Source organism: Pleurodeles waltl, chromosome 7 (assembly GCF_031143425.1).
Source record: "Pleurodeles waltl isolate 20211129_DDA chromosome 7, aPleWal1.hap1.20221129, whole genome shotgun sequence".
NCBI lineage: Eukaryota > Metazoa > Chordata > Amphibia > Caudata > Salamandridae > Pleurodeles > Pleurodeles waltl.
Window position 1 is genome coordinate 1,538,536,116 of NC_090446.1, and position 72,089 is coordinate 1,538,608,204.

Below are 72,089 nucleotides of genomic sequence, written 5' to 3' on the forward strand. Positions count from 1 at the left end.
ATCCACCAATGGCATACCCACAATCAGCACTATGATGAATATCACACATACGACACCTAAAGCAACACCCAAACATTTACAATGCCTACTTCCCCTATTATCATCTCTAGTGTTAGCCATGATCTGTAAAGAATCAGAAAGTGAAGTAATATTAGTTCAAACAACACCTAACAGAGGATGGTCGAAACTTATTATGATGTGCCTTTTCAGCAAGCTAAGCAAAGTCTTTATTTTGCGAGTATTTACAGCTTTCTCATTCACTCCCAGGATCCTTGTCAATTCAGGTTAGAAGCTTGTCAAGACCAGTTCGCAAAAGTCTATTTAGGTTAACAGTTTCACATCCGGTAATTTTTCAGCCTCTTTTCTCGGTTTCTTTAACTCAATTTTTCACATCAGCACAGTCTCTTCCTCTGGACAAACTCAGGTGCCAAAGTACTGGCCTGGGACTTCTCGATCAAAACAGAATGCCAAGAACTCTTGTTGCCACTCAGCTGACGTTGCATATGCTCATTCAGGACCTGCGTACCTTCTATTCGCTATTCTCTTTCTTTTCAACTTGCGGTCACCTTGCAATTCTCCTTGACTCAGGTCTTCTTTCCTAGTTGTATCAACCTCTTCCTCTATTGTATCGTCAACAACCACCTTCCCTTTTCTCACTTGCGATTCGGGCCACTTATTTCCTCTCAGTGTTCCTCTGGTCTTTGATCTTCCTTGTGGCAACTTGTTGCCTTCTTCTGTCTCTATGGTGTTCACTCTTGATGGACCTACAATTGGCTCAGGAGGAATCTGGGCACTCTGACTCTCTTCCGCCTCAACTCCTTCGCCTTCTGGGTCTGTCAGGTGCTCAACTTCAATACCGCATCTGTCTGCTTCTGGGAGGACCTCTCTCTGGGTCGGACCTCCTGGCGCCTCAGTTTAGATAGGCTCTCCGTCACCCCTCTGGGTCTCGTTTGTTATTGGAGTGACCAAGCTGTCCTCCACAGGCTCTCCTTCTGTCTCAGTTCCCCTTTGATTACTCTCCGGCCCTGAGACTTCCTTTTCTGCTGTTGTTACTTTCGACAATTCAATTTCCTCATCAGTTGGACACGTCACCTTTTTTGTGTGACTGGCATGGATCCAGTTTGGAATTCCCGCACACTTCACAGCAGTAGTAGTCGTTAGTATTACTTGAAATGGCTCCTTCCAACGTGGCTCAAAACACGACTTCCTCACGCGTTTCTTGACAACAACCCAGTCACCAGCTTTCAGGTTGTGTCCTGGATCATTTATTGGTGGCAGTGTGGTGGCTTCCACCTGGTGATAGAAAGAGCGGACCACGTCAGCCAGACCCTTGCAGTAGTCCAACACCATAACATCCATGATATTCACAAGAGCATTTACAGGTGCTGCGGGCAATCTCATAGCTCGGCCCATGAGAATTTCATGAGGAGACAGTCCCATTTTCTTGTTGGGTGTATTTCTCATTGACATTAGCACTAAGGGCAATGCATTAGGCCATTTCAAATTTGTAGCTGCACACATTTTTGCCATTCTCAACTTCAGGGTACCATTCATCTGCTCCACTAGTCCTGAGGCTTCAGGGCGGTATCTACAATGCAGCTTCTGTTCAATGTTCAATGCTGTGCACAATAGATTAACCACCTCGTTGTTGAAGTGACTTCCTCCATCTGATTCTAAAGAGATTGGAAACCCGAAATGTGGTATCAACTCCCTAAGCAGCAGCTTTGCTACTGTGAGGCTGTCATTTCTACGTGTAGGGTATGCTTCAATCCATTGACTAAAGATACACACAATCACCAACACGTATCTCAAACCTCCACTCACAGGCATCTCAATAAAATCCAATTGCATTCTGCTAACTTGACCTCCTGCTCTTCCAATGTGGCTCAAATTTACCACACTCCGCCGGCTCCATTCTGAGCCGGCTTCATGTTTGCAGGGGCTTTCCCGCTGGGCCGGCGGGCGCTCTTTTGGAGGGCGCCCGCCGGACCAGCGGGAATGTTGGAATGGCCGCCGCGGTCTTTTGACCGCGGTGCGGTCATTCGGCAGTGACTGCATGGCGGGCGGCGACCGCCGCCCGCCGCGGTCAGAATGACCGCCTAGGTGATTCATATCTTTCGGCTCTATAACCTCCGTACCACTGTAGTGTTTGAACGCCTTTTAACAACCTCTCATATTAGGCATGCATCGACTCTTTGGCCTCCTGTGCCATTCGATCAATCTTTTGCCAATCAATAAATTGCAGCGAAACTTTCTGCTTCAAACACTCAATCACCTTATAGTAATAACTAATTACATCAGGAGACGGTGCTCCTGTTGCCCTATCTCTTGCCTGTTCTGCTGTCGGCCAATCCACACTCCTCTTACACTCAAGCCACAAGTCAGCTGGAGCAATGATCTCAAAAAGAGTATTCAGGTCTTCCCAAAGACACGTTGCAAGCTTCACAAACCTGTCTGTCTGCTGATACCACTCTATCGGCTTCTCCCTCAGCCTGGGGAAGTAATTTGTGAAAGACAAAATGTCACCTCTAGACCATGGTACATGGACCAGAACACCTCCTACCGTCTCTCTCATTGGTAACATCTTTATTGTACCGGTATCCGGTGCTGGTTTCGCCTGCTGCTGCTTGTAGGAGGCTGGCCTGGCTTGTAGTGAGTACCAAGGGGTACTTACACTCTGTACCAGGTCCAGTTATCCCTTATTAGTGTAGAAGAGGTGTTTCTAGCAGCTTAGGCTGATAGAAAGTAGCTATAGCAGAGCAGCTTAGGCTGAACTAGGAGACATGCAAAGTTCCTACTATACCACTGGTGTCATATGCACAATATCATAAGAAAACACAATACACAGATATACTAAAAATAAAGGTACTTTATTTTTATGACAATGTTCCAAAAGTATCTCAGTGAGTACCCTCAGTATGAGGATGCCAAGTATACACAAGATATATGTACAAAATACCAAAATTATGCAATAATAGCAAAAGGAAGTGATGCAAGCAGTGTAAAGTTACAATAGATTGCAATAGGAGCACATAGGTATAGGGGCAACCCAAACCATATACTCCAAAAGTGGAATGCGAACCACGAATGGACCCCAAACCTATGTGAGCTTGTAGAGGGTTGCTGGGACTGTAAGAAAACAGTGAGGGTTTGAAAAATAGCCCACCCCAAGACCCTGTAAGGTAGGTGTAAAGTGCACCTACAACCCCAAGAGAGCACAGAGGTCGTGATAGGGGGATTCTGCAAGGAAAACCAACACCAGCAAAGCAACAACAGTGGATTTCCAGACCTGAGTACCTGTAAGAGAAGGGGACCAAGTCCAAGAGTCGCGACAGTGTCGAGAGTGGGCAGATGCCCAGGAAATGCCAGCTGAGGGTGCACGGAAGCTGCCACTGGATGGAAGAAGCTTGGTGTTTTGCAAGAACGAAGAGGACTAGGAACTTCCCCTTTGGAGGATGGCTGTCACACGTTGTGAAGAAGCTTGCAGAGGTGTTCCCATGCAGAAATACTGCAAACAAGCATTGCTAACTGCAAGGGTCGCGGTTAGGGTTTTTGGATGCTGCTGTGGCCCAGGTGGGACCAGGATGTCAGGGAGCCCTCACAGAAGCAGGCAGCACCTGCAAAAGTACTGGAACAGGCACTTAGAAGAGGAGTGAACCGGAGTCCACCCGAAGTCACAAAAGGGAGTCCCATGAGGCCGGAGGAGAACTCAGAAAGTTGTGCACTGCAGGTTAGAGTGTTGGGGACCCAGGCTTGGTTGTGCACGAAGGAAATCCTGGAAGAGTGCACAGGAGCCGGAGCAGCTGCAAATCACGAGGTACCCAGCAATGCAGTCTAGCATGGGGAGGCAAGGACTTACCTCCAACAAACTTGGACTGAAGAGTCACTGGACTGTGGGAGTCACTTGGACAGAGTTGCTGAGTTCCAGGAACCACTCGTTGTGCTGAGAGGGGACCCAGAGGACCGGTGATGCAGTCTTTTGTTGCCTGCGGTTGCAGGGGGAATATTCCGTCGACCCACTGGAGATTTCTTCAGAGCTCCTGCTGCAAGAAGGAGGCAGGCTACCCCCAGAACATGCACCACTAGGAAACAGGCGAGAAAGCGGCAGGATGAAGCGATACAAGGTTGCAGTAGTCGTCTTTGCTACTTTGTTGCAGTTTTGCAGGCGTCCTGAGCAGTCAGCAGTCGATCCTTTGGCAGAAGGTGAAGAGGGAGATGCAGAGGAACTCTGGTGAGCTCTTGCATTCGGTATCTGAAGAATTCCCCAAAGCAGAGACCCTAAATAGCCAGAAAAGGAGGTTTGGCTACCTAGGAAGGAGGATAGGCTAGTAAGAAAGGTAAGAGCCTATCAGAAGGAGTCTCTGACATCACCTCCTGGCCCTGGCCACTCAGAGCAGTCCAGTGTGCCAGCACACCTCTGAATCCAAGACGGCAGAGGTCTGGGGCACGCTGGAGGAGTTCTGGGCACCTCCCCTGGGAGGTGCAGGTCAGGGGAGTGGTCACTCCCCTTTCCTTTGTCAGTTTCACGCCAGAGCAGGGCTGGGGTATCCCTGAACCGGTGTAGACTGGCTTATGCAGAGATGGGCACCATCTGTGCCCATCAAAGCATTTCCAGAGGCTGGGGGAGGCTACTCCTCACCAGCCCTGACACCTATTTCCAAAGGGAGAGGGTGTAACACCCTGTCTCTGAGGAAGTCCTTTGTTCTGCCTTCCTGGGCCAGGCCTGGCTGGACCCCAGGAGGGCAAAAACCTGTCTGAGGGGTTGGCAGCAGCAGCAGCTGCAGTGAAACCCCGGGAAAGGCAGTTTGGCAGTACCCGGGTTCTGAGCTAGAGACCCGGGGGATCATGGAATGGCATTGGGGTGACAATTCCATGATCTTAGACATGTTACATGGCCATGTTCGGAGTTACCATTGTGACGCTATACATAGGCGTGTAATGGTGTCCCCGCACTCACAAAGTCCGGGGAATTAGCCCTGAACAATGTGGGAGCACCTTGGCTAGTGCCAGGGTGCCCACACACTAAGTAACTTAGCACCCAACCTTTACCAGGTAAAGGTTAGACATATAGGTGACGTATAAGTTACTTAAGTGCATTGGTAAATGGCTGTGAAATAACGTGGACATTATTTCACTCAGGCTGCACTGGCAGGCCTGTGTAAGAATTGTCAGATCTCCCTATGGGTGGCAAAAGAAGTGCTGCAGCCCACAGGGATCTCCTGGCACCCCAATACTCTGTGTACCTCAGTACCATATACTAGGGAATTATAAGGGTGTTCCAGTATGCCAATGTGAATTGGTGAAATTGGTCACTAGCCTGTTAGTGACAATTTGGAAAGCAGAGAGAGCATAACCACTGAGGTTCTGGTTAGCAAAGCCTCAGTGAGACAGTTAGTCATCACACAGGGAACACATACAGGGCACACTTATGAGCACTGGGGCCCTGGCTGGCAGGGTCCCAGTGACACATACACTAAAACAACATATATACAGTGAAATATGGGGGTAACATGCCAGGCAAGATGGTACTTTCCTTCACTGCTCTGAGCAGTCACTTTTCCTTTTATCTCTTTTCTTTGCCCATCTGTCTTCCGACTTTTCTAAGGCTCCCCAAACTTGTGCACTCTGCAGTATTTCTTTAAGGTGTGCCTTCATCCCAGTAGACCTCATGTGATCAAAATCCTTAGGCTCGAAGTCTAACCTGTAACTCCTCTTCAGATGTTTTGTTTTGTCTGGTCTATGTTGTATTTGTCTGCCAGGTTCGCCAACCTCTGGTGCACCTTGCTCACTTCCTTGGTTATCTTTGGGCACAGATACCACAATTCTGCTTCAGTATATAATTCTAGCCTGTTCACTCCCATACTCTGTTCAACTAGCTCAGCTACTTCCACGCCCAACCTCACAAAATTCATGTACGCTTCTCTTTCTGACCGCTCTGCTGTCGCAGGAGTAGCCTGTGGTGAAGTTAACTTATCTAACCACTTGTTTCGTTGTTGCGTAGTTAAACCTTGTAACAAGATATTTCCAGCCTGCATCATCGATGTTTGCAGTACATTCGCACTTGGGATCTGCGGAGTCAGCAGTCCCAAACCTGATTGTCTCATGGTATCTGGAGGAATCCCAATCGGACTGAAGTCTAATAGGGATCTAGATCTCTCTACTGTCTGTTCCACTGGAGTCATCCTTTGAGAGCTCTCTACGAACCCTCCTCTTGTCATCTCTTGGGTCATTATTCCCTGATCACATACACTAGGCTTTGCCTGTGCACACAATGGTACTGGTTGACCAACTGTAATGGGTAAGGACATGGCGGCTGGTATCTGTCTGCTTCCCAAACCCTGTGGAGCATTAGCTCTCATATTCTGATTCATTACGAGTGCTGTGGCTGTCTGCGGTCCTGTGACCGAAGTGCAATTCGGTATCAATTGTTGCTTTGCCTGGGGCAGTAAAAGTGGAGTTGGCTCAGTTTGTATCAGCTTTGGTCTCGTGTATGCCGGATCTGACGGCACCATCAAACTCGTAGTAGTCTCTAGTACTGTGACATCAGGGTAGAGCCTCTGAACCGGCGGTGGCTGTAACTATGTCTGCATCCCTGGAGCAGCAGACACACTGACACTATTCTGTATTGGGGCTGGTGTCGCAACAGTGTTTACCTGTACCAGGTTTGTTGTCCCCTGATTCTGCGTCGAATTTACAGGACCTTAGCTAGTACTTGGTCTATTGTCATCTATAGCATATGGGGGTGGTCGATCATGTAACAACTGATTAAGGAACTTATCGTTTTCTGAGTCATCTGAGTCATCTGCATCTGCCCAGGACTTCTTAGTCTCTTTCCTTTTGCTAGAACCCTTATCCATCTTACAAGTGGCTTTACCCCCTTGCGCTTGACTTTCTTGAGTTATTGCTGGAAACATCCTAACTCCGTCTATTATTTCTCTTCTCCACATCCTGTGCTCGCTTTCCCACCTAGCCTCCGCTAGTGTCTTTTCTGCTTTCCTCATTCTCCTCTCAAACCTTTGTTGCCAATGTTGTATGGCCATCAGTTCCCAAATTGCTAATGCCTCAAACTGTGCTGGCCTTGGAGGTGGCTTCTGCTCATTTAACGCCTTCTGCAAATTCTCTAAAATAATTATATTAAACGATCCGTGCTCCAGAAACGCTAAACATCTTTCTCTGTCATTTTGCACCACTGCTTTAGCCAAAGACATGGCGCGACTCCCCTCTCCTCCATTACGGCAGAAGCCTGTGTATCCTCTGGCGGTGTAGGCTCCCCCACACATCTCCCCTCAAAGCGCTCTTTAAAGCCTTGAAAAACTTTGTTTTGCGTCTTTTATTTTGTTGACAATCAAATCAGGAAGTGACTTTAATAACCAGAACTCTCTTTGCCCACCTTCTCAACTAATCGCCTCTCATGGGCGGCTGCCAATCTGTGCATGACCCTTCTCACTAACCGACCTATCCCAGCGCAGCTCCAATGGTTTCACACTCACACACTGTGGCTGACAAAGTCCTGTGGCTTGTCCTCCTCACTCTCTATCCACACAAAACTAATGCAATATATTGCGAGCCCTAACAAAACTCAAATTTGCCGGTTTACTACAGGGAAAGGGTAACACAATCGCTTCAGAACTTTACAGAGATTTAACTTTAAGCCTCGGCCACTACTCTCTCCTTCTCAGATCCCGCACTCGCAAGCAAAATTTGACCCGCAAATTCTACTCTTGCCTTGTCAATGGTTTGTCCTAGTGCACTTTAGAACTCACCAAATCTCCATTGAAGTTTTCATTCACTCACACTTACTCAAACTCAACTCGTCATCCACGCCCGATTGACCTATTAAACCCCGCAAATTACAACATAAACCAAGTTTCTCATACACTTATCAACATACTCCGTGCATCACCAACAACCACGTGGACAATTTGTCAGCAAAAAGTGCCACACTCACATGAAGTTCGCCGACTTCCCTACTCATACCGCGGAGTACGCCCACTCCTACTAAAACATCACCTGGCCTAAAATTCTCACAAACTTCACAATTCACCTGCGGTATGCATAAGCTGTGCAAGCGCAAACCCTACGTTACTCACATTATCACTAGAACGCCGAGAACATACCTAACTCACTGCGGCAAGCTCCGAGATTCCAGGAAAGTCATTTGGGACTTAGGGGCACATCATCTCTCCAATTTGCATTATTTCAAAAACAACTTTCAAACAATGGTCCCTCGTCCTAGGGCCCTAAAGGGCCATAACCGTCCTCTGCTACCAGAACTGATAATGCTTCCCAACTTTGATAATTTAACTTACACGGGGACTCGTTTTAGGCCAATGAACTTTTTGACCCTGATTGGAGACTCCTCAGGACGAGATATCTATTTAACATCTCAGTTAATAGATCAAATACCTCATCTATATTCACAATAACTAATACATCAAACTAATCAATAACATTTAATAAGAATCAAACACACCATGACCTTTCAGTCATGAATAACCACACAACTCTAGTAAAAGTTAGGACATTTATTCCCTATTAGTTACACTCTAATAGCATATTTATTGGTCTCAACACCAGTACGCACATCAAAACCACTACAATATGGGAAGTTGAATAAGATTTTGTCAAAGCATAGATCATGAACATTAAAACAAAGCACGACGTTAACGTGAATCAACTTTAGCAGAGTATCATTAACACGTTATTCAACAAAGCAAGGATCCAGTCATTTTTCTATTTGCATCCAGTATTAGTGAACTCCTTAACTAACCTCTAATAAGCATCAGCAGGTTGGGCTTCATGCAAAACAATTTAGCAACATGAATTTAGAAAACATCTAGCTATGGCCTCTATCAAAAGAGCAGTTGGTACCTAAAAAGAAAAGGCAAACAGACAATTTCAATATATCATCATATAGTTACCCCTCCAAATTGGTCAGCATACAGCGTCAGTCTTCGTCCTCAGGACATCAGTCGATTCGCCATCGGCCAGGATAGAATAGGTAAGTCTCAGCAGGGCACAGCAAAAGGAACTCTTCCCTCATAAGGAGGAGAAGTAAGTATCAGGCAGGGTGTAAGGCGAGGATAGTTTAAAGTATCAGACAGCTAAAGGCGAAGTTTCTCAGAATGGCAAAGGGTGATGAAGAATGGCGAAGAATGGCTCGATAAAGGCTGATTTCTCCTTGTGTCACGCCGTTGTATTAAAGTTGTCGAACAAGTCTCTAATTTCCCATTGGGCAATATTTGGTTTATCGTTATCTCTGTCAAATAATCCATCACACACCTTACTAGAATCTTCACCTAACATAGTTCTCACGTGGTTTATTGGCTCCTGTGATTGACGTCTTCAGCGGGTAGAATGTCAGGTAAGAAAAGTTACACTTGTAGCTCCAGTCAGTAGTTCCATTGTCTTCTCCTAGTCTGAGCGACATTGCACCGGTTGCAAATTACACTGTTGCAAGAATGCCTCCTTGAGCTAGTCGAGTCCCATGAGAAAGAATCTACTACAGCTACACACACATATCTCTAGGTTCTGGAAAAGTACAGCTTCATGTCCTTCAAGAGACATGCATGTTAGAAAAACTCATTTAATATGAGACCTGGCAGCTAGGCCCAGACCCTTGCTAACTAAGGCCTAGTGAGTAATTTAGCATAACCCTAATACATAACTCTTAATGCTAATATAAAGTCACACATTAGTACATTGTTAACTCATTATTAGTCAGTTTCATCAATTATCGTATACATTTAGTGGCCACTCCCCGTGGGCACATTCGAGATGCGTGCATTAGTACTATTTTAACACATTTTTCTATACGGCTTCAATATACATTATCTCGCAAGCTTTTCATGTTAATAATGACTATAAAGGTTACACTCCAACAGGTGTACCCTGTTAACTGGATTAGAGACCTTAGTACTTGTCCTGTGATTCTCTTTAGGATGGTGGCATCTTGTCCATGCAGTGCTTCAATGCTGTATCCTAGAGTTGAGTTTAGTTTAGCTGCAACGACTTGCAGCAAGGGACGGTAGCTAGGGCAGTTGAGCACCTTCCTCAAGATGTGAAAGGCAAGCAGTAGAACATTTCCTTTTCTATGTAGTTCCTGCTTCTGAGGGAGAAAGGACCCCCGTTCATCAAATAGTATGCCTAGGTATCTATATTGATTTACTTGTTCCAATTCTCCCCTTTGTGTGTGCCATGTTTTAGCTCTGGAGATTTCATTACTAATTTCCATCACTTTGTTTTTTTTTCTGAATAATTTCCATTCCATTCTGCTCAGCATATTCCGATAACTTGACAATGAGCCGACATTGTCCTACTTTGGTTTGACTCAGAAGTGCTACATCGTCAGAGTATAGCAAATTGGAAATAAGCATGTCACCAACCTTAGGGGAGTGCGCACTCACCTTATTTAACTTCATGGTCAGATCTGATAAAAAAAGATTAAAAAGAAACGGTGCCAGCATACAGCCCTGTTTCAGACCTTGTTTTGTCTCAATTTCCCTTGAAAGGAAGGATCCGTCGCCTATCTTAACTCTAATCCATTAATCTGTGTATAGCTGCTGAATGGCTTTTAGCAGATTCTCTGGTATTCCCCAGGAGGCTAATTTTTCCCACAGAAGGCATTGGTGTACCAAATCAAAAGTTGATTTGAAATCTACAAAGCACAGAAACAGAGGTTGGTTCTTTTGTTTGCATTTGTCAATGATAATGGAGAGAGTAAGTATATTTGTGGCCGTTCCTGGGCCCTTTGCAAAGCCTGTCTGGTTGGGGGGAATAATGCTGTTCTCGGTTGCCCACCTACGAAGATGCTCCAGTAGTAGCCCAGCATAGTATTTGGCCTTGACATCCATTAAGGTAATCAATCGATAATTCTCGGGATGAGATTTACAACCTCCTTTAAATATTAGGTGGATTATCGCCCCCCTCCAAGGTTTTGGAATTGTACATAATTCTATGCAGTGTTTGTAAGTTGAGATCAGCTGTTCTCCCCAAAAGTCTGGATTCATTTTGATCAATGCATTTGGGATCCCATTTGGACCTGAAGTTGTGAATGTTAATGTATGGGGCTTTAATGTAACTCCTTTTAGATTTGAGGCATTTGTTGTCTTGTCTAGGTTTTTGATAGTTCCCTTATTTCCACCAAAGTGGTCAATTAAATAAGCAGACCATACGGATTCTGAAATATTGGAGCTAGTGAGGGTCATTGGAACTTTATTGAAGTCATTTACCATTTCCAAAATCCCTGCACATTTGATTTTTTGCTTAGTAATAAAGCCTTTGCCCAAAAGTAATGATTTTCTTGTCTTTTATGATCCCATATTTGTTTCTGATAGATATTGTTTGAAAGTCTTAGGTCAGCCTTAACACGGCAATCAGTTGGATTTATCTTATATAATCTTAGGAGTCTATTTCCTTGTCTTCTTAATTTAATCATATGTGCTGAAATTTTTATAATCTTGTTTGTTTTCGCTTTTCCCTGATTTAGGTATTTCTTTTGCGATCTATCTGTAAGCAGACTAGCTGCAAATCTGTCCAGGAACTTCGACCAGATATTTATTGAGTCACTAGTTGTATTGTTATAGCATTGGTCAATTATCGCCATTGACCATTCTCCCATGGATTCCAGTGGTCTTTCAGCCCATCAAAGTTTTTTGTACTTCGTTATAGTGACATCCCTTGCTGCAGTTGGTGCAGAATTAAATATGAGGAAGCCACATCCAATCCCCAAGCATTGTTGACCATGATCACTTTTATCTGATTTTACGATGTGGTACTTAGTAATTAAAGTAAGTAGAAATAAAGAGGCCACAGTGTAGTCAATTGTTGATTGAGTTCCAGTGACATAGCAGGTGGTTGTCAGCGGAGTATCCTGTGGAAACCTCCCATTTAGGAGTCTGAGCCCAAGGGCCTCAAGATCTTTTACTAAGGAAAGTGCTGTTGTGCTGGGTTTACCTCGCTCTACTATCCCCAAAGACTGCTGTGGTACTGCCCACAATTGATCGTGCATGATTGTTTAGGCATCCCTTTCAAAGGGATTTAGTAGTTTCAAATTGAAGTCCACAGCTAATAGAAGCTGTAGGGATCCTAAGTCCTGATGGGCAGTTGATATTGTATCTATCAGTTTGGTGAATATATGTTTCTTAGATCGTGTATCTGGATGAATATAAACATTTATTAGCAAGAGTGGGCTTGAGTGATCTTTATTCCATCCATCTAGCTTTAATAGCAGGAACTCTTCGTTTTCCTCATATAGTCGTGTACATTATATATTTAACCCTGCTGAAATAAAGATTGCTAATCCCCTCTTTGGATGGCCGAACCTTTTTTCCCTGGTTGCTAGGGGAAAAACCCATAAATCCGCCAATTGTGAAAGGATTGGTAGCCCAAGTCTCCTGCAGAAAAAGAATTACATTTTTTTAATAGGTTTGTCAAATCTTTTTGTTCTGTATTTGATCTAACCCAATTTATATTCCAGGAGCAAACTTGGAGGGGTTTATCATGTGGAGTTACCCACCCATAGTGATCCCGACTACTCGGACATCACTGATGATTTTCTAAATGGTTTACTTCCGACATCCAACCCAAATCTAGCTGCATTAAGGGGTGCTTGTTTAGTACTTTGAACCCTGTGGAGTGTTCATCATTTTTTCCAATTGCGGTTCTAAGAACTGAAAAAGGTTTATTTAACTCTTTTGAACATGTTAGGTTCAACATATTAGTTTGATCCTCTAGAGGGTTCCGGATAGCCTGTTTGTTTGGGTATACCCAATTTGAATCCCCATTTTAAGAAGGAGATTTTTTCTTTGACAACTCTCCTAACCATTTGTGGTGTCTTCCAAGTTACCAGGGTTGATTCATTTGATCTTCGTTCATTACTTTTGACCACCAGTAGAAATTCTATAGAAACAATATCAGTAGACTTTATGTCTTTTAGAGCCGGGATAGCTTGTAATAATTTTAATATATTGCCTCTATTTAAGATATCATGTGAGCCCCTGGATTGATATCGAGGTTCCAGAATTAGTTGTTTACAGTCTGTAGACAGGACATATTTGGGACATCTTATAGGGTCCTTCGTTTCTTCCATTTTGGCTGTCCCCTTGTGGAGTCCTTGGTTCCCTTAACAATTACATTTACCTCCAGGGGAGGTTGAATACCTGTTTGCTGAAAGTCAATCTGATTTTCAAAAGATGGAGAGTTGGAACTATCAGGGGACGGCGATGATGATCGGAGGGTCAGTAATTTTAGGTCACTGATTGAACCCCAGACATTTTCTTTATAATTGTCATTGGTTGATATTTTTGGTGTTGCCGAGAGCAGTTTTTTCAGACAGTTCCTCCTCCTTGAGCTCGCTTTTATCACCTTGCTCATATATCAAGCTGCTTTCACTTTTTATAGGGGAAATTGGGTGGGGTAAAGTCCCGGAGCCATTTGGTAAGGAAAAAATCACATCCACGGGGTCCTTCAGAAAGTCAATTTTGCAGGGGATGTTCACTGATTTTAGAAATCTTTAAAAGAAGCGGGTGATAGGGGAAACCAAGGGTTGATGTTTTGTCTTCATTTTTGCTTCCCATTTTGACGTTGAGGACGAAGAGGATGGTTTGTTGGGCTTCTTCCGTCTTTTTGCTTGCGGCTGAAAAGCCCTTTCTTTTCCTGATCACATCTTTGCCGTCTGTAAGGTTTTCCCTTAAGATTTTTCTTTTTGTTTTTTTTCTTGCCTAATATAGGCGCCGCCACACCTCAGGGTTGAGGGGCATGAGCACGCGTAGTTCTCCTCGAGTGCTGCCCAATATTTACTGCTGGCTCTTGTTAAGTCATTGGAGGTCTGAGCTTTCTGAGGCAGCTGAAGGGTCCCCCTGAGACCAGCCGGGGCTTCCTCTGGACTTCTGGAAACCCTTAGATTTGTGGGTGCGCCGCCTCACCTCAGGTTTTGAGGGGCACGAGCGCACGCAAAGTTCATTGATCGGCTCCCGGATCCTGCTGGGGCCAACATAGAGACTGAACTTTTTCTGAGTAACCCTTAACCACTCTGTAGATTATGAGGATTGTGTTGGTTTACAGTTTGAGGTCCAGATTTTCTGACGGCTTTTCACTAGTTTGTAGTATCATGAGTATGGTGGAACCGTTGTGTCGGTATGCCACCACATAATACCTGTGGTGGCCTGGACTCACTTGACCTTGCCTATACTGCCCTGCCACATACCCAATGTGATAGTGTGGCATTGTGGCTGAATTTCAAGATTTTAGCAGAGATCAGAACAGGGAGGACTGTTGTTGTTGGGTCCGGGACTTGGAATGCCCATATCAATTCCTAACAATTCCTAGATGGCGGCGTAGAATATGTAGAATGTCATTTATTGGCAATGGATTGGTTGCTCATACTGCTCAAATCAAGAGTGTCCGTGAAGTACAAAAAGCTGGGAGCAGGATTGGAGGCTGCAGTAGAGGTGCTTTTATCAATTTATGTTGCCCTGCTAGGTCGCCTCGTGACTCACTGGGCAATTTTTTGGTGAAGTTTTAACCCTTGAGGGAGACCTCTAGGCAGTCTTAATGGCAGTCTTAATGGAATGGAATAAAATTTGAATGGGTATTGTCCACTCTAGGCAGTCTTAATGGAATGGAATGGAATGAAATTTTAATGGGTATTGTCCACTCAGGAGCCACTATGCCCAGCTTGCCGGTGTTGTACCTTATTTCTGCCTCCTGATCGCTTTCAGCCACCTCCAAGTCACTCCTCCGGATCATTCCACGGGACCCCCCAGCCCCTGGCCCCGTCTGCCCCTTCTTTTCCTCCCTTCTTGCTGTTAACGCGTGGACAGGTACAGTTCAGGTGCAGGTGCGTTTTTCAAGAGTCTGGGGGTAGATTCCAGGCACCCGGCCGGCTCCCAACGACGGCTGCTGCCCGCCGCCGATGCAGCTGATGCAGCGCCTGTACGGCCCCCGTACTGCCTGTGTCTAGCTGGGGTAAACTTTCCGGGTCTTTCAAACGCCGAAACACGCCACAGAAACACTCAGCCCCACGGCGCCCTGCTGCCCTGCTGCTGTTTGGAGACGTCCACGCGTTGACAACGGCAATGTCCAGTCAGATCCTCTGATAGCCTCAAATTAAACTTGCAGTCTTAAGCGGTCTATCTAATATATGAGAGTTTGGCCCATTAGCAAATTCCTTCAATTGGTTAGTTGTACCAACAATCCTTTTAAAGATGGGACAGCTAGCGTCTGTATCCATTCACAGCCGCTCAACACATGCGAGTCAGAATCAAGGTGGTGTTGAGTCTCAATGAGCTTATCTTCTTGGTCTACGATAAGAGTAACTTCTTCACTGGTTGCAAGCACTCTCTGGACTTCTGATAGCTGCTGTTTTAACTGATCTCTAACTAGAGGTTCAAAATGTTGTCTTCACTCTTCGGCTGATCCATTTGTCCTTCTTGGGTGCCCCAGACATAAAATCCAACTAGTCCGCAACCTGTCGGCTATTTACTAAAACGGCCCGTTGATCCAGACTAACGTTAATTGCTCATTTTTGATCTCTATAAGAATGTTTAAGTCCCCACAAATATAGTGTGTGATTATAGTGATCTTCTAGCCCCCCCTCAAGAGATAGTGTGTGGATATTGGAATGTTCAAAGTCTCACAAAGATGGTGTGAGAAGGTAAGCCTATTCAAATCCCCCAAAAAGATAGTGTGTGAAGCTAATGTTCAAGTCTCCACAGAGAAAGTGAGTGAAGATAATGATGCTAGAGTCAGTTTGTGACTATAGGCATGCTCAGGCCTCCACATAATATGTGATTAAAGCAGTGTTCAAGTCCCGCCAATGCAGCCGCACTCCAGCCGGCCCCATTTTGACATCCCCGCCGGCCCAGTGGGGATGTCGGCCGCAAATGTGCTGTAAAATGGTTAATGAATAAGGTTCTGGCCTGGTAGAAAACAAAAAAGAAGAAACCTACAGCGGGTTTAAATAAACACGCTGGAGACCAAAGGAGTGACAATGTATGTTCTATTGATTTTAGTATTTGTGTAACACATTTGCTTCCGCTCCTGCTTCAATTTCTAACCTTAGTAATGTTTTAATCTTTTGTGTTTTTTTTCTTCTGGCAAACAAGCACTTATAAAAGCACGCCCCTCTGGCAGATAGTTTGCGATGGTACTCCATCTTTATGTAGATAAATGACACTTTTTTATACTGTACAAAGCCAGCCAATATTTTCAGACCCACTGCTTGTGAAGCTTACACTAAGCGCTTTATTTCCTTCATGAATCGGGCTGGTTCTATAGCGCTGGCACTCCCATGCGCCTAATACGAGCCAAATGGCTCTGTTTTATATGTTTGCCTGAGGCGTGAAGCTTGTCTCAAAAGACAGACACAGACCAGAACACATTTTGTATTACGACAGGAATAAATCAGTGTTTGCCTCTGTGGGCCATCAACATTAAAAATTAACTTTCCTCGAACGTAGAAAACACCAATTAAATGGGACCATTGCAAGTATTTTTCAACGTTTTACAAAGTTTTTCATATTTTCAAGTTAAATTGTTTGACCTACAATGATCACTGTCCACACATATTCCTCGGTGGCATGCTCATTTTTAGAGATGCACGTTCATTGTCATCTTCATCACTGTCAACAATGACGTAAAACGAAATGATGCCCTTGCAAAATATGGCAAATGCCCCCTGAGAGCGGCCTAGGCCTCCGATACGAAAAGACCTTGGCACAACAGGTGTCCTGGGGCCCTCAAGAATTGCACTAAATAGCCAATTAGCCCCTGTTTGCACAGTGAAGGATTGTCACGATTGACGTACAGTGAGCCCATGGGCCTCGGTGACAATGCACCTGCTGCACTAATGCAGAAGGGGTCTAATTCACACTCTTGAACAGCGCTGAGTGAGTGATTATTTGGAATTACATTCAGGAGCGGCTCGGGGGAAGGTGAAGGGGAGGGGGCGGGGGAATTAAAATAAAATTAAAAATATATTTTTTTTAAAAGACTGACCTACGCCGCACGCCGCTCTGCTTCTCCTGAGACAGCCGGCCAAACACACATGCGCTTTAAGGGGCACTCCCCCTCAGTGTAGGTCACCACAATGGCCCGCCCCTTTTAACTTTTGGTAAAAGTTTTGCAGCTGTTGCTGCTTGCGGGGGGCGGACGCTCCTTCGCCCCCATGGAGGAGCCGCCACTGTTTACATTATGGAATTGTGATTACATATGAAACCTTTGTACATATTTCATAACAAATCGCATTCACCCTCTTGCTAGAGCGCGCACTCTGGAGCTCAAGTTGATAGCAGGCAGCATCAATGGATGTTGATTTATGTGTCTGTCTTCCTCTTCCATGGTCAGATCTCCTCACATGTGGTGTTGGTCAAGGGTCACTCTTGGAACTCGCTCTCAGTGATGTCCTAGGTGAGGCATGCATCACAAAAGGGTCCTGAAAACAACTGGAGCCTCTGAGTGACTCCATCATCTGTTGCGAGAGACGTTTTCCATATCATGCATGGGTTTTGCATTTGCAGTCTGCCTCACAAAAATGAACAACTAGACCAAAAGTTTTTAATGGTCGAAAGCACATTTTCCGAGTAAGTTTGAGTCATTTCACCTGCTTCAAGTCTTATTCAAGCAATACTGCACCAGTGTTTTCTCTTTAACTCTAAACTATGTATACGCTCTTAGTTTACAGAACACATGTTGATGTTCAACAACAATGCATTTATGTTTTTATTATTGTTTGAAACCCCTATTTTCATACACTCTAAACCACACAAAAGGTTTTCATCTATTTTGCACTAATTCTTACTAATGCTTGTTGTTTCTTGTGCCAGTTCCTACTTATTACTGTGCATGTATATATATATATATATATATATATATATATATATATCAGTTGGGGGACTGCCTATAAGTAATCTAGTGTGGTGTTACTATAATAAATTCCCTTTAGTTTGTAACATTGTGTGCTTCCTTTCATCTGCGTAAGACTATTGTGGTATTGCTTAAGCTTTGCATGTCTCCTAGATTAGTCTTGGCTGCTCATCCACGTCTATTCTAGAGCCCTGGCTACCTAGACACTGCCTACATTCACTAATAGGGGTTGCCTGGACCTGGTATAAGGTGCCAACACCATAGGTGTCCACCACACACCTAGGCCCGCTTCCTACAGAAACCACTATTTTCATTCACTCTAAATGTCTGGAAAAGGTAACTGAAAAATGTGTGTCCCTTCTGTGTGATGATGCATGTTTCTCTCCGATTAATCATTCTTCCCCTACAGGTGTAGTGCTTTTGCTCTTATCTAGTTTTTAGCACTTACATAACATATCAAGAATGCACTTCTGAGTTCAAAGAAGACTTTTATTGTTGTTAATTCTTCCCCAACCGCAATTTTTATGAATGACGAATCAGTACATTTCAAGCACACGTTAATGAAAACAAAATATATCAGTTTGCAATATACACAGCAGGTTATATTTATAAGATATTGAATGCAAAGCAAAACAAATACTTCACTGTGTGAGAAACTATTTACAGCTTCATCTTTCTAGGGTCTGCAAGCTGATGACTCCCTGTCAGCTGCGAGAAAGAGATTTATCTACCCACACGGGATGCTGGCAACTGGCGCCTAGTTCCAGCACGAAGTCAGGCAGATTCAAATCTAATTCTCTGAAGCCTGATACTGATACTAGAATCAGCTGCCAGTCAGCAAGTCCGGGTCAGATTGGACTTGTGTAAGTAACTAGTATCATTTTTTCTGTCAGTTTCAGATTGCAGGAGTCTATTTAGTTTTTCCGTTGGAGAAGTTTAAGATGTATTAGGTCCTGAAGAATCGTCAGAGGATCCTTTTGGACCAAAGAGACGCAAAACATGTCAACCTCATTTTGAGGAAGGTCTGGTAATTCCTGACTTCCTCTCTTCCTTAAAAAGTTGTTAGAGAGTGGTTGAGCATTATCTCTATCTCACTCCCTTGTTATATTTTTTAATCTTGGCCATCACCCAACAACGGCGAATAAATTAGTACTTAGTGAGGGTTTTTGAGCCAATTTTATTCTTTCTGTTGATCTCTCCTCTTTTTCTTCTGACCCACATTTGGGGTTTGTGGCATCATCGAGAAAAAATCTCCAGCAAAGAGCCCCCCTACGGGGGGTGCCCGTCAGATATTGCAGCGCCGGTCTGACGAGGGGCACGTCTGATGATGAAGCATGACACCCAATAGGGCGTGTGGGGACTCTTGCTCCTATTAATTAGGACTCCCTAGTGTTCTCCCTGTTTCTCTTTTTCTTTTTGGAACAGTGTATTTCATTACATAGCTGTATCCACAGGAGGGCATGCACTGGACCATTAATCTACCAAATCCCCTTCCGTTCTTGAAGAACACAAACTATATACTAAAAAAGTGGAATGCAAATGTCAGTTTCCCACCAAGGCAAGTGTAGTGTGTAGAGGGGCGCTGAGAGTATTAGAAATCACCAAAGGTAAGTATTAGAACTCACCCAAGTGTCCAGGAAAGTAGGAGTAAATCACAGGAACTTTCCTAGAACACACAAGAAAATGAAAAAGAAGATCATGCAAGAACCAAAACAGACTGCAAGACACCAACAGTGGTTTCCTGGAAATGAAGACCTGCAGAAGAGGGGGACCAAGTCCAAGAAGCACAGAATAGTCGAGGGAGAACAGGAGCCCTGCTAATCCAGATGAAGGTGCAAAAGAACAGCCACCGGTGAAGAACAACAGTCAATACTGCACCCAAGAAGACAAATGCGGGTTCCTGGTTGGTGCAGATGATGGCCCATGCCGGATGGATGATTGCAGTCTGTTTTGCATCGCTGGATTCTGCCAACAAGCCTTGGTAAATGCAAAGCTCACTGTTAGTGGCAAAAGCGCTGTTCGGGAGACAGAGGGGGCTCCCAGAAGTCCATAGAGCCCACAGAAGACCAGGCAGCGTGAACAGGAGTCCCACAGCAAGGGGACAAAGAAGGTGCTAAAGGACGCACATGCAGCACTGCAAAAAGGGATCCCATGCCTCCGGACACCCACTCAGGGAGTAGTGCATTGCAGGAAGGAGAGCTGGGGGCCTGAGCTGTGCTGTACATGACGAACTTTGTGGAAAGTCGCACATAAGCTTTGGCAACTGCAAATCACGCAGTGCACGGGGGTACTGTCTTGAGTGGGGAGGGAAGCCCTTACCTCCACCAAAGTTGGATAGCTGGACATCAGGACTATCGGGACTACTTCAGTCCACCACCAGTGATGCTGGATCCACGCACTTCATCAGGAGATTGGTCCCAAGCCACCGTCGTCGCAGAAGAGGGGTGTCTGCTGAAGCAGGGAAGTGACTCCTTCACTTCAAGGGAGATTCCTTTGTTTTTCTGGTGCAGGCTGAAGACAGGCAGTCCTCGGAGGATCCACAACCTGGAAACAGTTGCAGTTGCTGGCAGGAGCTGAAGATCCAGTGTTGCAGGAGTCATCTTTGCTTCTTTGTTGCAGTTTGTAGAGTTCCTGGAGGGTCCAGGTACAGTTTCTCTGGTGAGAAGGTGAAGTAAAGGATGCAGAGGATTCCTCCTGGGGTCTTGTAATCCAAATCTGAAGAACGACCCAAGAGAGAGACCCTAAATAGCCCCGAAAGGGGGATTGGTCAGCTACACAGGTAAGCACGTATCAGGGGAGGGCTCTGACATCACCTGCTGGAACTGGCCTCTCAGATGCCCCCAGAGTGTCCTGCCAACTTGGAATCCAAGATGGCAAAACCCAGGGACACTCTAGAGGAGCTCTGAGCACCACCCCTGGGATGGTGATGGACAGGGGAGTGGTCACTCCCCTTTCCTTTGTCCAGTTTCGCACCAGGGCAGGGGGTGGGGGTCCCTGAACTGGTGTAGACTGGATTATGCAAGGGGGGGCACCATCTGTGTCCTTCAAAGCATTCTCAGAGGGTCTGGGAGGCTACCCCTCATTGCCTGTAACACCTATTTCCAAAGTGAGAGGGTGTAACACCCCTATCCCAAAGGAAATCCTTTGTTTCTACTTTCCTGAGCTCGAGCTGCTTGAGCAACAGCAGGGTAGAAACCTGTCTGTGAGGTGGCAGCAGCTGGGGCTGCCTGAAAAACCTCACAAGGCTGATATGGCTGTACTGGGGGTCCACTGTGGAGCACCCATTGTGCATAGAATCCTACAACCAATGCTAGAATTAACATTGGGGTATGATTCCAAGATGTTAGACACCTTACATGAGCATATTTGGAGTTACCATTGTGAAGCTGGACAAAGGTATTGACCTATGTCCAGTGCACACATAAAATGGAGTCCCCGCACTCGCAAGGTCTGGAAAAATGGTCCTGGACGATGTAGGGGCCCCTCTGCTAGTGCATGGGTGCCCTGCCACACAAGTACTCTGTATCTAGCCTTCAGGCCGGCAGGCCTGACAAATAGGTGACTTATAAGTGACCTAGTGCAGTGCAAATGGCAGGGAAAGGGGGCATGCACCATTTCACACAGGCTGCAATGGCATTCCTGTAGAAGCCTTTGCATGGACTCCCTATGGATGGTAAACGAAATGCTGCAGCCCATAGGGATCCCCTGGAACCCCATTGCCCTGAGTACCTAGGTACCATATACTAGGGACTTATAAGGGTTGACCAGTGTGCCAATTGTGGGTGAAAAACTGGGTTACCAGCATGCAGTGACAACATTTAGAGGAGAGAGAGAATAAGCACTGGGGTCTTGGTTAGCAGGATCCCAGGGACGCAGTCAAACACACTAACAAACATGCCAAAAATGGGGGTAACATGCCAAAAAGAGGGTTCTTTCCTACACAGTGTATCCCTCCAGCTTAGCCAGCTCTACTTGTGGACGCAGCCAGAGACATGATGAATAGGATAAATTGGTGAATGTCAAGCAGGGAAAGTTTGCAGAATAAGAAAACAATCAAATTAATCTTAAACTCTGGTTTAGTAGTATACACATAGGTATTGTGTGGCACTACACAAACACAAGTCCTATTCTCATCGCTGATCACCAATGTTAGAAATGGGGTCTCCAGTTGGCAGAGGTATACACCCTCATCCAAGGAGGGACCACAATGCTCGTCAGGGTAAGTCACAACACAATCCAAATTATCCTGTGCCCAACGTCTGGTAGCTTGGCACTGAGCAGTCAGGCTTAACTTAGAATGCAATGTGTAAAGTATTTGTGCAAGAACTTATACAATAACACAGTGAAAACACCACAAAAATGGAGAAGATTTAGCTGAGTTAAATACTATTGCAACAATGAAAATCCAATGTACTTAGGCACAGTTATGCATTTTTAAAGATGAAATCCCACTAAAGTTCTCAGAAACACAATAGCTCCAACTGGGGCTATCACTACGTTGTTGACTGAGTTGTTCCTAATAATCTAACACCACAAGCACCGGTCACAGAGTTGGATGGACCCTCAGTACAGTACCTTTTGAAAATGAAGAAACAAAGACGGTGCACGGAGTTGGGGAGATGAGGCGTCACTCCCTTACGGCGTCCAAGGAGATGAGGCATCGATTCTGCACTATGAGGCAGGGGGAGGTTGTAGGAAAGTACCATCTTGCCTGGCATGTTACCCCAAATTATACTGAATGTATGTTTGTTTTAGCCCTTGTGTCACTGGAATCTTGCTAGGCAGGAGCCCAGTGCTCATAGTATATGCCCTGTATCTGTTCCCTGTGTGGTGCCTAACTGTGTCAGTGAGGCTCTGTTAACCAGAACGTCAGTGTTTATGCTCTCTCTGCTTTCTAAATTTTACACTGCAGGCTAGTGACTAAATTTACCAATTCTCATTGGCACACAGGTACACACATATAATTCCCTTGTATATGGTACTTAGGTACCCACGGTATTGGGGTTCCAGGAGATCCTTATGGGCTGCAGCATTTCTTTTACTACCCAGAGGGAGCTCAGGCAATTCTTACACATGCCTGCCACTGCAGCCTGAGTGAAAAAAACGTCCATGTTATTTCACTGCCATTTTTTCACTACACATAAGTAACTTATAAGTCACCTATATGTCTAACCCTCACTTGGTGAATGTTGGGTCACTTTGGAAATAGGTGTGAAGGGCTGGGGAGGAGTAGCCTCCCCCAGCCTCTGGAAATGCTTTGATGGGCACAGATGGTGCCCATCTCTACATAAGCCAGTCTACACCGGTTCAGGATCCCACAGCCCTGCTCTCGCGTGAAACTGGACAAAGGAAAGGGGAGTGACTACTCCCCTGACCAGTACCTATCAGGGGAGGTGCCCAGAGCTCCTCCAGGGTGCTCCAGACCTCTGCCATCTTGGAAACAGAGGTGTTGGGGGCACACTGGACTGCTCTGGGTTACCAGTGCCAGCAGGTGACGTCAACAAAGTTGCAAGATGACTACCAGCAACATTGTAGCGCCTAATCCTGCTGGCTTTCTCGACTGATTCCTGGTGGTGCATGCTCTGAGGGCTGTCTACCTTCACCCTGCACTGCAAATCCCAAAGAAATCTCCTGTGAGTCTTCCCCCTGCTAACGCAGGCACCAAACTTGTTCATCACCAGTCCTCTGGATCCCCTCTCATCTCGACGAGCGTGGTCCCTGGAACACAGGAGCTACATCCAAGTGACCTCCACAGTCCAGTGATCCTTCAGTCCAAGTTTGGTGGAGGTAAGTCCTTGCCTCCCCACGCTAGACTGCAAACCTGTGTACTGCGTGATTTGCAGCTGCTCAGGCTTCTGTGCACTTCTCCAAGGATTCCTCTGTGCACAGCCTAGCCTGGGTCCCCAGCACTCTGTCCTGCAGTGCTCAACCCTCTGAGTTGGACTCTGACGTTGTTGGACCCTCCTTTGTGACTCTGTGTGGACTCCAGTTCACAAATCTTCTAAGTGCCTGCTCCGGTACTTGTGCGGGTGCTGCCTGCTTCTGTGGGGGCTCTCTGAGTTGCTGAGTGCCCCCTCTGTCTCCTCATCCAAGGGGCAGCATCCTGGTCCTTCCTACTCCCCAGCAGCACCCAAAAATCTCTAACACAACCCTTGCAGCTAGCAAGACTTGTTTGTGGTATTTCTGTGTGGAAATTCTTCTGCAACCTCCAGCATGCCGTGGGACATATTCCTTCCAAAGGAAATGTTCCTAGCCTTTTTCGTTGTTGCAGAATCCTTGGCTTCTGCCACCCAGAGGCAGCCTTCTTGCACCTTCATCCGTAGTTTCCTGGGCTCCTGCCCTCCCTGGACACTATTGCGACTCTTGGACTTGGTCCCCTTGCCTTGCAGGTCCTCAGGTCCAGGAATCCATCTTCAGTGCTTTGCTGGTGTTTGTGGTTCTTGCAGAATCTCCCTATCACAACTATTGTGTCCTATTGGAGTAGTATGGGTACTTTACTCCTACTTTTCAGGGTCTTGGGGTGGGTTATCATGGACACCCTGACTGTTTTCTTACAGTCCCAGTGACCCTCTACATTCTCCCATAGGTCTGGGGTCCATTCGTGATTCGCATTCCACTTTTGGAGTATATGGTTTGTGTTGCCCTTAGATCTATGTTCACCTATTGCATCCTATTGTAATTCTACACTGTTTGCAGTACTTTTCTTACTGTTACTTATCTGTTTTGGGTTTGTGCACATATAACTTGTGTATATTACTTACCTTCTAACTGAGGGTAATCACTGAGATACTTGTGGCATACTGTCATAAAAGTAAAGTAGCTTTATTTTTAGTAACTCTGAGTATTGTTCTTTCTTATGATATTGTGCATATGACACCAGTGGTATAGTAGGAGCTTTGCATGTCTCCTAGTTCAGCCTAAGCTGCTTTGCCATAGCTACCTTCTATCAGCCTAAGCTGCTAGAAACACCTCTATTCTACTAATAAGGGATAACTGGACCTGGCACAGGGTGTAAGTACCACAAGGTACCCACTATAAGCCAGGCCAGCCTCCTACATTGGTGGTGCAGCGGTGGCATAAGTACTTGCAACTGCTTTACCACTTTGTTATTTGGTACTTTTCATAAGAGAATCATATACCAAATAGTTCAGTATATCTACACTTAACCAAAAATGTTTACTTTTCTATTCTAAAACTTTTAACAAAGTTCTGAAAAGTTTTTGAAAACTTCTAAAAGTTTTCCCAAAGTTTGAAAAAGTTTTTTCTGTGCTTTCTAAAGTTCTAAAACTTTTTTCTCACTATCCTTAAACCTTTTCTAAACATGTATGTTGTAGAGCCCACTCCCAAAACTGTTAATGCCACACATGAGAGTTTAAAGTACAAACGTTTGAGGGGTCTCTGCCTGGAAAGAGGTTTAAGTATAGGAAAGAATCCTACAAAAGAGTTTCTCTATAACATGCTCATTGTAGATGACCAGAACCAGTCTGGCCCATCTCATGAGAAGTTAGACAATGGGGAAGCTTCCCAGTCTGACTCAGAGGAGTTCCATGAGGAAGCTGTGGAGGGTTCTTACAAGGTCCTGCCCCCTAGCAGGGCACCTAGTGACTCTGGTAGTGTTAGAGGTTCCCACACCAGTAGGGCATCTTTCACCCCTAGAGGCGAGGTTACTAGTGTCCAGACAGTTAGGGACAGATCTCCCTCTGAAATTTCCCATATTTCTTCTGTGTCTAAACATTCCCAACCCACCCACCCTGAGGATAACTTGTTAGAAAGGGAACTCAAAAAGTTGAGGTTTGAAGAGACCAGACTGAAGCTTAAACAGCAGCAGCTGGCCTTAGATAGGGAATCCCTAGACATAGAGAAGGAAAGACATAGGATGAGGTTAGTTCCCCATGGTGGCAGTAGCAGTATTTCTGATAGCAATCCTTTTAAAGAGCAAGATTCCAGGAATCTGTACAATATAGTTTCCCTTATAAGGAGGGGGATGACATTAATAAGTGGTTTGATGCACTTGAGAGGGCCTGTCTGGTACAGTTGGTCCCTCAAAGGCAGTGGGCTGCTATTTTATGGCTATCTTTCAGTGGAAAGGGTAGGGATAGGCTCCTTACTGTCAGAGAAAGTGATGCCAATAATTACAAAGTTTTGAAAGATGCACTCTTGGATGGATTTGGCTTAACCACTGAACAATACAGGATTAAGTTCAGAGACACCAGAAAAGAGTCTTCTCAAGACTGGACAGATTTTGTGGACTGTTCAGTGAAGGCCTTGGAAGGGTGGTTACATGGCAGTAAAGTTTCTGACTATGAAAGCCTGTACAATCTTATTCTGAGAGAGAATATTCTTAACAATTGTGTGTTTGACTTGTTGCACCAATACCTAGTGGACTCTGAACTGACCTCTCCCCAAGAATTGGGAAAGAAAGCAGACAAATGGGTCAGAACAAGGGTGAACAGAAAAGTTCATACAGGGGGTGACAAGGATGGCAAGAAGAAGGATGGTAAGTCTTCTGAGACAGGTGGGGACAAAAGTAAACATTCTAAGTCTTCATCAGGCCCACAAAAATCCTCTGGGGGAGGTGGGTCCAAATCCTCTTCTAATAATCAATCAAAAAAGCCTTGGTGTAATTTGTGTAATGTCAAAGGCCATTGGGCAAGTGATTCCACTTGCCCAAAGAAAAACACCAAACCTCCCACCACCACAACCCCTGCTGTAAATTCTAGTGCCCCTAGTAATAGCAGTGGTGGTGGGAAATCTACTACTAATAGCCAATCCAAGGGTGTAGCTGGGCTCAATGTTAGCAATGTAGTTGGGGTTGGTCTTGTTAGGGAGACCACAGAGGCTGTGTTAGTCTCTGATCGTGGCATTGATTTTGCCACCTTGGTTGCTTGTCCCCTTAATATGAGCAAGTACAAGCAACTTCCCCTAATCAATGGTGTTGAGGTTGAGGCCTACAGGGACAAAGAAGCCAGTGTAACTATGGTGATAGAAAAACTAGTACACCCTGATCAACACCTTCTTGGGCAGCAGTACCAAATGACAGACGTTCAGAACAACACTCTTAGCCACCCCATGGCTGTTGTGAATCTCAACTGGGGGGGTTACTGGTCCAAAGAAAGGTGTGGGAGCCACTGATTTACCTGTAGGCTGTCTACTAGGAAACGATTTGGAGACATCAGCTTGGGCAGAAGTGGAGTTGGAGGCCCATGCAGCAATGCTGGGCATTCCTGGGCATATTTTTGCTTTGACAAGGGCTCAGGCCAAAAAGCAAAAAGGGCATTGTGACATGGATCCTGGAACAATGGACCAAGTGCTCCCTAAAGCTAGGGGTAGCAAGGGTAAATCCCAACCCACTATCCCTCTCTCTACAGATGATTCCCGTTTTGAGGAAGAGGAATTATCTCCCTGTGCAGAACCTACACCAGAGGAGCTGGCAGAAGACACTGCTGAGCTTTTGGGTGGAGGGGGTCCTGACAGGGAAGAGCTGAGTGTGGCACAGCAAACCTGTCCCACAATAGAGGGTCTCAGACAGCAAGCTGTCAAACAGCAGAATCGGGACAGTCATAGGGTGTACTGGGAAGACAACCTCTTGTACACAAAGTCAAGGGACCCAAAACCTGGAGATGCCAGGAGATTGGTCACTCCCCTGCAGTGCAGAGAGTTTCTTCTCACCCTAGCACATGACATTCCGTTGGCTGGGCATTTGGGCAAGACGAAAACGTGGGAAAGACGTGTCCCCTTGTTTCACTGGCCTCATATGTCAGAGGACACAAAAGACTTTTGTAAATGTTGTGTGACCTGCCAAGCCAGTGGCAAGACTGGTGGCACTCCAAAGGCCCCTCTAATTCCACTTCCAGTGTTGGGGTGCCCTTTGAAAGGGTAGGGGTTGACATAGTTGGCCCCCCTGACCCTTTAACTGCGTCAGGAAATAGATTTATCTTAATGGTAGTGGACCATGCCACATGATATCCTGAAGCCATACCTTTAAGGACCACTACAGCTCCTGCAGTGGCAAAGGCCCTCCTAGGAATCTTTTCTAGGGTGGGTTTTCCTAAAGAGGTGGTGTCAGACAGAGGTAGCAACTTCATGTCTGCATACCTAAAAGCAATGTGGAAAGAGTTTGGTGTTACCTACAAGTTCACCACCCCTTACCATCCACAAACAAATGGTCTGGTTGAGAGGTTTAATACAACTCTCAGAGGTATGATAATGGGACTCCCTGAAAAACGCAGGAGTAGATGGGATGTCCTGTTACCTTGCCTCCTTTTTGATTACAGGGAGGTACCCCAGAAAGGAGTGGGCTTCAGCCCCTTGGAACTCGTCTTTGGGCACCCTGTAAGAGGTCCACTTGCTCTTGTGAAGGAGGGTTGGGAACAACCTTTAAAAGCTCCTAAACAGGACATAGTAGACTATGTACTTGGCCTAAGATCCAGAATGGCCGAGTATATGAAAAAGGCCAGTAAAAACCTTCAGGCCATCCAACAGCTGCAAAAGCAATGGCATGATCAGAAGGCTGTCCTGATTCAGTACCAACCAGGACAGAAGGTGTGGGTATTGGAGCCTGTGGCCCCAAGAGCACTCCAAGACAAATGGAGTGGACCCCATCTCATAGCTGAAAAGAAGGGTGAGGTTACCTATTTGGTAGACCTGGGTACTGCCAGGAGTCCCCTTAGGGTGATTCATGTCAACCGCCTAAAACCCTACTATGACAGGGCTGATCTCACCCTGCTCATGGCAACAGATGAGGGACAGGAAGAAGAGAATTACCCTCTCCCTGATCTCTTCTCAACCAGTCAGAGTCTGCATCAAACAAGAGGTGCAAAAAATGTTGGATTTAGGGGTGATTGAACCTTCTGAAAGCCCCTGGGTTAGCCCAGTGGTGCTTGTACCTAAACCTCACACCAAAGAAGGAAAAAGAGAGATGAGGTTTTGTGTATATTACAGAGGGCTCAATCAGGTAACCAAAACTGATGCTCACCCTATACCCAGGGCAGATGAGCTCATTGATACACTGCCTTCTGCCAAGTATCTTAGCACCTTTGATCTAACTGCAGGGTATTGGCATATTAGATTGGCAGAAGATGCTAAAACCAAGACTGCATTTTCTGCCATTGGAGGGCACTACCAATTCACAGTAAAGCCCTTTGGTTTCAAAAATGCACCTGCCACTTCTCAGAGGTTGGAGAATACAGTCCTGCAAGGGCTGGAGGCTTTCAGTGCAGCATATCTATATGATATTACTGTCTTTAGCTCAACATGGGATGATCACCTGGTCCACCTATGGAATGTTTTGGAGGCCCTGAAGAAGGCAGGCCTCACTATCAAGGCCTCAAAGTGCCAGATAGGGCAGGGGAAAGTGGTTTATCTGGGCCACCTGTTGGTGGAGAAAAGATTGCACCACTACAGGGGAAAATCCAGACTATCATGGATTGGGTTCCCCCTACAACTCAGACCCAGGTGAGATCCTTTTTAGGCCTAACAGGGTACTACAAGAGATTCATCAAGAATTATTGCTCCATAGCAGCCCCTCTTAATCATCTCACTAGCAAGAAAATGCCTAAGAAGGTGTTATGGACAGCTAGCTGTCAGAAAGCTTCTGAGGAGCTCAAACAGGCCATGTGCTCTGCACCTGTCCTAAAAAGCCCATGTTACTCCAAGAAATTCATTATTCAAACTGATGCATCTGAATTAGGGGCAGGGCAGTACTATCACAACTGAATTCTGAGGGCCAGGATCAACCAGTTGCTTTTATCAGCAGAAGGTTGACTCCTAGAGAAAAGCGTTGGTCTGCTATAGAGAGGGAGGCCTTTGTTGTGGTCTAGGCACTGAAAAGGTTGAAACCATACCTGTTTGGTACTCACTTTGTTGTTCAGACAGACCACAAACCTCTACTTTGGCTAAAGCAAATGAAAGGTGAAAACCCTAAATTGTTGAGGTGGTCCATATCTCCACAGTGAATGGGATATACAGTGGAACATAGACCTGGGAGTAGCCACTCCAATGCAGATGGACTCTCCAGATATTTCCACTTAGACAATGAAGACTCATCTGGACAAGGCTAGTCTTATTGTCCTTCGTTGGGGGGGGGGGGATTGTGTAGGAAAGTACCATCTTGCCTGGCATGTTACCCCCAATTTCACTGAATGTATGTGAATGTATGTTTGTTTTAGCCCTTGTGTCACTGGGATCCTGCTAGGCAGGAGCCCAGTGCTCATAGTATGTGCCCTGTATGTGTTCCCTGTGTGGTGCCTAACTGTATCACTGAGGCTCTGCTAACCAGAACCTCAGTGTTTATGCTCTCTCTGCTTTCTAAATTTGACACTGCAGGCCAGTGACTAAATTTACCAATTCTCATTGGCACATGGGTACACCCATATAATTCCCTTGTATATGGTACTTAGGTACCCAGGGTATTGGCGTTCCAGGAGATCCCTATGGGCTGGAGCATTTCTTTTGCCACCCAGAGGGAGCTCAGGCAATTCTTACACAGGCCTGCCACTGCAGCCTGAGTGAAATAACGTTCACGTTATATCACAGCTATTTTTTCACTACACATAAGTAACTTATAAGTCACCTATATGTCTAACCCTCACTTGGTGAATGTTGGGTGTCAAGTTACTTAGTGTGCGGGCACCCTGACACTAGCCGAGGTGCCCCCACATCGTTCAGGGCAATTTCCCCGGACTTTGTGAGTGCGGGGACACCGTTACACGCGTGCACTATACATAGGTCACTACCTATGTATAGCGTCACAATGCTAACTCTGAACATGGCCATGTTACATGTCTAAGATCATGGAATTGTCACCCCAATACCATTCTGGTACTGGGGAGACAATTCCATGATCCCCCGGTCTCTAGCACAGAACCCGGGTACTGCCAAACTGCCTTTCCGGGGTTTCCACTGCAGCTGCTGCTGCTGCCAACCCCTCAGACAGGATTCTGCCCTCCTGGAGTCTGGGCAGCCCCAGCCCAGGGAGGCAGAACAAAGGATTTCCTCTGAGAGAGGGTGTTACACTCTCTCCCTTTGGAAATAGGTGTGAAGGGCTGGGGAGGAGTTGCCTCCCCCAGCCTCTGAAATGCTTTGATGGGAACAGATGGTGCCCATCTCTGCATAAGCCAGTCTACACCGGTCCAGGGATCCCCCAGCCCTGCTCTGGTGCAAAACTGGACAAAGGAAAGGGGAGTGACCACTCCCCTGACCAGTACCTCCCAGGGGACGTGCCCAGATCTCCTCCAGTGTGTCCCAGACCTCTGCCATCTTGGATGCAGAGGTGTTGGGGGCACACTGGACTTCTCTGAGTGGCCAGTGCCAGCAGGTGACGTCTGAGACCCCCTCTGATAGGTTCTTACCTCTCTTGGTAGCCAATCCTTTCTTGGTAGCCAAACCCCCTTTTCTAGCTATTTAGGGTCTCTCCTCTGGGGTATTCTTAAGATAACGAATGCAAGAGCTCACCAGAGTTCCTCTGCACTTCCCTCTTCGACTTCTGCCAAGGATCGACCGCTGACTGCTCTAGGGCGCCTGCAAAACCGCAGCAAAGTAGCAAGACGACTACCAGCAACATTGTAGCGCCTAATCCTGCCAGCTTTCTCGACTGCTTTCTGGTGGTGTGTGCTCTGAGGGCTGTCTGCCTTCACTCTGCACTGGAAATACCAAAGAAATCTCCTGTGGGTTGACGGAGTCTTCCCCCTGCTAATGCAGGCACCAAACTTCTGCATCACCAGTCCCCTGGGTCCCCTCTCATCTTGATGAGCGTGGTCCCTGGAACACAGGGGCTATGTCCAAGTGACCCACACAGTCCAGTGATCCTTCAGTCCAAGTTTGGTGGAGGTAAGTCTTTGCTTCCCCACGCTAGACTGCAAACCTGTGTACTGCGTGATTTACAGCTGCTCTTTCTTCTGTGCACTTCTCCAAGGATTCCTTTGTGCACAGCCTAGCCTGGGTCCTCAGCACTCAGTCCTGCAGAGCTCAACCCTATGAGTTGGACTCTGATGTTGTGAGACCCTCCTTTGTGACTCTGTGTGGACTCCAGTTCACAAATCTTCTAAGTGCCTGTTCCAGTACTTCTGCGGGTGCTGCCTGCTTCTGTGGGGGCACTCTGAGTTGCTGAGTGCCCCCTCTGTCTTCTCCTCCAAGGGGCGACATCCTGATCCTTCCTACTCCCCAGCATCACCCAAAACCTCTACTGCAACCCTTGCAGCTAGCAAGGCTTGTTTGTGGTATTTCTGCGTGGAAACACTTCTGCAACCTCCAGCATGCTTTGGGACAACTTCCATCCAAAGGAGAAGTTCCTAGCCCTTTTCATGGTTTCATAATCCTTGGCTTCTTCCACCCAGAGGCAGCCTTCTTGCACCTTCATCCGGGGTTTCCTGGGCTCCTGCCCCCCTGGACACTTTTGCGACTCTTGGACTTCGTCCCCTTGCCTTGCAGGTCCTCAGGTCTAGGAATCCGTCTTCAGTGCTTTGCTGGTGTTTGTGGTCTTGCAGAATCCCCCATATCACGACTATTGTGTCCTATTGGGGTAGTAGGGGTACTTTACTCCTACTTTTCAGGGTCTTGGTGTGGGGTAACTTGGACACCGTGACTGTTTTCTTACAGTCCCAGCGACTCTCTACAAGCTCCCATAGGTCTGGGGTCCATTTGTGATTCACATTCCACTATTGGAGTATATGGTTTGTGTTGCCCCTAGACCTATGTTCACCTATTGCATCCTATTGTAATTCTACACTGTTTGCATTACTTTTCTTACTGTTACTTATCTGTTTTGGGTTTGTGTACATATAACTTGTGTTTATTACTTACCTTCTAACTGGGGGTACTCACTGAGATACTTGTGCCATATTGTCATAAAAATAAAGTACCTTTATTTTTAGTAACTCTGGGTGTTGTGTTTTCTTATGATATTGTGCTATATGATTTAAGTGGTATAGTAGGAGCTTTGCATGTCTCCTAGTTCAGCCTAAGCTGCTTTTCCATAGATACCTTTTATCAGCCTAACCTGCTAGAACCACCTCTATTCTACAAATAAGGGATAACTGGACCTGACACAGGGTGTAAGTACCACAAGGTACCCACTATAAGCCAGGCCAGCCTCCTACAGAGGTGAGGTGTCGGTTCCGCCTGGTTGCAAGGGGAGCTGGTGTGGCATCGGTGGCTATGCTTCAGTTCCTTGTGACCCAGCGGGTTCGATAGATCCCCTCGGTCAAGACGTGATGTTTTGACTTCACAGTGTTGCAATGACCCTGTGTGATGTGCGAAGTGTCGCGTCAACATTGGACTTGTGTTGCAGGCTGCAGTTGTTGCGTGCAGCAATGTCCATGGAGTGGGAGCAGGCTGCGGCGTCGGAGCTGGCATCACTGGAGTCGTTCCTGCCGTCGCTGAAGTCGGAAAACTAGCTAAAAGCCAGTAGAAGAAGTCTTTGCTGTCCCTGAGACTTCGGAACAGGGGGCAAGCTCAATCCAAGCTCTTGGAGAGCACTTTTGGGGAAGGCAGAGTCCTTTCAGCACAGTCAGAGACCAGCAGGCAGCAAGGCAACAAGCAGGACAGAAGTTCTTCACAGCAATGACGTCCAGATGAGTTAGGGTGAACACCTGGCATTGATGGTAATTCTGGACAGGAATGCAAAAGATTCAGGACAAAGGGTTTTTAGGACAGAAATTCAGGAAATTGAGTCAAAATTCAGGGCAAAAAGTCAAGAACAAATGTCAGTTTTACAGACACATGCAAGAAAGGCCATGCCTCACTATGTTGTCAGTGCATTTATATACTCTTTTTTAACATAGCGCTATTTATTCACTGTGGTCATCTACCCAATCTTTGTAGAAGAGAATGTAACAGCAATTTTTGATTATGTTTCTGAACATTTGAAAACCCCTGACAAACAGTTTGGGAACCATTAAAGTAATTAACCTTATGCTAGTTTAAACAAATTGAACAAAAACATCTGGCCTACCCCAACCGCCCATGGACTTTCAACCTAAAAAAAAATTAAAGAGGCAGGGTAGATGGTTTGGGCGACAGTCTCACACCTAATGTCAGGATGTGAAGTACCCACAACTTGTCTGTAGTCTCACAGCACTAGAGTGTATGTCTAGGACTCTACATTTATCTCACATGAGTCTACTCTGCACTCTATGACACTGCACCACTCCGCATTACTGCACTCTCTGACACTATTGTATGCCACTCTACTCCACTGCACTCTATTCTACTCTACACCATGCTACTCCATGCCACTGCGCTCTGCGCCAATGCACTCTAAACAACTGCACTGTACTCCACTGCCCTCTACTCTGCACCACTGTAGTCTACACCACTGTTCTCTGTACCCCTCTACTCCACTCTACATCACTGCACTGACAATCTACTCTGCAACATTGCACTCTCCGCCACTGTACTGTACACCAATCTACTATGTACTACTGTATTTCACGCCACTGCACTCTATGCCACTGCACTCTATGCCACTCTACTCTGCATCACTCCACTCTACACAACTGCACTCTACAGCACTATACTCTACTCTGCACTGCACCACTCTACACTACGCCACTGCACCCTCTACCACACGAGTCTACTATGCACTCTTTGACACTGCACCACTCTACACTACTGCACTCTCTGCCACTCTATTGTATGCCACTCTACTCTACTGCACTCTATGCCACTCTACTCTGTCCCACGCCACTCCATGCCACTGCCCTCTAAACCACTGCACTCTACGCCAATGCACTCTAAACTACTGTACTGTACCCTGCACCACGGCGCTCTACACCACTGCTCCTATGCCACTCTACTCCACTCCACATCACTATGCCACTAACTTTTAGCCATGAACAGCTGCCACTCTGGTGTATAACATGGCTAAAACACATTGGCAAAGCCAATAACTCTTGTGTAAACTAGACCTATTGGCTTTGCCAATGTTTGTTGGTACTATGAGGTACTGAGGCCCCTGAAAGAATTGTGAATGTGTATTTTAAACATGCATTTGATGCCTCGTCAGGGATAGTAAGCGCTATATAAGTACAATTACATCAAATATAGGCTGCTACAAAATGCACAAATACATTTTGGTTAAATAAAATAAATGCTTCTCAAATACATATTTTAATAATATACAGTTAATACCTAGTAGTAAAAAAAATTATAACACTCCATTAAAACCACACACTCCACAGCTCACCTTGGAAAACCATTGCAGTACCTCTCTAAAAGAAAATATCTTTGCCATCAGAAAGCTTCAAGCGACTCATTTGGTTAAAGTGGATACAGGTTTTCAAGCCCCTTTACATTTGCAGATTTACCAGTTGCCCACATTTGCATTTCTTTAGGGAAGGAGACACCCTGCCAAGAAGGTCTGTTTCTTATCTGTCTGCTCCTCCCTCACTCTGAGCACAGGACACTCCTGTCACATTGCCCTTTCCTCGGGATCTGCACGTTGCCGAACAAAAGGCCCACCTCCCGGCATCACCAACTCAGAGAGCTATTATAGCACAGAGTTATGAGGAAGCCAGACGGGGGGAAGGGAATTAGGGTAGGGAACTGCAGGGAGAGAGATCTGAAAAGAAAAGGTTAGAACAAATATGCATATACTGATTCAGAACAGTATAACTCACCAATAGATTCTTGAATAAAGGCGTCTCATAATATCAGACTGAGACCCTTTATGAATTGGGCGTTGCCCCTTCTTTGAATCATGGAAAAAGAACAAACTGAGACCTCTGAACCTTGAGAAGGCAAGAGCCTTGGACCATGGACATACTCTGAACATCAATCATGCAACTACTATGCATTCATAAACATAAAACGTTTGGTCTCAGCCTGGAAATTCGCAAAGACTTAAATATGTATCTACCATATCATCAAAAACTTAAATATGTATCTCACATATTATGCTTCCAAAATACAATGAAACTATGATTTGCTTATCTTTGAAACGTTTTCACATTTGCCACCTAGGCCTAAAAGTTTTACTCATGTAAACTGAAGCGCCTTGATTATTGGACCAAGGCCCTTTACTCATGTGAACTGAAGTGCTTTGATTGCTGTGCCAAGAGCGCTTTACTCCTGTGAACTGAAGCGTTTTGAATGCTGTGCCAAGGGTGCTTTACTCCTGTGAATGCACACACTTTGAATGCTGTGCCAAGGGCGCTTTATTACTGTGAACTGAAGCACTTTATTTGATTGCTGTGCCAAGGGTGCTTTACTTCCTGTGAACTGAAGTGCTTTGAATGCTGTGCCACAGGCGCTTTACTCGTGAACTGAAGCACTTTGATTTCAGTGCCAAGGGCGATTTACTCCTGTGAACTGAATCGCTTTAAATGTTGTGCCAAGGGTGCTTTACTCATGTGAACTAAAGCACTTTGAATGCCGTGCCAAGAGCACTTTACTCCTGAGAACTGAAGCACTTTAAATGTCGTGCCCGGGGCGCTTTACCAGTTTTGCCTGAAACGGTTTGCTCATTAAGCTAAGGGGCACTTTACCTTTGGAAGTAACAACTCCCTTCTAGATTGGGCTCATGAAGACCTTACTGCTATGAGTATGACCTACTCGTATCTGAATTCACCATGGAAACAAGGATTCTCCGATTTAATGCCAATCTGCCATGCAGTAATTCTGCTCTTCTTCAGAGGAAACTCCCACGAGGTCTGACTGCATCGAAGTCTTCAAAACAGTGAGCAACGTGCTTGGGTGTGGCTGGGCTTTATAGGCCTGCCACACCCGAAGATGGCTGCTGCCTCAAAAAACATGGGCATTGTAGTCCCTTCATAGGATAGCACTGATAAGTGCATCTTGTCCACCAATGTCCTGAACCTGCAGCAACATGAGCTTTACCACAGGGCAGACAACGCTGATGGTCACTTTTGGAACAAGCGGGGATGACAAGTGGTGTGCATAAAGCGCTGCAAATCTGCACAGCGGAGTTTCAGGCGGGACCTTGACCGCCCATAGCCTTATTCATGACAACTCCCGTAATTTTGCTCTACCATCCTTTGTTCTTTAGGTGAAAGGCTAAAATTGCAGACAAATGCCGTCTGTTAAGCCTTTTATCACAGACAACAGACGGCAGGGCTAAATTACGGGCAGTCTATGAAATTTACAGATGGGTGGTCACCCTAAGATGAGTACTTTGGGCAGTCAGGCAGTCAGGCAGAGTTCAGGTGTAGACACAGTACTGTCTGATTTGGTGGTGTCAGAGACCCAGTTTATATACCCCAAAATGCCTTTGAAGTGGGTTAAACTTCAAAGAGTGGTTCTGAAGTGCACAAGTTCCCCTTTCAGCCCAGTCCTGTCTGCTAGGATCCCTGTGCGGGTATCAGTCAATTGTGTGAGGGCAGGCCACTTGCCTTTGAAATGTAATAGAGAGCACCTCCATCCTTCTTGCCCAGGGAGACCCATTCAGTATGCAGATGAATGCAAATGTAACTGAGTGTCCTTCGTTTATGGTTGTCTGGGTTAAATGTACAAGGGGAGCTGTGAACCAGCACAGACCAGACGTGGATTGGAGGAAGGGTGTAACGCAAAGATGGCAATAAGTGCAGAGAAATGCCTACTTTATAAAAGTGGCATTTCTAAAACAGTAATATTAAATCCAACTTCACCAATACGCAAGATTTTCCATTACCATTCTGGCCATACTAAACGTGACATGGCTACTCCTTCCAGATCAGAAACTACTACTTACAAGTATATTAGGGCAGTTCTAATGATAGTCTATAAGAGGAGCAGACCTCACAGTAGTGGAAAAACAACTTTTTCACTACCAGGACATGTAAAACACATAAGTGCATATCCTACCTTTTTCTTACATACAAACCAGCCCTATGGGTTACCTAGGGCCTACCCTAGAGGTGACTTATATGTAGAAAAAGGGGAGTCTAAGGCTTGACAAGCATTTTTAATTGCCAAGTCAAAGTGGCAGTGTAACAGCACACACAGGCCTTGCAATGTTAGGCCTGAGACATGGTTAAGGGGCTACATGTGGTGGTGGTGCAACAAGTGTTACAAACCCACTAGTAGAATTTAATTTACAGGCCCTGGGCACATGTAGTGCACCTTACTAGGTACTTACAAGTACATTAAATACGCCAATTGGGCAGGAACCAATGTTACCATGTTTAGGGGAGAGAACACATGCACTTTAGCACTTGTTAGCAGTGTTAAAGTATGCAGGGTCCTAATACCAGCAAAAACAGTGTGAGAAAAATGGAGGGAGGTAGGGAAAAAGTTGGGGCATGAACACTCTAAAGCTGTCAGGTTTAACAGACCCGTTATGTTTTAATTGTGATGTTGTGTGGGTTTTCGTATGTTATTTGTTTATGTTCTAGTCCCAAGCAGCCGTTTACCAGTGTGTAAGGTGGTAAAATATCATTGCTCAAGCTCAACGGTCATCCTAAAACGATGGTGGGACCAGTTTTAAAGTAGCACTTTCACTGCTCACCACATGTGACATCGTCTCGTGTAATTACATAGCCAGCTGCTTTTTCTTTCTCCATTGTATTAGATCACACATCACTGCTTCCTAAGAATACTGCCTACCTTCCCATGAGGGCCTGACATCACAAAAGTCAGAAAAATGAGGCCCAATTCACAAACAGACTGGAATCTCAGCTCTCAGGGTGGACATTCCACACCGAGTCCGGATGTAAAGATACTACTCATAACTTAACTTTATGAATATCGAATGTTGTAAACTTACACTTTTGGTCTGAGTTCACCTTTTTGAATCCTGCCCTATGTCAGTGGGGGCTTACATACAACTATAATCATGCACTATGCAGAGGCTTGAACATGGCTAAAATCACACCCTAACACTGTGGAGACTTGAGCAGTGCCATCTTCAAGCACTGTCTGTGTGGAGACTTGAATATTATCTGCACACACTATCTTTGAGAGGATCTGAACGTGCTTACTTTAGAACACCATATCTGTGAGGCCTTGAACATCCCAATAAACAAACACTGTTCTAGTGACCATACACTAACTCGTGTTTGAACTCCCCAGTAACCACAAACTAGTCCTGTGGGGACATCCCAATAACTACTCGTTACCTCTGTGGTGACTTAAATTTCAAAAAAATCATACACTATTTTTGGGGTAACTTCATCAAGATTATTTTCATACACCGTTTGTTAGGACTTGAACAGTCTCATAATCATAAACTACCTTTGTGGGGACTTGAACTTCATTATCTTCACAGGGTACCCCGTGGTAGCCTTCATTGTGGTTGTAGACGGCATCTCTGAAGAGTCTATGGAAGTAACATGACCACATATGACGCTGTGGTTATCATCACACACCACCCATATGCAGACATTAACAATACATCTTATTCCTAAAGAGAAATGATTTAATAGCTACTTTGACCCAAATGAAAATCATCACACTGAATTCTACTAGAACACGTTTATTGATTTCATCATTTAATTTATCCATGTGCTAATCCCTTACCTCTACATCTGGGCAGAATTGTAATTACACAGCTCAATCAGAGTAATTCTACATTACTCTCTTGATGCAAAGTTACTGCACATTACATGATTATGCCCATTCACGTGATTATGAGTCATCTGGCAGATAAACCCTCCTGCAGACGCCCAGTATCAACACAGTTAGAGAGCGCGGGCGGCTGCTGGCAGCTGCTGCTCATGTTCTGTTTCATCTAACCCTGGTTTCTTAGTGAAGAATACATCCTCAGGCCCATTGTGGATGAGAGAGTGCATTTTGCTCCAAGAAATGAGCAACAAATGTTCAGTTAGGCTCCTCATACAATTCTGCAAAGTTGTGTGTTGCAAGTTCATGTGATTACAGTACAGGAAATTATGCGAACTGTGCCCACTACTACGTATCTTCTATGACTTTGAGCACAAAGCAAAAGGTTAGTGCGCTTGTGCAAGAAAAAAAGACAGGAGAGAAAAGTAGGGGTCAGGATTTTTACAAACAAGCAACAAGATGCTAACTGAAGGGCAGACGTGTGATTTTCACATGTATCTGGTTTGAATAGTACTTTCCTAGCTGGCTCCCAAAGGCTCCTTAGTTCCCAATGATTTTACCTGATTCGTAATAATATTATCACTCACACATCTACCAAGCAGCCGAGTTATGCCGTGTTGTACTGTGTAAGTATGTACTGGTGTCATACACTGCTTTTCATTCCCCCTTACAGGTCCTAAAGTGCTTGTGTTACCCTATCAGGCAGTGCTCTCCCTAAACCGTTCTCAAGTAAAACTATTCAGCTGTAGACAATCCAGGTTTATTTTTTTCCTTTCACATTCGAGTACTTTCAGTTCTATTTTTACCATTATAAACTCATGACTACAAGTACCAGAATGCAAAATGCTGAAATGCTTGAATGACGCATGTACACCAGAGGATTGGTAGCTGACAGTCTCAAAGTGTCTATTCTTTCTCTAAAGTGCTCTGGTTTGAGGTTGCACAAGTGCTGTATTCAGGGGGACATAACAAAGAAGATATCAGGGCAAAATAATATTTCATGCTTGTACCTGCCTGTCAACTTTCTATGAGGTAAAATTCATTTAGAATATCATTTTAATTCCACTTTACAGATGAGTAACACCCCAACTCCCCTGGATTGTTGTGTGAGTTGTTGTGCGAGATGGTGTATTTAATACACTTTACAACTAAGGTCTGAGCACTCACATACCATTCTACTCTAGACACAGGGGTAAAAAGCTCTACACCACCCACGGAGCATAAGCACCAAACAGTCTACTTTTTTGTGTTCAAATCGTTTTTATTGGTATGTGTGGGCATAAGAAAAAAGACCAACAATGAAGTAATACAGAGACCAGGTGACACACTTGTATGGACAGAAAAGTGGGGAACACACAACATCTATTGCCGTTATCGTATAAATTGTCCATATATCCATCAAGGTTGACCTGAAAATAATTCACATATACACATAAGACTGAATGTAGTAACCAATGATAATGATTGTGATCTTAAATATATACCGTGATTGTTACATGGAAGAAGGTGTATCATCTAGTCAAACAGGAGATAATAACCTCTAGGAAAGGTAAAGGGAAGGAAAGGAAAAGGGGGTAAAAAACAGGGGGCGTAGTCTTTGGTAGGAAGGTGTAACTAGGTAAGAGTGGTCTATAGTGTGGTTGTATAGCTGTAGTAGGAAATGCATTGAGTAGAGTTTACTTCTTTTTCCATAAAGTGATCTAATGTTCGCCAGATATTATTCGATGTCATTTGAAAGCATGAGGGCAATTCGACTAACTTCTTTGCTCCTCTTAGGTATTTTACCCATGCCCACCATGTGTACGGGGAGACATGTTTGTGAGATTTCCAGTCCACTCATACAACCTTAATCGCAATGCTTAGAAGGAGATCCAATAAGGCCACGTCATTTTCATCTAGATTGAGTCTGTTTGAGAGACTCCAAGGGCCGAAAATGATTAGTGGAAAATTTATGGGAATTGGTATCCCAAACATGTTGTTAATTTTATTAGAGCTATATGACCAATAGGAAGCAAGTTGGCGGCATTGGCGAAACATATGCACTAACCAAGGTGCCCCCACATTGTTCAGGGCCAATTCCCCGGACTTTGTGAGTGCGGGGACACCATTACACGCGTGCACTACATATAGGTCAACACCTTTATGTAGCTTCACAATGGTAACTCTGAATATGGCCATATACCATGTCTAAGATCATGGAATTGTCCCCCCATGCCAAATCTGGTATTGGGGTGCCAATCCCCTGCATCCTCAGGGCTCCAGCATGGACCCCGGGTACTGCCAAGCTAGCTCTCTGGGGTTTTCACTGCAGCTACCGCTGCTGCCAACCAACAGACAGGCTTCTGCCCTCCTGGGGTCTGGGCTGCCCAGTCCCAGGAAGGCAGAACAAAGGATTTTCTCTGAAAGAGGGTGTTACACCCTCTCCCTTTGGAAATAGGTGTTAAGGGCCTCGGAGGAGTAGCCTCTTCAGGCCTCTGGGAATGCTTTGAAGGGCACAGATGGTGCCCTCCTTACATAAACCAGTCTACACCGGTTCAAGGATCCCCCATCCCCTGCTCTGGCGCGAAACTGGACAAAGGAAACCGCAGTGACCACTCCCCTGTCCATCACCACCCCAGGGGTGGTGCCCAGAGCTCCTCCAGTGTGTCCCAGACCTCTGCCATCTTGAATGCAGAGGTATGAGCGCACAAGGTAGGCCTCTGAGTGGCCAGTGCCAGTAGGTGACGTCAGAGACCCCTCCTGATAGGTGCTTACTTGGTTAGGTGGCCAATAGTCCTCTGAGGGCTATTTAGGGTCTCTCCTGTGGGTTTCTCTTCAGATAACGAATGCAAGAGCTCACCAGAGTTCCTCTGCATCTCCCTCTTCGACTTCTGCCAAGGATCGACCGCTGACTGCTCCAGGACTCCTGCAAAACCACAACAAAGTAGCAAGACGACTACCAGCAACATTGTATCGCCTAATCCTGCTGGCTTTCTCAACTGTTTCCTGGTGGTGCATGCTCTGAGGGCTGTCTGCCTTCACATTGCACTGGAAGCCAAGAAGAAATCTCCCGCATCACCAGTCCTCTGGGTCCCCTCTCATCTTGACGAGCGTGGTCCCTGGAACACAGGAGCTGGATCCAAGTGACCCCAACAGTCCCGTGGTCCATCTGTTTAAATTTGGTGGAGGTAAGTCCTTGCCTCCCCATGCCAGACAGTAATCCTGTGTACTATGTGATCTGCAGCTGCTAGTGCTTCTGTGCACTTTTGCGAGGAATCCTTCATGCACAGCACAGCCCAGGTCCCCAGCAATCCTGCATTGCTCAACTCGGTAAGTTGACCACCGGCTTTGTGGGACACTCTTTTGTAGTGTTGAGATGACCACCGTGTTCTGATATCTTGAACCCCTGTTCAAGTGCTTCTGTGGGTGCTGCCTGCTTCTGCGTGGGCTCTCTGTATTGCTGAGCGCCCCCTCTGTCTCCTCCTCAAAGGGGCGACGTTCCTGGGCCCGGGCAGCACCCATTTTCTTCAACCGTGACCTTTGCAGTGAGCAAGGCTTGTTTGCAGTCTTTCTGTGTGTAAACAACTCTGCATCCTCCAGCACGCGGTGAGACATCTTCTGTGCAAAGGAGAAGTTCCTGGCATCTTCCGTTATTGCAGAATCTTCAGCTTCTTCCACCAGGAGGCAGTCATTTTGTACCTTCATCCGGGGTTTAGTGGGCTCCTGCCCCCCCTAGACACTTGCGTGACTCTTGCTCCTGGTCCCCTTCCTATGCAGGTCCTCAGGTCCAGGAATCCATCTTCAGTGCTTTGCAGTCAGTTGTTGTCTTTGCAGAATCTCCTTTCACAACTTTAGTGTGTTTCTTGGGAAGTAGGGTAACTTTACTACTACTTTTCAGGGTCTTGGGGTGGGGTATCTTGGACACCCTTAGTGTTTTCTTACACTCCCAGTGACCCTCTACATACTACACTAGGCTGGGGTCCCTGAGTGGTTTGCATTACACTTTCTTAGTATATGGTTAATGTTGCCCCTAGGTCTATTGCACCTTGTTGTATTCTACAGTGTTTGCACTACTTTTCTAACTGTTTACTTACCTGATTTTAGTTTGTGTATATATGTTGTGTATTTTACTTACCTCCTAAGGGAGTATATCCTCTGAGATATGTTTGGCACATTGCCACTAAAATAAAGTATCTTCATTTTAGTAACTCTGAGTATTGTGATTCTTATGTTATAGTGCTATATGATATAAGTGGTATAGTAGGAGCTTTGCATGTCTCCTAGTTCAGCCTAAGCTGCTCTGCTATAGCTACCTCTATCAGCCTAAGCTGCTAGAACACTACTAATCTACTAATAAGTGATAACTGGACCTGGTGCAAGATATAAGAACCATCATGAACCCACTATAAGCCAGGCCAACCTCCTACTATCAGTTGCCAGGAAATGGGGCACTTATAGCACTTGCACAAGAGGTAGGATCCCATTCGGATGTTTCCTTACCTTCAACAGGAGAACACCTACACTGCGTGTGCTGCTGTGACCTGTGTCTGGAACCTACCATGGCCTCTGTAACTGGGGAAGGGCCCCTCCCTACACTTCGGAGGAGTTGGATCGACTGGTGGATGGGATCCTACCCTAGTAAAGACTGCTGTATGGGCCTCCAGACCAACAGGTGAGTATAACTTGGGCACAATGCATGTTGGACGGATGCATGGAGATGTGTGTGTAAGCATCGTGTCATCGGGGGGGAATGTCTTGTGGTGCTGTACATGGTGTGTGCCGGCCGATGTGTGTGCCAAAGGTGATGGAAACAGGATTGGTGGGCCATATGTGTGGCAGGGTGGAATTTATGTGTAAGGGTGTTCTCCTGTCTGTAGTACCTCTGCAGGTAAGTGCCCATCAAAAGAAGGTATTATGGCATGCCATTGCCAAAGACGTGCGGACCCTGGGGGTCTATGGTAGGCGGAGCACCCACTGTCGGAAACGTTGGGAGGCCCTGAGATGCTGGGCATGGCCTCCCAACGAGGAAGTGGTGCTCATCGAAACCTGACCCCTCTAATGGCCTGCATACTGGCGGTGGCCTACACAGAGCTGGATGGGAGCTTGAAGGCATCACAGCAGCCATAAGGGGGTGAGTACAGTGGGCATTACTACAATAATTGGCAGGTGGCATGGGATCCTGCTGGTGGGTGTGACTTAGTGGGTGCCCCTAAGGCCAGGCCAAACATCGTAGCGTGATCCAGCTCAAGGGTAATTGGTGTATGGCAAATGCAGGTAACCTAGCTTGTTAGCATTCAATGTCAGTCAGGGCTTTGTGGGTACCAGGAGGGGTGCAGTTGGTGGTGTGTGGCCCTCATCTTGACGTGGTATCTAGCAAAATCATTGGCAGTGCAATGCATAGTGCTCAAACCTGATCCCTGTGTGTGACGGTGCTTTGTATGCCAACTGTGATGTTGGTGCAGTAACTGACTCAGTGTCTCCTTTCTCTCTCTCTCCTCCTTTTTTCTTCTGTCATCCTGGCCATGTGTGCATTAGCATCATCTGACGGAGGAGCAGGGGCACCGGCGACAGAGGGAGCTGCATCCCACCGGAGCCTGGAGGCAGAGTCCACCGACGCCGAGGGAACCAGTGGGATGGTGGGCGAGTGAGCACCACGGCAGAAACAGGAAGTGACAACACAGACTCAGATACCTCCTCCGATGGAGACAGGAGGCGACAACACAGACTTAGATACCTCCTCCGATGGAAGCTCCATGGTGGTGGTGGACACCTCTGTGACCACCCCAGCTGCAGGTACAGCCACCACCCTGTCCCAACACCGCCCTTCCAGTAGTCCCTCCACGAGTTGCCTGTGCCTGCTCACCCATGGGGGTCGGCATCTCCTTCGCCCCAGGCATCTCAGGCCCTGCCCCAGTGAGCCCTGTTACCCTGAGTGAGGAGGCTGTTGACCTCCTGAGATCCATCTCTGTAGGGCAGTCAACCATTGTGAATGCCATCCATGGGCTGGCATCCCAGATGCAGCAATGCAATGCATTCCTGGAGAGTATTCATGGTGGATTGGTGGCCCAACAGAGATCGATTCAGGCTCTAGCCTCCTCTCTGATGACAGCCATTGTCCCTGTTTCTACTGTCCCCATTCCAAATACCACTTCCCAGTCCCAGTCTCGTCAACCCCAACCCATTCCATGCACACAGACAGACGAGCATGCACATAAGACAACACACAAGAGTGGCACAGTCAAACACAGGTACCACAGTTCATCCCACAAGCACTCACGCAAACACCAGACAGTTGCAGACACAACCACATCTACTGCCTCCACTGTCTCCCCCTCTTCTTCCTCCACCTCTCTCACAGTCTCGTCCACCCTCACACCTGCATGCACTGCATCAACATCTACCACCAGCATCACCACACCAAGCAGCACACACACCTCACTAGCAGACACCTCCAGAACATCCATGCATGCGTCCCCTGTGTCCTTTCCCACCCTGTCTGTCCCCCGTGCTAAAGTACACAAACGCAGGCACTCACACACCCAACAGGCATCCACCTCACATCAGCACACTGCCCATGCACCTGCACCCAAGACCAGCAGATATACACCTCCAACAACCACTCCACATCCTCCACTCTCATCCCTCCTCCCTCATCCCACCCAAACGTCCCTTTTCCTTGCACAACTTGACCTCTTCCCTCCCTCTCCCCCCATCCTGCCAGTGAGAGCAACGACCCAACCCAGCACCTCAGCCAAACAATCCACACAGACAGTGGTGGCAAGTAAGTGACGGATCCCACTCCACCAGCCAGGAAGGTTAAGGATCCCACACCTCCTGCCATGAAGGGGAAGGAGCCCGCACCTCCTGCCATGAAGGGGAAGAAGCCCTAGACTCCTGCAAGGAAGGGTAAGGAACCCGCACATCCTGCCATAAAGGGGAAGAGGCCCGCAACCCCTGCCAGGAAGGGTAAGGATCCAACGCCTCCTGCCATGAATGGGAAGAAGCCCTCGAACCACTGGAGGCTGTCAGAGTGACACCACCAGTGGTCACGGGGCCCTCACCGCCAGGTGAGGAAGTGCATTCCTCACCTCCAGCAGAGGCTGCCCAGGAGACACCTCTGCCTGCCGACACAGTGCAGCCCCCACCTCCAGCAGAGGATGCCCAGGAAGCACCTTCACCTGCTGACACTGTGCAGCCCTCACCTCCAGATGACACAGTGCAGCCATCACCACCAGCGGAGCCATGTAGGCCACTTCCAGGAGCAGTGGACATGTTCCACACCTGACAGACTGTGGCCTTGCACTCCCCAGCATTGAGAAATGGGCATGGAGCCCCCTCCAGAACCAATGGGAAAGTCACCCACCTGAGAGACTGTGGCCTTGCACTCACCAGCATTGAGAAGTGGGCATTGAGCCCCCTCCAGAACCAATGGGAAAATCACTCACTCCAGAGACTGTGGCCTTGCACTCCCCAGCATTGAGAAATGGGCATTGAGCCCCCTCCCGAACCAGTGGGAAAGTCACCTACTCCAGAGACTGTGGCCTTGTACTCCCCAGCATTGAGAAATGGGCATGGAGTCCCCTCCAGAACCAGTGGGCTTGTTCCCGTATTCAGCTTAGGTGCTCCCCACCCCCCATACCTCTGAGGTGCCTGCCCACTTGCAAACTGATGCCCCTGCAGAGTTCTAGCTGGATGAAGTCAGGTTCAAGTTGGGCTTTGGACTGTGCCCTGTGGCCATGTGCGCCCTTAGTACATTGGACTGGGTATTGGCCCAGTTTTTCATACAATTGGTTCATTTGGTAGCTGTTTATATCAATACATTCTCATTACTGCATTCTTTTTGTCCTTGCATTATTCGGTCATGTATAGTGCGCCATTGTTTTTCATCTGCAGTTGGTTGTGTGTGTGGTGTGTGTGTGTGTGTGTGTCGTGTGTGTGTTGTGCGTGTGTGTGTCACTCTCGCTGTCCTCCCTCCTTCCCTTGTGTGCTAGGTGGCTGTACTCACCATTGTTGTCTTCGTCGTTGGTGTTCCAGGTGGAGCATGACGTAGATGAGCATCGGGAAGATTTGCAGTTCCATGGCGGTGCTGTTCTTCCCTGTGTCTCCAATGGTGAGTCTTTGCTCTTCTGTGATGTGTGTCCGCCAGGCTTTTGATGGCGTTGGTACCGCCCTGGAAATCGTGACGGATTGCAGGGTTAAAATATGGTGGGCGGTATTTTGTCTTTCGTCTGGCGGTTGTTGGCTACCGCCGAGGTCAGTGTTGTTAATACTCTGGCAGTTGGTCTGGTACATTGGCTGTCTATGGGAGTTTTCTCCGTCATGGTCATAATTTGACGGTAATTACCGCCAGCTTGTTGGCGGTATTACCACCACTTTATCACTCATCTCTAGAGTCATAATGAAGGCCATTATCTAGTAATATAATTGAAGTGTTTGTTGTAAACAAAACAAAAAAGAAAAATCTAAAAGATCTTTATTATATTTAGGGGGTCATTCTAACCCTGGCGGTCGGCGACCGCTAGGGCTAAAATGACGGAAGCACCGCCAACAGGCTGGCGGTGCTTCCCAGCCCATTCTGACCACGGTGGTAAAGCCGCGGTCAGAAAAGGGGATCCGGCGGTTTCCCGCCGGTTTTCCCCTTGCTGGGCTGAATCTCCATGGCGGCGCTGCAAGCAGCACCGCCATGGAGATTCTGACCCCCTTCCCGCCATCCTGTTCTTGGCGGTTTTTACCGCCAGGAACAGGATGGCGGGAACGGTTGTCGTGGGGCCGCCTAACAGGGCCCCAGCATGATTTTCACTGTCTGCTTAGCAGACAGTGAAAATCGCGACGGGTGCAACTGCACCCGTCGCACCCCTGCAACCCTGCCGTTCGGAGCCGGCTTCTGGGTTGCAGGGCCTTTCCCGCTGGGCCGGCGGGCGCTCCCTTGGCGGGCTCCCGCCGGCCCAGCAGGAAAGCCAAAATGGCCTCCGCGGAGCGGCCAAGTGACGGTTCCCGCTAAGCGGGCGGCGCCCGCCGCCCGCCAAGGTAGGAATGAGGCCCTTAGTGTCTTAGTGTATATAAATATGAGTGGATTGATGTGCAAGGTGCAGGATATATATCTATTCAAGGAGGACACTATAGAGCCTGGTGACTGAGTGATGAGAATCTGTAGATTTTGCAGTGTGGAATGACTTCTAAATCTGCAGTACAGGACTCCATTTCCCGAAACCAGAAGCTTCCTCCCATGGTTAATCTTTCAATTGCATACTTGGCTGCCAGTGGAGGCTGGTATTTTCAATTTGTGGGTATATATTCTGTGTGAATGTTTCTACATGTCACTAGAAGTGTTACTTGATTGTTCTATCATAAAGTGCAGCCCAGCAATACTACGTTTATGTGAGACCTCCTTGTTTTACTTTTCTTGTTGAACAGGTCAGTCTTTTCTTGGAAGAAAAAAAATATGCAAGTCATGTCAACAATATCTAGGAGAATGAGCCATCCCTAGTCATGTCTATGAAAAAAAAGGATCAAAATGGCCTACCCCAATGGACTAGAGAGGTGTTTTTTTAAAATAATGTTGGCCCTGCATGAGCAGAGGTGCCTCCATGAAATCCAGCTCCTGGACTTTGTGAGTGCAGGGAAGTTATTTTAGCCATGTACTACGTATGTCCAGCTACTAATGGTAACTCCGAAACTAAGCATGTTTGGTATCATGTTGGAATCATACCCTAACAATGTTGCCAGTATTGGTTGTATGATTCCACGCTTTCTGGGGGCTCCTTAGAAGACCCCCAGCTTTGCTCCTACCAGTTTGCAGGGTTTTCCCGGGCAGCCCACACTGCTGCCATCCTACAGACAGGTTTCTGCCCTCCTGCTGCTTGAGCAGCTCAAACCCAGGAAGGCAGAACAAAGGATGTCCTTTGGGAGAGGGGTGCAACTCTCTTTCCCATTGGAAATATGTGTTACATTGCTTGAGAGGGTAGCCTCCCCAAGCCACTGGCATGCTTTGAAGGGCACATTTGGTGCCCACCTTGCATAAAACAGTCTGCACCGATTTATGGACCTGCAGTCCCTGCTCTGGCACAAAACTGGACAATGGAAATTGGAGTAATCACTCCCTTATCCATCACTACCCCAGGGCTGGTGCCCAGAGCTCTTCCAGGTGGCCACTTGATTCTGCCATCTTGAATCCAAGGTGGGCGGATGCCTCTGGGAGCATCTGAGTGGCCAGGTCAGGCAGGTGACGTCACAGACCCCTCCTGATAGGTGGTCACTCTGCTAGGTGACCAATCCGCCTTTTAGGGCTATATAGGATCTCCATCTTGGGTGGGTCCTCAGATTTGACGTACAAGAATCCAGCAGGACTCCTTGCAACATTTACTTCGACTTCTGGCCACTCGAACTGCAACTGGACTCCACACGAACCTACAATCTGCATCTCCAGTGATGACTTTGCTCTTCAACTTTGTTTCTCCATCTCCTTCCAGCAACTGCAACATTTCCCAGGCTGTGCAAGTCTTCAGTCTGCACCAAGAAGCAAGAAGGAATCTCCCTTGGAGTAAAGGAGTCACTCCCCTGCATTGCAGGTACCAATTGAAATGACGACTGGCTGCGTGGGTCCTCTCTCCTGTAACTCTGTGTGGAGCCTGCAACACAGGTGATGGTCTTGAGTGGTCCCCTTGCTCCCCTCTATCAGCTGTCTGACTTCGGAGGCACTCAGTCTTTGCCTCTCCTTGCAGGACAGTACCCCTGTGCACTGTGACTCTTGCAGCTACCAACGCTTGTTGGCTCTTCTTCCAAGGGATCTTCAGGCTCTGTATAGCCCCAGCCTCCAGCACTCTTCTCTGCAATGCACAGTCTTCTGCCTGCTGCTTCAGCGATGTGGGACTCCTTTCCTGGTGTGCTGAGTGGGCTTCACTGTGAGTTGCCTGTGCCTGCTGCCTGCTGCCTGTGAGTTGCCTCTGGGGGCTGCATCCTTTGACTTCTGGCTCTTCTTGCTGCTGAGGGTCACATGGGACTCCCCTCCGTGGGTTGAGTCCCCTCAGACCTTCCTGGTCCCCAGCAGCTCTGCAACTCTTCGTCTGCAACTCATGCCTTTGCCAAGGCTTGTTGGGGGGTTTTCCACACCACTGACGGACTGCAACTCTTCTTCCGATGTGGGACATCAATGGCATCACTTCTAGAACTCTTCCTCTGCTCCTGTGTTGCATGCCGACTCCTGGTCTTCACCAGGACCTGGTCCAGAAGGGGGGGTATTGGCTCCTGCTCCAACTCCAACGGGACACTCCAAATAGAACTGGACTTGGTCCCCTTCATTTGCATGTCCTCTTCTGTCTGGACCCATCTTCTGTTTCTTTCATTCTTGCTTGGGTCTTGCACGGTCCTTTTACAAAGTTTCTCTGTGGGTTTGGGAAAAAACCGGCACTTACGTCTTCTCTCCTGGTGGTTTGGGGGCACTCTGATACTTACCTTTTGGGGTTCCTAGTTCCTCCAGCTCCTCTCTATAGATTCCACTTACAAGGGTAGGGGCCTGACTTTCGGTTCTATTGTTTTAGTATATAGTTTGGTCCCCCCAGGGTCTCTATTTTTTACTGTTATTTCACTGTTTTCTATACCTATTCCTGATTACTAAGGTGTACATAATAGAGTGTTTATTCACCTGCTAGTAGAGTATTGCCTATATAGTATTTTTAGTATTTGTGTCACTAAACTACATTTATTTTTATTTTTGTAACACTGTGTGTTTTTTTCATGTGTGTAAGCGCTGTGTGACTATACATGGTATTGCATAAGCTTTGCATGTCTCCTAGATAAGTCTTGGCTGCTCACCCACAGCTACCTCTGAAGAGCCTGCCTTCCTAGACACTGTCTACACCTCACTAATCCGGGATACCTGAACCTGGTATAGGGTGATAACACCATAGGTGCTCATCACACACTAGGCCCTTGTGCATCATTGTTTACCAAGACTCTCAAATATCGGCATTTTCTTATCTCAAATGACAGGCCTTCGTTATTAAAGGAACCTCTATGGGCTTACTGCTCTGTGGTTTAACCCTGTACCCGAGCCAAAAAATGCCAGAAGAATGCACCATTTTTATATGTAATCAAACTTACTTACTTTTTATAAATATTTTTGAACTGTGTGTGACCTCCCAATTTTGCTTTCCAGCCTAGATAACCAATTATTATCTTGGGAGTTTGTGGGTTGCTAAAGGCTTTTTAATAGATTACCTCAACAGTGATCTTCCTTTATGACAAGTGTGCCATGCTCTTAAAGCTGCAGAATGCTGTGTCTGTCACTGTCTCTCACTTTTCCCTAGTTCCCGCTACTCATGCACTGAATTCTAGTCTAACCCTTTTCCTGCCAGTTCTGAGATGTGTTGTGCTGTCATCTATTCCTACCACAAACAGATTTCACACTTGGTGAAGCAGATGATGATTAAGCACTGCAAAACTGTCACAAGAGAAGGATAAAAATTACACAGGCACTAACACTATCTCTCTTACCCTGGTCATGGGACATCATGATTCACAGTCAGTTTACACCCTGTACAAGTAGGGACCCTCCTTTTGGTCAGGGTAAGGGACACACTCAGCTTAGATAACCCTTGCCCACCCCCTTGGTAGCTTAGCACAAGCAGTCAGACTTATCTCAGAGGCAATGTGTAAAGTATTTGTACAAACACATACAGTAACACAGTGAAAACACCACGAAAGGACTCCACACCAGTTTAGACAAATAGCCAATATTTATTTGAATCAAACAAGACCAAAATGAAAAAAATCTAAAATACACAAGAGCATATATACATTTTTTAAATAAAAAAGAGTCTTAATACATAAAAATCAATAGATGCGTTGTTTTAGCAGAAAATACTTGGTATGCATCAAAAATAAAGCAGCTGGGATGATGGTCCGTCGGGAAAGAAGCAATGCATCGAGCCCGTGCATCGATTCTTTCTCTGCCAGGTAAGCAATGCATCAATTCTTTCCTCACAGGAAAAGGATGTGTCAATTTCTGGACAAGCAGCCTTGGGTCCTTGCAGTGATGTTGAAGATTTGATGCCCAGGGGCGAAGCGTGGAAAATCCGGACACAGCAACAATGATTTCAAGATGAGCTGATCTGGTGATGCATTGATTTCACTGGTGCTGCGTTGTTTTCTCAGCAGGCGCTGCATCGATTTTTCTGCTACTTGGCTCCAGTGTGTGGATATTATCTTAGGTTTTACCAGCTTCTCCTTCTAAGGGCCCAGGAACTGGATGTGGCACCACTTTGCTAGTCAGGGGTCTAACCAAGAGAGCCCAGATGCTGGCAGATGAAGTGTTCGATTTCTCTAAGACTTCTAAATAGGAGGTGAGCTCTGTACAAGCCCTTGGAGAAGCTTCCCAAGCAGGATACACAGCAAAGTTTATTCTTTATCCTCTCTGAGGAAGAAGCTGCAACTGCAGGCCAACCCAGCAAAGCACATACAGTAAAGAGGCAGTACTCTTCTTCACAGCTCTTCTCCTTGGCAGAGATTCTTCTTGATCGAGAAGTGTTCTAAAGTTGGGGGTCAGCAGTCCAATAGTCATACTCATTTCTGCCTATGAAGTACGGAAACTTCAAAGGAAAGTCTTTGCAGTGCACAAGACCCTGCATCTTCCTTGCTCTGCCCCAGACACACTCTAGGGGGTTGGAGACTGTCTTGTGTGAGTGCAGACACAGCCCTTTCAACTGCAGGTGTCAGCTCCTCTCTCCCACTCTGGCCCATGGAGACTCATCAGGATTTGCAGGACACACCTCAGCTCCACTAGTGTCACTGACTAGGGTGAATTCACAAACACCCCAACTGTCAGTCTGAATCAGATGTGTATTCAGCAGCCAGGCAGAGGCATTGCATGGTTAAGCAAGAAAATGCACACTTTCTAAAAGGGGCATTTTCAAACAGACCATCTGAAAAACAACTTTACCAAAAGATGTTTCTTTAAATTGTGAGATCAGAGACCCTACACTCCAATCTCTATCTGCTCCAACCGGGAAACTACATTTAAAAGATAATTAAATATTGTTTTCAATGGGCCTCAATGGGATTAGCGTCAACATTTTAGACACTAGTCATGCAAAGCTCCGAACTAGCGTTAAAAAGTTTGACGCTAGTTTCCCTAACTAGCAAAAAACAAATACAAATTTGGGAAAATAGGTAAGAAAGGCCAGGAAACAATAAATTGAATAGTTGAAGAAGGGAGGGAAGAAAAGAAAATGAAAAGCGGAGCAAGGGAGAGGCTATAAGGTGCTACCACAGTATAAAAAAGGGAATAAAAAAAGCAACATTCAAAAGGAAGAATTGTATTTTTAACGTAAACACAAGGAGATGTGATTGGTTAATATAACAGACACTAAAATAGAAAAAAGGACATTTTGAAAACATAAGCAAAATACACAGTAAAGAAACCATAGAAGGCTAGAATACTTATTGTTTATGAATAAAGAGCAAAATGAACAAGACATGCAAGCACCAGAGGTGGAGATACCTTTAGGCGTGATAAGGTGTTGCCTCACTACCATTGCTCCTCTCAGCCTTGGCCTTGGTGTCGATCATAAAAGGCATATGTAAAAATTAACAGGCAACCCAATCTACTGCTTCCGTAACCACCACAATCCCTTCCTCTTATTTATTTAACCTCCATCCTAGTGTCCTGTGTACAAATAAATTATCATTCTAAACAATATTGTTTCTCTTCTACCTTCATATATTTTCAGTACCATCACCCTAAAGCTATCAGCAAAGCCTTAAACTCTGCACCTCCCAGAGATGCAAACTGCACAGGAATCCTGGAGAAGCCCAACCGGGCACCACCTTTGAGATCTTTCATCTTTACTCCTCACTTCCTGCTCACCAAACAAACTTTAAGTAAACCTAGTTTCCATCCGGCCTTTCGCCACACGACGTGACCCTTTAATCACCATTGCAAATATGTTTTTAAATCCTGTGTGAAATTGGGATATTGTGAGCCATGGTCAAGCAACAGTCACAATCCCTTGCAGGATGAACCACAAAAAGTCACTAAATTAACCTGTGCTTAACCCTGGGTAGAGTGACACAAAGAGCAGTCATGCTTATCTCAGGGGCAATGCGTAAAGTATTTATGCAGAACACAAATGGTAATAAAGTAAAAACACAACACAAGAAAAATCCAAAAGCAAAATAAACTACATTTTAATACATTTGTTCAAATCTCCCATTGTTAGGAGGTTTCTCAAAGGACTAGACCGCAACATCATTATGGCGACCACGAGGCCGACGCCCACGGAGTCAACTGACGGTGCGCAGGGGTACTGCTCAAAGAAAAATCTCTGGATCCAGTCTGATGCCTGGCGGAAATTCTAAGGTAAGGAATCTTCAACTGGAAGTCTCTATCAGATATAGGGCCAGATTTATGGTGGCCTTGTGCCGTTCCAACGGCATATTAGCATAATTGTTTTTGACGGTAATGTGGTGTTGGAAGTGGAAAAACGCTGCGCCATATTTACAAAGTGGCGGCAGGCATAATGTATGCAAGGAGGGCATTCCGGAGCTGGGGGGAGCGTAAAAATGGCACAAAGGAATCTATCAGATTTTATCAGCATTTTTTAACACCTGCTAAATGCAGGCATTAAGAAGAAGCTCCCATTGATTACAATGGGCCTCTGGGTGCTTTGCAGGATTAGCGATAGTTTTTGATGCTAATCCTGCAAAGCGCTGGACTAGCATAAAATATTATGCCGCCATGGTGAGCCGTATTTTAAATATGGCACTACCATGCTGGCGTTAGGGAGGCGGTAAGGGACGCGTGAAATGTGGCATAGGCCTGGGTGCAGCGCCATTTTTCATAAATCTGCCCATAGCCTTTTTGTGCGTAACTATGCACCATAGGAATTAATGGAAGATAACCTTTAAAAATACATATAAAATCAGAAAGTAGGTTTACCAACTTCTTATTTTGCAGGTTGGAGGAGGTTTTCAGTGGGCACTCTGTGGCGGCAGAAGGAGTTCGGGCAGCTTTCCATTCCGGGGGAGCAGCGGGAAAACGTCTGTGGAGCTGATGCTGGACCACTGTGAGGGACCACTTAGAAAAGTGATGCACAGGTGAAGTTTAAAGGTGAATCCTGGTGTCCCTTGGAGTGTTGAGGTCGCAAGGGGTGGGGGACCCTTAGAGCACAGTCAGTTCTTCATTGCAGGGCACAGAGAAGCCAGGTGCAGAGTGAATCTGTGAGCCAGGAGCTGTGGGCAAAGATGCCCCAAGAAGCAGGAAATGGTTGGTTTAAGGGCCGATTACAAGACAACGGGGGCACTCTGGTGCAAGGTCCATGTTGCTTCTGCAGTCCCTCAACTGGGGCTTCCCCCGGGTTCTTTGTAAGTCCCAGGTGGACTATGTTTCGGGATTCCAAAGCTAGTTGGCAAATACACATGGTATTGGTGTGATTCAGCCACTAGAAAGTGCAGTGCCACCAAACTTGGCACACTGGCAGGGTCTGTCCTCGCAATTGTCCATGTGAAGTTTGGTCCAGCTGTGGCATCCAGTTCTGGAGTTAGCATCTGGTCAGTAAATTGGACCTCACAGGCTTGTTGGTCCCTTTCAGATTTAGAGTGGTACCTCCTCTCTGAAGGGAGTTCATCAGGAATTTCGAAAGCCTGGAGGTCCTCTGGGGGTCTTTAGAGTGTTCCCAGTTGTCCAGCAGCTCCTCAGCAGTGATTGTCGGGTCCTGAGTGCAGCAGGCAGGGTTTGGCACCTTTTATGTGCACAGCAGGTCCACAGTTCTTGTGTCTTAGATCTTTTTGGTCCATTGAATCTGATTTCTTGGTCTATGGATACCCACTAAATACTGCATTTAGTGGGCTTATTAGAAGGGAACCGGGTAGTTACCAATGGGTCATCTACCTTAAGATGACTACACCCACTAAGTGACCACTTCCAAGGGAAAGAGGTCACTTCCCTACACTTGACTGGCTATTTTCCTGCCATCCAAGATGGAGGAAAATGAAATCGAAAGTCCACCTCGCATGCAACACCTTAGGGGTGGTGCATGCCAGGTAGGGCCACTCCTCCAGTCCTTTGTTTGAATTTCCCGCCGTTGCTACCACCAAAAGGGGGTTTGCAACAGGGCAGGCATCTGCTGCTAGCAGCAGGCATGGAGTTTGAGTTTAAAAGATGGTAAGCCCTTTGAAGCTCACCAAGAGGGCAGTACACATTCCTGAGGGAGGGTGTGTTAGCACCTCCTCCCAGGAAGGGCTTTGTTCTGCATCCCAGAGGGCAGAGGCCCTCACTGCAGGGGTGCAGTTGTGTGTCTGGTGGTAGCAAGCTAGTTGGGACCAGTCAGCAACCATGCCAGTGTAGTTAGCTTTTGTAAGGGGCACCTCTAAGGTAACTCCTGAGTACATTTCATAATAAAGCCAGTACTGGTACCAGTTTTGATTTATGTTTCTAAGATGTTTTATACCAAGTAAAACCAAGGTTCAGGAATGGCCATCATGTAGCTGTGACACTCGTATTGATGACTATGTCTGCCCATATTTTAAAACGGCTGCTCTCCTCACTCACTATGTCCCAGGTTTGGCAAGGGCAGAGTGCAGGCATATTGCTCATGCAGTCATGCTCTCACATATAGTACAATGCACCTTGCCTTAGGGCTGGAAGGCCTGCCAGAGAGGTGACTTATGGGTGATTTACCTATATTGCATGCAGTGTGTAGTGGACAGGGTACACAGGCAGTGTGCCATGTGTAGTTTGCATTTTAGGGTAGCATCAGGATACTCAGCTTGCAATGGCAGGGCTGGATGCCTCTGAATACATGGCCCTGGAGGGTAGCACAATCAGTGCTGCTGCCTTCAGATGCCTACCCTTAGTACCTCCTGCCCTGGGTATCTAAGTACCATTTACTAGAGAGTTATGGTGGCAGCTAGAGGTGCCTCCAATTGTTCAAATGCATCACAACAGTTTAGAGAAAGAGCTCTGGCCCAGGGAACCTGGTTAGCAGGGGCCTGGGTCTTAGCAACTTCTAGGCTACATCACATACAAAGCAAAAGGTGAGGGCTAACCATGTAAAAAATAGGCCTTTTCTCACATTGATCACTGACACATTGTGTAGAAAATTGACAATCTGTAAAACAATCTGTTCTCTACGTAAATATTTATGTCACCTAGTACAGTGTAATTGGCTGTCTAAAGGCTGTAGGCAGCTAGCATATGTAGCACCATATTCATAAACTCTGTGACTGGACCTTGAAGCTGATGTATCAGTAACCCTGAGAAAGTAAAACTATGGAATAATCTGATAGAGAACGCCAAGCTTTCGCAACCCTGAATGGACATTGGGGTGAACTTGCATTCTAAATCCTTTTTTACTAATCTTGCTACTCTTCCACCTTTCTTACCCGCCTGGTCACTTCTGGCAATTACATAACCTGGTGGCAGGCCTTCTGCAACGTCTGGCCACAATCCTTATTAAGCCACATTTCCGTTAGAAACAGTGCAACTGGCTGAAATCCCCTCAATGAAGGTAAACATTTCTAATCTATGCTTAACGAAGGATTGGAAAATTAGTACATGGTTGGCTATCCTCCCTTAAACCTCCTTAAATTCGTTCCCAGAGAGTAATGACATATGTGACAATTACCCGATAGTTTGACTGGATCCATTGACTGCTGTCAGGCATCTTCCAGAAGTTTATTAAAGCTTTTCAGCTCAATTATTGAATATCTTATGTTAGTGTGTTTACCTGATTCTAAACGGGCAGTGGGTGAGGCCCCTGCTCCTGTTCTAGCTTGGACAGGTGCAGATGGGCTAGCCTTTCGAGCGCAAGATACATGTCCACAGCCTGCATCCCCCCCCGCATACTTGCTCCGGCCACCATTAAATAGAGTGGCCCACCAGAAGCTAGAACAACAATCGCCTGAGGCAAAGAGCGACAATGGAAGAGAGACTATCATCACTGAACACGGCCAGATAGTCAATCAATCAATCAGTTTTTGTAAAGTGCAGCTACTCACCCATGAGGGTCTCAAGGCGCTTGGGGGAGGGGAGGAACCTCATCTGAAGAGCCACGTCTTGAGGTTCTTCCTGAAGATGGTGAGTGACGGGCTTTGTCTGAGGTGCAGGGGGAGGTTGTTCCAGCTCTTTGCTGCAATGTAGGTAAAGGATCGTCCTCCGGCGGTGGTTTTGAGGATGCAAGGGATGGTGGCCAGGCCCATCTGGGTGGAGCGGAGGGTTCTGGCGGGGGGTGAAAGGACAATGCCATGGTTCAGGTAGGCTGGTCCTGCGTTGTGTATGGCCTTGTGCATGTAGGTGAGTAGCTTGTAGGTGATTCGCTTCTCGACCCGAAGCAATTGGAGGGTCATCAGGTGTTGGGAGATGTGTTCTCCATATGGGAGGTCTAGAATGAGTCTGGCAGCAGCATTCTGGATGACTTGAAGTTTTTTGATGTTTCAAGTTGGGGTACCGTCATAGAGGACGTTGCCGTAGTCGAGCTTGCTTGTGATTAAGGCGTGGGTGCCTGTCCTGCGACAATCTGTTGGTACCCATCTGAAGATCTTCTGAAGTTTGCGGAATGTGTGCCAGCAGGACGAGGCAACTGAGTTTACCTGGCAGGTCATGGATGGGGAGGAGTCGAGGATGATGCCTAGGTTGCAGGTGTGCTCAGTCGGTGCAGGAGGGGAGCTGAGGGATGTGGGCCACCAGGAGTTGTCCCAAGCTGAGGTGGTGTTTCTGAAGATGATGAGCTCAGTCTTGTCGGAGTTGAGTTTGAGACAGCTTTCTCTCATCCAGGTGGCAAAGCTTCCATTCTTGAGTGGAAGTTCCTGATGGCAGTGTCCGGGTCTTCAGTGAGGTAAATGATGAGTTGTGTGTCATTGGCATATGACACAATGCTCATACCGTGGCTTCTGATGATGGCTGCAAGAGGGGCCATGTATACATTGAATATTGTGGGACTCAGTGAGGATCATTGGGGGACTTCGCAGTAGACTCCTGTGGGTCTGGATGTGTAGGGCGGCAGTATGACCGTCTGCGTCCTCCCGGAGATGAAGGAGTGGATCCATTCTATGGCTCTTTCGCGGATTCCTATGTCATGGAGTCTGGTGCACAGAGTGCTGTTGGAGGCCGTGTTGAAAGCTGCTGAGAGGTCGAGGAGTATGAGCGCTGTAGTGTGGCTGTTGTCTAGGAGTAATCAGTTGTCAGCGGTGGCTGCCAGCAGGGCTGTCTTTGTGCTGTGGTTGCTGCGGAAGCCGTACTGGGAGCTGCACAGGGATTTGTTGGCCTTGATGAAATTCCATAGCAGCAAGATGGGCCAGAAATTCTTTTGTTCTGATGGGTCAGCTGAAGGTTTCTTCAGGAGCGGTATATTTTGGCGTGTTTCCAGCCCTCAGGGAAGTTGCCAGTGTTGATGGAGCAGTTGCCTTGGCACATGCTTGGCATGTTACCCCCATTTTTACTTGTGTGTCAGTTTGCTTTTGCCTGTGTCACTGGGATCCTGCTAGCCAGGACCACAGTGCTCATAGTTGTGGCCTATATGTGTTTCATGTGTGGCGCCTAACTGTATCACTGAGGCTCTGCTATCCAGAACCTCAGTGTTTATGCTCGCTCTGCTTTTAAAATTGTCACTGCAGGCTAGTGACCAATTTCACCAATTCTGATTGGCACACTGGAACACCCTTATAATGCCCTAGTATATGGTACCCAGGTACCCAGGGTATTGGGGTTCCAGGAGATCCGTATGGGCTGCAGCATTTCTTTTGCCACCCATAGGGAGCCCAGGCAATTCTTACACAAGACTGCCACTGCAGCCTGAGTGAAATAACGTCCACGTTATTTCACAGCCATTTTACACTGCACTTAACTAACTTATAAGTCACCTATATGTCTAACCCTCACTTAGTGAAGGTTAGGTACAAAGTTACTAAATGTGAGGGCACCCTGGCACTAGCCAAGGTGCCTCCAAATTGTTCAGGGCAATTTCCCCAAACTTTGTGAGTGCGGGGACACCATTACACATGTGCACTACATATAGGTCAATACCTATACGTAGCTTCACAATGGTAACTTCAAACATGGCCATGTAACATGTCTAAGATCATGCAATTGTCCCCCCAAGCCAAATCTGGTATGGGGTGCCAATCCCATGCATCCCTGGGGCTCCAGCATGGACCCCGGGTACTGCCAAGCTAGCTCTCTGGGGTTTTCTCTGCAGCTACCGCTGCTGCCAACCCTCAGACAGGGCTTTGCCCTACTGGAATCTGGGCAGCCCATTCCCATGAAGGCAGAACAAAGGATTACATCTGATAGAGTGTGTGACACCCTCTCCCTTTGGAAATAGGTGTTAAGGGCTGGGGAGGAGTAGCCTCCCCCAGCCTCTGGAAATGCTTTGAAGGGCACAGATGGTACCCTCCCTGCATAAGCCAGTCTACACTGGTTCAGGAATCCCCCAGCCCCTGCTCTGGTGCGAAACTGGACAAAGGAAAGGGGAGTGACCACTCTCCTGTCCATCACCACCCCAGGGGTGATGCCCAGAACTCCTCCTGTGTGTCCCAGACCTCTGCCATCTTGAATGCAGAGGTGTGAGGGCACAATGGAGACCTCTGAGTGGCCAGTGCCAGCAGGTGACGTCAGAGACCCCTCCTGATAAGCTCTTACCTGGTTAGGTAGCCAGTAGCCAATCCTCCTCTGAGGGCTTTTTAGGGTCTCTCCTGTGGGTTTCTTTTCTGATAACGAATGCAAGTCCTCACCAGAGTTCCTCTACATCTCTCTCTTCAACTTCTGCCAAGGATCAACCGCTGACTGCTCCAGGACGCCTACAAAACCGCAACAAAGTAGCAAGACGACTACCAGCAACATTGTAGCGCCTAACCCTGCCAGCTTTCTCAACTGTTTCCTGGTGGTTCATGATCTGAAGGCTGTTTGCCTTCACCCTGCACTGGAAGCCAAGAAGAAATCTCCCGTGGGTTGACGGAATCTTCCCCCTGCTAACGCAGGCACCTAACTTCTGCATCACCGGTCCTCTGGGTCCCCTCTCATCTTGACGAGCGTGGTCCCTGGAACACAGGAGCTGGATCCAAGTGTCCCAGACAGTCCAGTGGTCCTTCTGTCCAAATTGGGTGGAGGTAAGTCCTTGCCTCCCCACGCCAGACAGTAATCCTGTGTACTGCATGATCTGCAGCTGCTAGGGCTTCTGTAAACTTTTGCAAGGAATCCTTCGTGTACAGCATAGCCCAGGTCCCCAGCACTCCGTCCTGCATTGCTCAACTCGCTGAGTTGACCACCGACTTCATGAGACCATCCTTTGCTGTGTTGAGATGACCGCCATGCTCAGATTTCTTGAACACCTGTTAAAGTGCTTCTGCGGGTACTGCCTGCTTCTGTGTGGAATCTGTGTGCTGCCGACTGTCCCCTCTGTCTCCTCCTCCAAGGGGCGACCTCCTGGTCCTTCCTGGGCCTCGGCAGCACCAATTATCTTCAACTGTGACTCTTGCAGCTAGCAAGGCTTGTTTGCGGTTTTTCTGCGTGGAAACAACTCTGCATCCCCCAGCACGCCGTGGGACACCTTCTGCCCGAAGGAGAGGTGCCTGGCACCTTCCGTTGTTGCAGAATCTTCAGCTTCTTCCACTCGGAGGCAGCCCTTTTGCACCTTCATCCGGGGTTTAGTGGGCTCCTGCCCTCCCTGGACACTTGCGTGACCCCTTTATTTGGTCCCCTTCCTTTGCAGGTCCTCAGGTCCAGAAATCCGTCTTCAGTGCTTTGCAGTCTGTTGTTGCCTTTGCAGAATCCCGTATCTTGACTTCACTGTCTCTCTGGGGTAGTAGGGTAATTTTACTCCTACTTTTCAGGGTCTTGGGGTGGGATATCTTGGACACCCTTAGTGTTTCCTTACACTCCCAGTGACCCTCTACACACTACACTAGGCCTGGTGTCCATTTGTGGCTCGCATTCCACTTTTGAAGTATATGGTTTGTGTTGCCCCTATGCCTATTGTCTCCTATTGCATCCTATTGTATTCTGCAGTGTTTCACTACTTTTTTAACTGTTTACTTGCCTGATTTAGGTCTGGGCATATTGACTTTGGATCAGCACAGTCCTCGAGGTGAAAATTCAGGTCGCCAAGGAGGAGATAGTCATTTGACGGCAAGGCCTGGGGAGTAGCGATGTCTACAACGTTGTCTGTGAAAGCTGGGCGGAGGCCGGGTGGCCTGAACATCAGGGTGCCACAGGAGGAGCTGTGTTTGGAGTGGGCCAAGAAGTGAAGGGGTTCCATGGTGGTGCATTGTTCTTCTGAGACGGGCTTGACACGTTGTGAGGACTTGTGTACGATTGCGAGTCCTCCGCCCAGGTGGAAGGACTGGTCCCTCTTTAGGATGCTATATCCGTTGGGAATGGTGATGGCGATGTCTGGTCCCAAGGTGGGGTTGGTCCAGGTCTCGGTAAGGAAGGCGATGTCCAGTCGGGTAGAGTTGATCAAATCCCAGAGTTCAGTGGCGTGCTTATGGAGGGAGCGGATGTTCAGGAGCAAGCAGTTTGTGGGGTTGTGGAGGTTTTTGGTATCTCTGAGTGCGGAGAATACCTTCAGCTTGTTGAGGCTGGCGCTGAAGTTGCAGTTCCTGCAGGTGGAAGGTCTGTGTGTGTCCATGGGGGAGATGATGCAGCATTTGCCAAGACATCCAGTGTTGAGGAGGAGGAGGGTCTCTGTGTCATAACGGATACAGGTCAGGGGGTGGCTTAATGGAGATCTAGGGTTCCTGGTGCTGGGCGCAGATGGGCGCAGTCGGGCTTTTCTTTGGTGCACCTTCGGCGCTCAGTGGCACTCCTGATGCGCGCGGCCGCCATTAGGAAGGGGTGGTGGGTTGAGGAGCAGTCAGCTGGGAGGTGGGAGGGCGGGAGGGTAGGAGGACAGGAAAGGTGCTTCATGGTGAGGGGGACAAATGAAATGAGGGGAGAAAGGAAAAAAAAAAGGAAAAACAAGTGAAAAAGAGAAGAAAAGCAAATGAAAAAAGGCAGAAAAAGCAAGAGTGAAAGAGCGACAGAGAGAAATACTTACTTGTGATGGCCACTAGACCACCAGGGATGAGGCACAGGGATGAGCCTGAGGGTTCCTCCTGCATGTTTTTGATTACACTGGCTAGAGTGCTACCACCTCAGAGGGCAGAAGACACAGGGAGGAAGCTTGAGAGCGTCAGCCTTGCATCTTCCCTGATGACCTACTTCTTGCAAATCACGGCCCATATTTATGGGAAATGGCGCACAACTGCTCAAACGCAGTTGTGCTCCATTCTATTTAGCGTGAGCTAACGCCATTCCATAGCGCCGGCCATGCGCCATATATTGAAGTGATGATGCGCGATGGTGCTAAGGAATGGCTAGTGTCGAAAAAAAAAAGACACTTGCTGGGGGTGGTGGCGTTAGGGGGAATGGCACTAGTTGGTCAGAAATTACATTAGGCTGGTAAGCAGCAAAAATTCTGCCGCTAATCAGCTTAGCATCATTTTCTAAAGCAAAAGCAGCCAAAAAAGGACTCCTGTCTAAGTTTCAACAGGAGTCATGCCCACCACCCCAATGGCCACCACGGATGACCAGTGTCCACTGGGCAAGCCCTACATACCCAGTGCCAAGCAGGGGGGCCCATGTAAGGGGCCACCAGTGCCACACACATACACATACACTTACCTGCAACTTCCTCCCGTAGTGACCCTGTGTTGTGGGTGGTGGTATTACTGGGGATTGGGGTGGGCATCTTTGTGCCCATTCCATGGTGTTCCACCATAGAAATGGACATACCTGCACTCTAATGTCTGGTCTGACCCAAGTGTTAAATAATGGTGCTAACCGGGCTTAGCTCCATTATTGAGGTCCGCCTCCTCCTTGCGCGTTGTATCTGTGCTGGGAGGTACACATGGTGGTAGGGAGTTAGCATTGTGTTTAGGAAGGGAATGCCTAACTTGCATCTCATTGACACCGGGTGGGGTTGCGCATCCTAAACATTGCGCTAAATCCAATATTTTAATGCTAGACGGGTCTAGCGTCAAAATATAAATATGGAGTTAGGTTAGCTCCATTTTAGCGCCAAAATAAATGGTGCTAAAGCAATGCTAACTATCCATAGATGTGGGCCCATATGTTTGTTGGGGTGGTTGAGATGCAATATTAATTCATAGTGTTTCCACGTATTTGATATTTAACAGTGGAGGTATGAGGCAGGAACTTCAGGCTTTCAACTTGACTGTTTTACAACGGGGTGGGTTGGCAACACTGCCCAAGGGGTGGGGGAAGTTGGGAATAGATGTTGACTTTCTAGTTGAACTGTTGTTTGGGAAACTGCCAATGCTCTTGTGTTACAGATATCTGTGAGAGGTAAGTATCTCCAAGCTTCATGCTTTCCACAGTAACCAAATTCATTACCTGAAATGTGCGGGGAATTGCCCATTATGAGAAGCGTAGACTGGTCCATGCATATCTAAACCGGTACAAGATTGCTATTGTATTCTTACAGGATACTCATGTATGGGGTGACTGAATTCCCAGCTTACGTAAAGGATGGAGAGGCCATATCTATGTCACCACCTATTCTGGATATGCCCTGGGGTACTTATTTGGGTGGCCCCAGGAATGCCATTTTACCACCAACACAACATTGTACACCCTTGATAGTTACAAAATTTGATTAATACGTAGATTGCCCAGACTTCTTCCCAAGGGTGATGTCTCCCGGGGCACCATACTTAGGCACTGCTGTATGACAATTGAAATTGCACTTTAAATGAGCTGATCGATTGTGATCCACCCAAGCTTCACACTAAGCCTCGATTTACTGCAACACTCCAAGATATCTTGGGTAGCCTGCATCTAAGCGACGTGCTGCGTGAGCATCATCCCGAACAAAAACTATACTCCTTTTACACGCTGGCGGTAGGCACATATAGTCGATTACACTATTGCTTTATTTTCCCTGAATTGGTGCCGCATGTTGTCAATGTGACCTACCTGATGTGCTACCTCTCTGATCGTGTCCCGGTCCTGATGAGTTTTAGGGGTGGATCTGGCTGTCCGAAGAGTTCCTTATGGCAACTCAGAGCTAATGTGCTGGCTGACTCACCATTTGCGCAGATGGTCCAGGATGCATTGGCACATTTCTTTCAGGATAATTGAAGAACAGCAAGACCCTAGAATAGGAGGTTCTGAAAGAGGTCTATGGGGGGTTTGTATCACAACATCCTATGGGGTCCGGCACCAGGTAGAGCGTGACATTAGAACGTGGGAGAAAGAATTAGGAACAGTAGAGGTGACCCTCCCCACTGATCCCAGTAAAATGCTTGCTTGGCGTGCGGTGAGGACTGAAGTGTTGGAGGACGGGTGTAGGTTAGAGAAGCATGATTACAAGCTGTTCCAACAGCGATTACACATGGAGGGCAATAGGCCTGCGTCACTGCTAGCCAGATTGGTCCGATGGGAATCTCCTGAGATAACCATCTTCTCTACGCCTACAGCTCAGAATGCCAGGATTTAAGCGCAGCAGGCAGATTATGAGGTGTTTTAAGAGCACCTCAATGAGGTGTACATTCAGCAGCTGTGCCTGTCTACAGAGGCTATGGAGTGGTTCTTATCGGAGGTGCAGCTTCCAAGCTTCAACCAACATTCTAGGGATTTACTGGATGCCCATCTCTCCAAATAGTAGATGCTGGCAGTGATTTGGCACCTCAAACCTGCAGGGACCCGGGGCAGTGATGGGCTCCCAGAAGAATTTTCCTACAGGTATGCCAGAGACCTGTCTGATCAGCTACTGGAGGGCTATGGTGAAGCCTTACAAGCCGTCTCTCTGCCACCCTCCATGCGGGAAGCAATGGTGGTCATGATACTGAAACAGGACAGGGATCCGAAGTCAGCCGCAGTCGATCGTCCAATATTGCTTCTTAACCTGGATGTGAAAATCCTCAGTGGTGTGTTGCTGGCTTGTTTGCTCCCACATATGGCTACCTTGATACACCCGCACCAGTCAGGTTTTATCCTGAGGCACAGTACTGTACATAACCTGTGCCACCTGGCCCATGTATACCATGCCCCACAGCTCCTAGCAGATGAATAGCGCTGGCACTCCTTGACATTGAGCAGGCCTTCGACTCCCTTACCTGGGCATAACTGTGGAGGGTGTTGTGTAAGGTCGGTATGGGCCCTAGACTTATCTGCTGGATCCGTCTCCTTCATACCGACCTATGCGCCCACATGCGGTCGGTCAGGAGAATTGGTGTCAGAACCCTTTTGTCTGAGCAGGGGCATGCTCAGGCATGGCAATGATACTGATACAGGTGATGGAACCATAGGCATAGTGTTGGAGGGAGACCAACCATGTAGTCTCCCTCTACGCTGATGACTAGCTAGTGTACTTGCGTCAGCCAACTTATTTGGTGCCTATCCTGCTTGCTCTTATGCAGACACTTGGGGAGGTCTCAGGTCTATGCATTAATACTAATAAACCCATGCTGTTTCCCATGGGACAGCTAGTGGGAGCCCCAGGAGATCCGTTAGCCCTAGTGGGTGTCTCCTGGGTACTGAACGGAGTCAGGTTTTGGGGGATACATTCAATCAATGCTGCCCCTGCACACCAAAATCACAATATGGGTAGGGTGGTGTAGGAATTGCAGGCCTTCACTTGGTTCTGGCAGGAATTGCCACGTCCCTTATGGGCAGAATTGCTATCGTGAAAATTATCATGTTACTTCAATGCTTGTATGTTGTTCAACATACGCAGTACAACATCCCTTGCCACCTTTTTCAAACCTTAGACAAGCTAACAACTGATTAGCTATGGGAGTCCAGACTCACAAAGTTTAAACTTACTACCCTCCACTGTATGTGGGGTCCGGAGGGATTGGAAGTTTCATGTTTGGAGCTCTACTACATGAAGGCACAGCTGCAGCATGCGGTTCACTCGCTTGATGCACATGGTAATTGAAAAAAGAGGCTGCTCTGTGGAACACATGGAGAAAGACCCTTACCGGTCCTCCTGATATATGGACTGGGGAAACCCCAGGAGATGCCTTAAGTTATCCACCTGGTGGCGGTGATATGGGAGGGAGCAGTTTGTCATGTCCTCCGCCGTGCTGAATATGCCCCTGACATGCCCTTATGGGTAGTGCAGCCTTTTCTGTGCATTGCCCACTTCATGTCCGTGCGAAAATGGAGAGATGGGGGTTGGGAAGTCATGCAGGATCTCTACCATGAACAACTTTTTATAACCAGAGAGAAGGCAATGGATGCTTTCTCCCTGGGAAAGGGGCAATATCTCCGATATATGAAGGTTTCCGGTACTGCCCGTGAAATATGGCCCTCCTTTTCAGATAAGCCAATCAAATCTGTTACGCTGACCACTACACTGAAGGTGGCCGAGGGCTGCCATCTGATTACTCACTTGTACCAGGCCCTTTGGGAGGACTTACTGCACATGATGCTCCCTGTAAAGATGAAAATGGAGATGCTCATGGAGTGGCCCATGTCATCCAAGAATTGGAAGTGGGTATGTGAGGGAGTGCGGAGTGTCATCTAAAACATGCATTTCAAACTTCTCCAGTATAATTTTGTTCATCGGACACTTCTCACCCCTCAAACATTGGGCTATGAGACTCGTCAAGTGGGCTGTCCATGATGTGTCACCCAGCTGGCAGACTTTTTACATGTGGTTTGGACCTGTCACTCCCTATCCCCCTATTGCCATTCAATTCTTGACAGTTTAAACAGAGCATCGGGATGAGACATTCAAATGGAATCTGATATCGCTGGCTTTGCTCCCCACGCCAACAAAGAAACATCTCTGACACAGGTTCGTTCTTCCGGGGCTTGTTCCGTCCAAGAAGTGTATTGCCATGGCATGGCTCAAGCCAACACCCGGTAGTGCTACGTCCTGGTTGTGGGATGTTTTCAAATGGGCAGGTGCGGTGGAGGTACAGATGTGTTACACTTGTTAGGACAATAAACTAGAAGGTAATATGAAAGCTTGGACAGCCATACTCTGATGTGCAAGTTGCGTCAGGTCCATCTGCGGGTGTGGTGGGAGATGCAGGAGGTGGGGAGGTGATGAGTAAGTTTTGCGGTGACCCATATCTCCGATGCAGGTACTATAAATGGGAACAGTCCAGCCCAAACTGCCAGGCCAGGTCCTCTCTGGACCAAAAACAAGCATCTTTGGAACAGTTTAAGGGTATCACCCTTTATCAGCCAGGCTAGCTTGAATCTGGTGCCATAGCAGGCACAGGCCCACGACTGGGCATACCCTACCCACTTTTTGGCAAATGCAAAAACAACAAATGATTGGTAGAATGCAGAACAAATCAAACATTAACCCCCAGTCAGAGGTCTGGGTTTAATCCATCAGTTTTCTTGCTTGCCATGCCATTCCACTGTGAAAGCCAGCCATAGGTAAATCAGTCTTCACCCTGTTCCCCATGGGAACAGTCCAGCCTGAGCTGCCAGGCCAAGTCCTCCCTGAACCAGAGACAAGCATCTTGGGACCGGTTTCAGGGTATCGCGCTTCATCAGCCAGGCTAGCATGAATCTGGTGGCATAGCAAGCATGGGACATATGCCTGGGCATACCCTACCCACCTAGGACAACAAATGAAAAAAGAACAGATGATGGATGGAATGCAGAGCAAATCAAACATTCACCCTGAGTTACAGAGCTGGGTTTAATGCATCCGTTTTTTTGCTTGCCATGCCATTCTTGTTTGGAGGTTTATTGTTAGAGACGAAAAACGAAGATTTTGATTTTGCGTTAGTGGTTTTCTCAGTCTTAAGTAGTTCTTACAAATCTGTGGTTGATCCATGCTGCCACCTCAAAGACACTGCAGATCCAAAGAAACACCAAAACAACACTTCTGATTGGTTGAAAACAGTTTTCACCTTCTTGAAAAGGAGGTTTTCACCTGTCCTTTGTTACCTGAGTATGTTGTTCTGCTGGAAATAGTTCATTTGGTGAGACCAAATTGATTTTTTGTAACATATGTTGGGTCTTTAGTACAACTGGTCCAGCAGTGGCTTTTGGAGAACCAACACAGAATCAGGAGCAGGAGTAAGAAGAACATGTAGAAATCGATCTGAAAAAGTAATCAATTTTGTGACAAACTTTCTCTCTGTCATCTAGAGAAACAATTATGATTGCAAAAATAGTGCAGTGCACAATCTGCCAGAAGACATTGTCCAGAGGTACAGGGAAAATATACTCCCATGGCCCATCAAGTATGTGGAAATCCATCTGCCCAATCTACCAAAAACCCTGAAGAGAGCAGAAAAATAAAGAGATGCAGCAAATAGCATCTACGTTATATGAAGGACCATCACTTGCCCTGGAGACCCAGGTCCACCAGCAATGATCCAGGGACTTCCTGCAACTGTCCTGAAGATACTTGATATGATTATGCAGTGCTGCAACTTAAGAAGTACGTAACCAATTTTGATAAGTTTGGCCTTAAAAATTATATAAAAATCTGAAGTATTTTTATATATTGGGCTCGAGTTATTCCTTTGATAGTGTGAGTTGCATGCTTTGTACTTAGCCTAACTGCTCAACCAAGCCACCTAAAAAATTGGAGCATTAGGTGATCTAGCTTTTGCCTCTGGAAACCAACGTGTGGTTTGCCTGGACGCCCTACACAGTGTGCCTAGCTTGTACACCACATAGAGGCCCAGCCTCCTGCAAGAAGTGACTGGGTCTAGTAGGCTTTTCCAGGTAGCAGCCTACCAAAGCACAAAAATGCAGCCGTTCACCATTGCAAGTGGGTCGATATTGGGACTTAGCCAAGCTCTTCTGGCCCATATGTGAAATCAACACCCAAAAGAGTCAAATCCCCTTTTGCTTGCCATTGGGATGAGATGTTTTAGTCAGCAAAGGGGCCAGAAAGAATGTGCCCATTTGGGGTGATGGGGTCACTGCCATGTCCATTCTGGGCAGCCCAACCCCTAAGAGTCCCTGGTGCCTAGTAGGGTTTTTGTGCCCCTAGGGCAGATCGGGGACTATTGCCCCCATCTGCCTCCCCCAAGGGGGCTGAAATAATAGGCCCATTTTTTGGGGGGGGTGGGGATTGGGCCATTGTCATGCTCCCACCTCTACATGAATAAAAAAACAAATCCCTTTTGACTAGCAGGCTTTCAGCCTCTGGGGAGGACTTATCAGGGGCTACTGCCCCGAAATTGGGCTGAGGGCTGCCCATGATGGGCCTGTTAATGCCCCCCTCCAAAAAACCTCTGCTGTGCTTGTGGGTTTTCTGGCCCCCCGGAGGGCAAATCAGGGGGTGTCACCCCCTTCTGCTCCGGGGGGGTAGAAAGACTGAATTATGTCCAAGAAAACTGGGGGAGCTAAAGCCCTTGCCCTAGGGGCTGCTTCCCCCCCTAGTGTCTAGTGGAGTGAATCTCTGTTTGGGGATCACCCTCCTTGGGTGATCCTAAAGCTGGGATCCACATGAGAAAGGTAGCCTTGGAAATGGGATCTGTCACATCTGGATCACTGCTCAGGGGGCTGAGATAGCCCCATGAGCCCTGATGCAGAGAAAGTGAAATGAGCCGATCAACTCATTTGACTGATTTTTTTTAAGGTAATGATAACAGTGCACTGCGTGTTCCGAAAGTCATTTCCCGCAAGAACCAGCCTTGGGAGCTGGGGAATTTCTCCTCCAGCTCCTGAGGCTGTTTCCTTGTAAAGGAAATCCCCCTGGTGCCCGCACCAGAGGGATTTCAAGTGCCAATTGCATAGACAGCCGACGGCCATCTGACTCACATGAGCACTGGAGTGTCGGACTGCTCCCGGCCATCCAACGCACCGTACAAATTAAAGACCACATTGAATGTTCAGAGTTTTCTAATTATTTGAAAATGTCGAATGAGGATATTCAATAAGAGGAGTCAATAGCAGCCAAGGTTGTGAAAAATAGGTCACAAGGCGGATAGAGTTCCGGATCTCATATTCACAATCTCCTTGGCTCGGCTATTATTGAGAATGAGGCAGCTATTGCTATGCTATGAATGAGGTGCAGAATGCTATGGAACAAGTGAAGATTAACACCCGTGTTTATCTTCCAGAGGATCCTCATCAATAGTCATAAGGTCCCATGCGGGGACCCTGGAGCACATATAAACACACATGTACATATATTAAATGTGTGGGTAAGCATAACAGTGTGTCCTGAATTTTGATACATATAAATATCATATACATGTACCTATGGGCCAGGTTGCGTCTTAAGTCGTCTTGTCCTGTAAAAACATCTACTTGTACCTTTGGTGCCATGTAGTGCGGCGACAAATTATGGCAACAATCTCATTATGTAAGAGCTCTGATGAAAGCCTCTCTAATTATGCTGGGGCTACTACTATAGTAGGGCTTCATTACGTGCAATTTCAATCCTACTATAGCAATTTCCTTATTTTGCCACCGTTCTGCAGTTCTGCAGATCTACATCCTGGGGCTGGAGGAAGTAGTACGTAATAGTTCCAGGTCTGGAATGCCTTTGAGTCTACAAACCTACTAACTTGCATGTTTTAAGGATTTTCACCAGCGCTCTTCTAATCATTTCCCATAATGAGAAAGGTTGGAAATTTACTCCTGACACTGGCAGAAGTAGAAGTTCTTCCAGGGTTTGGAAAAAAGAGGTTGGAGGGAAAGTGAACTTGTAAATGCTCAATAGATTTTCACATGAGCAAACCTACACATGTATGTTTGCTCGGGCTAAAATGCAGTTCACAAATATTTTCTTGGATTACAATTTCCTGGTTAACTGTAAGTTAAT